This window comes from Silene latifolia, chromosome 7, assembly GCF_048544455.1.
Source record: "Silene latifolia isolate original U9 population chromosome 7, ASM4854445v1, whole genome shotgun sequence".
Lineage (NCBI taxonomy): Eukaryota > Viridiplantae > Streptophyta > Magnoliopsida > Caryophyllales > Caryophyllaceae > Silene > Silene latifolia.
In genome coordinates this window covers 13,623,450-13,695,538 of record NC_133532.1, presented here as the reverse complement: position 1 = coordinate 13,695,538, position 72,089 = coordinate 13,623,450, and the positions used below count along the sequence as shown (strand labels likewise).

General features: G+C 39.3%; 4 protein-coding genes and 1 non-coding gene across 5 annotated transcripts; 4 read left to right on the top strand and 1 right to left on the bottom strand.

Annotated features, from left to right (window-relative positions):
- The first annotated feature begins 19,573 nt into the window (after positions 1 to 19,573).
- LOC141591793 (protein LOW PSII ACCUMULATION 1, chloroplastic-like) lies at positions 19,574 to 26,995 on the top strand. Its single transcript, XM_074412257.1, has 9 exons — positions 19,574 to 19,928; positions 21,659 to 21,762; positions 22,237 to 22,372; positions 22,515 to 22,746; positions 22,948 to 23,105; positions 24,919 to 25,107; positions 25,554 to 25,654; positions 26,405 to 26,501; positions 26,726 to 26,995. Exons 1-9 carry the CDS (start codon positions 19,686 to 19,688, stop codon positions 26,798 to 26,800), a joined length of 1,335 nt encoding a protein of 444 aa, XP_074268358.1. The 5' UTR covers positions 19,574 to 19,685; the 3' UTR covers positions 26,801 to 26,995.
- Positions 26,996 to 27,252: 257 nt separating this feature from the next.
- On the bottom strand, positions 27,253 to 30,880 carry LOC141590904 (heat shock factor-binding protein-like). Its single transcript, XM_074411419.1, has 5 exons — positions 30,773 to 30,880; positions 28,687 to 28,737; positions 28,123 to 28,146; positions 27,991 to 28,033; positions 27,253 to 27,608 (listed from the first exon to the last, which is right to left on the bottom strand). Exons 1-5 carry the CDS (start codon positions 30,773 to 30,775, stop codon positions 27,457 to 27,459), a joined length of 273 nt encoding a protein of 90 aa, XP_074267520.1. The 5' UTR covers positions 30,776 to 30,880; the 3' UTR covers positions 27,253 to 27,456.
- Positions 30,881 to 32,224: 1,344 nt separating this feature from the next.
- LOC141589745 (uncharacterized) lies at positions 32,225 to 33,063 on the top strand. The gene is made up of 2 exons (XM_074410370.1): positions 32,225 to 32,998; positions 33,055 to 33,063. Exons 1-2 carry the CDS (start codon positions 32,312 to 32,314, stop codon positions 33,061 to 33,063), a joined length of 696 nt encoding a protein of 231 aa, XP_074266471.1. The 5' UTR covers positions 32,225 to 32,311.
- A 25-nt stretch (positions 33,064 to 33,088) lies between these two features.
- On the top strand, positions 33,089 to 36,705 carry LOC141591792 (translocase of chloroplast 159, chloroplastic-like). The gene is made up of 2 exons (XM_074412256.1): positions 33,089 to 33,613; positions 33,698 to 36,705. The coding sequence occupies exons 1-2, from the start codon at positions 33,104 to 33,106 to the stop codon at positions 36,614 to 36,616; spliced, it is 3,429 nt and encodes a 1,142-aa protein (XP_074268357.1). The 5' UTR covers positions 33,089 to 33,103; the 3' UTR covers positions 36,617 to 36,705.
- Positions 36,706 to 48,374: 11,669 nt separating this feature from the next.
- On the top strand, positions 48,375 to 48,482 carry LOC141593836 (small nucleolar RNA R71). Its single transcript, XR_012521896.1, has one exon. It is a non-coding gene; the product is annotated as a small nucleolar RNA R71 (small nucleolar RNA).
- The last annotated feature ends 23,607 nt before the right edge of the window (positions 48,483 to 72,089 follow it).

The window sequence follows — 72,089 nt, the reverse complement described above, 5'->3', positions numbered from 1 at the left end:
GAGGTAATCTGCTATGTACGGATATAGTGTTTCCCCGGCATCGGCACCGGACGGGGTTGGGAGAGTCGAAGATGAGCTTTCGATTGTTTGAAAGCCGCGCTCTGCTCCTCCCCAGCCAAGTCTTTATTTCCCTTCAACACCTTGAAGAATGGGATGCTCTTGTCGCTGACCGAGAGATGAAACGGGCTAGAGCTGCCATCCTCCCGGTCAGCATCATGACCTCCTTTCGATTCCTCGGCTCCGGCAGGTCTAGGATCGCCTGGACTTTGTCTGGATTGGCGTCAATTCCTGGCGCCGACAAGTACGCCGAGGAACTTACCTGCTCGGACACCGAAGTTGCATTTCATTGGGTTGAGCTTCATCTTGTACTTCCTTAGTGAACAAAATGTCTCGTGCAAATCGGCTAAGTGCTCATTTGTCGGACTTGCTTTTTACAATAGCATCGTCGACGTAAGCCTCAATGTTTCGCCCTTTTGATTTTGGAACACTTTGTCCACCAGTCTTGTGTAAGTTGCACCGGCGTTCTTTAAACCAAACGGCATCATTTTGTACATGTATGTGCCGTTAGCGATGATGAATGCGCATTTGGGCATGTCTTCCTCGCCATGAACACCGATGGTACCCGAGAAGGCGTCCGGCGGCTCAAGATAGTGTAGCCTGCCGTCGCGTCGATTAAACTATCTATTCGAGGCAAGGGATAGCAATCTTTGGGGCATGCTTTATTAAGATTGGTAAAATCTACGCACATCCTCCATGCCCCCGATGATTTCCTCACCATTACAACATTAGCTAACCACTCGGGATAGGTACAAGGCATGATGAAACCTGCGCGCCAAAGAATTTATCTACCTCGGCTTTGATGGCCTCATCCTTCTCGGCCGAGGAGTTCCTCATCCTTTGCTTGACGGGCGGCGGTGGGGAGTACGTTCAGCTTGTGAACAATTACCTCCCGGCTCACGCCTGGCATCTCGGCCGCCGAGTAGGCGAAGACGTCTTTGTTCTTTCTCGGCGGATCTAGGAGTGCGGCTCGAACTCGGCTCCCGAGGTTAACACCGATGGTCACGGTGCGGCACAGGGGTCAATCTCCACCTCTTCGGTCTCCGCTCCTTCTACCATGCCGACGGTGGTATTCCTGTGCTCGCCCTCCTGTTGCAAGGATGGGCTCTTCCCCTTCTCCGACTTCTTCGCCACTTTGAGGGATTGCATGTTGCACCCTCTGGCGGATACTTGGACATTGACCACTTCGTTCTTTTCGCTCTTTGAGACGAGCTTATGCGCTTCCCGGTCCGAGACGTACATCAATGTCGAGCCGGACGGACATTATCGCATCGGCCTCGCTCGGGGTGACTCGGCCTATGAGAACGTTGTAGGCGGACGAGCCGTCAATGACCACGAACTCAAACATAACGTTCTTGGCCGCACTTCCCTCGCCGAACCTCACCGGCTTTGATTGACCCTAGGGGTGCCGGGCCGGCCCCGAAAAAGGCGTCTGCGGGTTGGTGCGGGGCTCAAGTCTTCAACCTTCGACCGAGGTTGAGAAAGCATTCGCTTGTACATGATGTTTGTGTAGGCGCCCGTGTGTCGACCGGACACCTCTTCACCAGGTGGTGGGCTATGTCCAAGTGGACTACGAGTGGGTCGCTGTGAGGGGCGATGACTCCTTCGTAGTCCCTCTTCCTAATGGTTATATCGGGGATCTTTGGAAGCGGGAGTCGTTGTGTTGGGCACAAAGTTGATGGCACGATACGGCTCGTTCGTTGTGTCGTTTGTGCCCATGAGCGGACCCACCGTTCTCGTTGCCCCGATGACAACATGGATTACTCTATCCGTCCGAAGACGGACTTCTTATCTTAACCGCCGGCATCAATCTTTTGGCCTTTGGCGACATACTTGCCGAGGCTCCCCTTCCGATCGATTCTTCAATGGCATTTTTCGGATGCCGAGTTGTCCGTAAGGTGACCGGTGTGGCCGTGGTACTCACGATCTTGGCTCGTGTCACCGTCACTCCTCGGCTGGTGGCCTTTCCCATTTCCCGGCCTTCGCCCTTGCTCGGGCGAAGACCTCGGCCGGCGGGCCAAGGGGGTGTGATCATTGTACCGCCTCGGCGGTTCGTTCCGAACTCCCCGGCGTCCGCCGAGTTCTCGCTTCCTGGTGGACTGTCGACCGTGACCTATTATCGTCACGGCGTCTTTCATCCGGGTTGTCCTCCCGGCGGCTTTTCTTTACGAGTGCTCGGCCTCGGCGGGGCTGCCCGGTTTTGTGGTAGTCCTCCACCTTAATGGCTTGATCGGCCATTTTCTGGCGAGTCTAATCTTTGGCCGCCGCACTTGATGAGCTCATTCTTTAGGTCTCCTCTCGGGAGGCCTTTCATCAGCGCGAAGGCTGCCAGTTCGCTGTTCAGCTCACGAATCTGCTGAACCTTGGCGTCGAACCTCTTCACATAACTTCGGAAAGATTCGCCTCCTTCCTGTCTGATAGTCAGGAGGTCCGAGGTCTCCGCGGCCCTCCTCTTGTTGCAGAATACTTTGGGCTAGGAACGTGTCCTTCAGTCGGCGTAACAAAGATACCGACCCGTCGGGTAGCCCCTTGTACCAACTTTGTGCCATCCCATGCGTGTCGTTGGTAAGATTCAGACCAAACTTCATCGGGTTGCTCCCATACTGACATGTGAGACTCGTAAGCCTCGACGTGGTCAGTTGGGTCGCCTTCTCCTTTGTATGCTATAGGTGGCAACTTCAGCTTAGTCGGCACCGGGGTATCTAGGACGTAGGCGCTGAGGGGTTGTCTGATCACGTGTCGAATGCCACGCGGCGAACGGCTCCTCGCATCCCTAGTCCGGCTCCTCTCCCCGTGGCGGGAAGGGCTTCTTCTCCGACTCTGGTGAGTCGGGCCTCTCCTCCGACTCTGGTGAGTCGGACTTCTTTCACTCCTCTGGGGGGTGCCTCGTCGGCGCTGCGGCGACGCCATCCTCCCGTGAGTGCGGGAAGGACTAAGGTCTACCACTAGCGCTCTGGGCTCCCCCGGCGTCTTGACAGGGCCGACTTCTTCCAGTGCTCCATTCAAGTCTCTTGGAGTCACATTTTGGGCCCTGGTCTCCTGGACAGGTTCCGCCGCTCTTGTCGGTGTGACATTGTGAGCCGGCGTACTAGCAATTATGTCCAGGAGTAGCTTCAGCTTTGCTGCATCAACCACATGTCCCAGGACGGTGACTTGGTTGGCGGGCAGCGGCATATCTTGTTCCTTGGTCGTCCCATTCGTCGTATCAGTGATACGGCCGGTGGGGGACTACCCGATTTCTGAGTTGTGGAATGTGTCGTCTTGGTAGAATTTGTTTTCCACCAACACCTTCTCTGGTTGTTTCGACATCTTCTTAGCTTTTTGGGTGGGTTTTTGATTTGTTTTTTTTTTTTTTGTTTGGGAATGAATGTGACTAGCTTCTAGTATCTTCCCCACAGACGGCGCCAATTGTTCCGGGTGTAATTCCAGAGCAGGTATATGTTACCACCCGAGCTTGTAGAATGACGTCCTTAGTTGAATCCTCCTTGCGGTCTCCTGAAACGATGAACAAACTGAGGGCTCGGCTTTGGACCGAGCGAACTCACTCCGACGCTCAAGTCAGTAACTTAGAGAGGTAAGTGGTTGTTACTTGGCGAAGTATGTATTGTAGAGAGATAAGGAAGATATTACCAGATGAATAGTGATTCTTAGGTTAAAATGTGGATCCTTTCCTCAATGATAGTTGAGGAGTATTTATAGACTTTCACCTTTTGTCACGTAGTGGCCAAGTGGCTAGCAGGTGGAAAGACTGATCTACCCCTCGGCCGAGGGACCTATGGCAGGCCGGCGGGCCCTGTTGACCCACCGCCGAGGGGTCTTGGATATGAGTTCGCGGATGTGTGCCCCGGCTGGCTGGTTACCCCGGCCGGGACCCATCTGATAGGCCGACAGGCCTCGTCGGTTAGGCTGTCTAAGCCGTTGACTTGCTGTGGATATCTTTGACCTTGCTCAATGTGTTGACTTGGTCAGCGGGTGCAGAATATGCCCCATCAGTGCCAATGAAAGATACATGGACCAAGGCACAATTAGCTTTGGCTTATCGGAAGCATGTGGTGAGAATGCATGGAGTGCCTAAGGACATATTATCTGACAGAGATGCGAGATTTATCTCAAGGTTTTGGAAAGAGTTGCAGGAATCTTTGGGAACAACTTTGAAAATGAGTACAACATTTCATCCTGCGATAGACGGTCAGACTGAGAGAACAATCAAGACTCTTGAGGATATGTTACGAGCTTGTGTAATGGATTTTGGTGGTAGATGGGAGCAGAGATTAGATTTGATTGAGTTTTTTTACAACAACAGCTATCACACCAGTATTGACATGGCACCGTTTGAGGCTTTATAAGGGAGGAGATGTCGGAGTCCGATTTGTTGGGACGACAGTGCTGAGGCAGTGGTTCTAGGACCAGAGATGGTGCATGAGATGGTTGAGCAGATTAAGATGATCAGGGAGAGGATGAGAGCGGCTCAGGATAGGCAAAAGAGTTATGCAGATCTTCATCACCGGGATATAGAGTTCCAGGTTGGGTACAAGGTTCTTCTAAAAGTGTCTCCTATGCGTGAGGTTATGAGATTTGGGAAGAAAGGCAAGTTGAGTCAGAAGTTCATAAGGCCTTATGAGATCTTAGACCGGGTTGGAGAAGTTGTTTATCGTTTGGCTTTACCAGCTGCGTTGGAGAGAGTGCATAATGTGTTTCATGTATCTCAACTGCGGAAGTATGTGAGTGACCCGTCACATGTGTTAGAGGCAGAGAGTATAGAGCTAGATGAATCCTTATCTTACCTTGAGGTGCCTAAGCAGATTCTTGACCGGAAAGTTAGGAAGACTAGGAGTGGTGAGACAGTTTTGCTTAAAATCCTTTGGTCTAATAATGAGGTAGAGGAAGCTACATGGGAGGCAGAGGAGGCCATGAGAGAGCGTTACCCTTTCCTTTTTGATCAGGTATGTATGGTTACGGGGACGTAACCTTGTTTCTTTTAGGGGGGTAGGAGATGATCGCAAAGAGTTTTTACACCCTTTTTGTGTTGTGTCGGTATGTTCTGTAGTGGTTTGAGTCGGGTTGAGTTTGCTTGGTAGCATGTTTTTACGTTGAGTTTTATGTTGGTCGTTGTGTCGGGAGTGTGATGGTATGTTTTGTTTTGTTGTGGTTTGAACTTCGGGGACGAAGTTCTTTTTAAGGAGGGAAGACTGTAATACTACGGTTTTATGAGTCTCTGGGTACTCTATCGAGTGGGCCTTACTCTGTCGAGTAAGGGTGTTTTGGTTTTTATAAAAGTATTCTGCCTGTAGGATACTCGATCGAGCATCCTGGGTACTCGATCGAGTAAGTGGCACTCGATCGAGTACGTCAGCTACTCGTAATGTTTGTCGGGTTTTGTTAATAATGCGAATTAGTATATAACATTTCCGTCACTTTCATAATACACTTTTATCAAACCTAATTACTTCAAAAGAGATTTCAACCTACGTACTTCACATCTTTCGCATTATTGACAAATCCCGGAGCTTGAGAGGTCGGAATTCATCATCCTTTACATTCTTGTGATCCTTGCGTCGAGGGTAAGATCTACGTACCGATTTTATAGTATTTTATTAAGTTTGTTTAAACCCTAATTTGGGGGATTGGGGGTTTTGTTAGTTTTGTGATTGTTAGTAATTATGTGATCATATGTTAGGAGGAGGATTCGTAGAGGAGGCTTTTTGATAACAGCTGTTGAGATCTGTAGATACCCGTATCCGTCGATATTGGAATTTATAGAGAACCCGACAAACACCCGATGATGATAGGACACATGTATTCTTTAGTTGTCATTGTCATTATTTGAAGCTCGTTTTACGATGTAGAATGGGCGTCGTCGATGAAGTATTTTATTAATTTAAATGATATTTAAATTAATGTTCTTTTAAGTGAGTTCATTTTATTAATTTAAATGATATTTAAATTATGGCTTTTTTTAGGTGAATTCAATTTATTTTATTTTATTTTGAATTTATTTTCCCAAGTTTATTTTATTGAAAATAAAATAAATATTTGATTTGAAAAATCATTTTATGAGTATATTTGGTTTGAAAAATCATTTATTTTAATGTGTTAATTGATTTGAAAAATCGATTTGAAAATCGAAAAGAACTCGTTTTGAACATGTGTTTTTGAGCTCGATTTTAGCTCGGTTTTTGAGCCCGTTTTCTTTACGAATTGGCACGAATCTCGAGTACACTAACCAACCTAGACCACTACCCATCCAACCCCAGTTCGAACCCCATAACCACGGCCCAAATCCCATCCCAAATCACCCCCAACAGCCCGCGCAAAACACCAAGCCTACCCCCTGTTTTGCGTGATGAATCCCGAGCCCAAAATCCGCTCCAAATACCACCAAAACCCGTGCCCATTAACCCTAACCCATACCCTAATATCCTACCCATATTACCTTACCTTAATCACCAAGAAAAACCCCCCAAACGAACCCTAGAAAACCCCACAAAAGCTGTTGGACAGCAGCTATGTTCAGCCGAGCCCGTCTGCCTCTCCTCCCTTTTACCCTACTTTAACTCCTTATAAATACCCACCCTTCACCATACATTCAGGCCTCTAAGTTTTTCATACATCCTACCTTCACTCAAAAGCTTTAAACCTCAGAAACAAACCCTAATTGCCTCTCAAAAACCCTCCAAAAAACCGACATCCAAACTGAGACAGTTAATGTGTCCTCTTCGAAAAACAATTCGTTCCTCCTCCAAACCTCCATCAAAACTCGAGTTTCTTGTTCCTAATTAACCATATAACATCCATCTACACATTAGACAAAGATTTACGAGCCAAATTGCCCTTGAGAGTACACGAAATCCCTCGAAAAACAGAGTGTTATACACTCTGTTTTTTTGTTTGTTCTGTCTGTCGATTCTGTTTGTGCTCGTTTTTCGTGCCCAATAACTCAAAACGAGCAGGGGTTACTTTAAGATCTCTGTTTTCCTCTCTTTCTAGTTTTCAAAACATCTTTTAAATAGAATTTTTATCGTGAAACGAGGGAGAAATCGCTGTTTGAAAGTTGCTGTCCAGATTCGATAAAAACGCGTGTTTGCTTTGTTTCTTCGTCGACGACGGCCTCTCGAGATAAAATCTACCATCGATTACGACCCAAGACGGTGTCAACGATACATGTAGGTTGAGGGTGCATCAAATCCTCCTCTTTCTCCCTTTTATTTTGTTTTTTTATGTTTGTTTTTTATAGTTTGTTTTTATTCGTTTATCGTTTTTGTTTATCGATTGTTTAATTAACTATGAAACTAGTTTAGTCCGAGTATGAGTTAAAGTACCACCATGAACACCCGCGTTGACTTGAGATGGGAAAGAAACCGCTACATCAGTCGGTCGTACACCCCCGTCTCATTTACATATCCTCGTGTTCAAGGTAGGACATAAATAAAACGAACTTCTAACTTCGCTCCTCGTTTTTGACCCTTTGTTTGTTTCGGCCAATTCGACACACCCTAGGACCATTCACATGTTATTTTGACCTCTGATTGTTAACATATGACTTATTTAGGCGACATTCGATCATTTAAATAACCTAATTAGACATGTTAAGGTGCTTCGACATAGCTTTTAAAATCAATCGACGATTCTGTAACTTAAATTGAATGCATCTCGGTCTTTCACCTAATTTCTCGCTAGTATAAGAGTGCGTGATTAGCACCTTCTTATTAACACTCGATGAGTTAAATTAATTAGCGAATTTGACCTAATTTGACCCCTTTAGGCCGTGTAGAATGCGCGTTTGCAAGGTATCTTTTCAAATCGATCAACGTCGTTTCTAACTTGTTTTCTAATTTGTTTCGAGCTCGTTTCGCAATCAATTGATCTAACTAATGAACCTGACCTAGGACCTAGGGTAGCCGTGTTTGGTTTGGCCGTGATTTGGCCGTGTCCTTTGATCTTTCTTGTTTCGTTTGTTTTGCATCGTTTGTTCTTTATTTGTTTTGTCGCTTGTAATTTATCGTTTGTTCATCGAGTTGTAATTTTCAAGTTAGTTTCCCTTTATCGAGTCAAAACCTCTTTCAAAAACCTTAGTTTTGTTTGGTTAGATGGTTGTGTCCCAATGCATGTAAGAGCGTAGTAAATCGCATGTTGTTTAAAGCAACATGGCCCGGTTTATGCTAATGCATGCTTTGGTGCGTAGCCCTATGTCTAATTCGATGAGATTAAGTGAAAGCACACATCACGAGGAGTGACCCAAGGCCGTGAGTCATGTAAGCCGTGGGCCACCCCTCCTGTGCACGGTTTCCTAGGCCGAATGGCCGTGTAATGTATCGTGTACGGTTTTGTATGTAGCAATTGTATTTAGATCGAGTTGTATCTTTAATTTATTGTTGTGTCGGCATGAAATGCCTGGTTTGTAATAGGTAGATCCCAACGGCTTCCCCATTCCCCCTAAGCCTTGTTTGCTTTCGGTCATATGTTGCTTAGATCAATCAACCCACATGCTAAATTACAACTTTGACAAAGTTAGTTTAGTTGCATCTAAATCGACATAGAAACTTCACATGTTAGGGTTAAAACGATGTTTGCATTTCATATATCGTAGTAGCTATGACCTTGTTTGAAATCCATACTTGACTTAGTAGAGGCCGTTATTGACGGGCGGGGTTGGGTGTCCTTATGGGCTTCCCAACACGTGTACCCTCACCCCTTACTCAAGATCTATGGTTTGTGGATCCGTCTAAATACCATTGGATTACGAGAGTCATTCAAATCGAGTGATATAGGGTACAAGTCTTTATCTTTAATCACTCGTAGTCGATTGGCTTTATGCTTTTCGATGAAAGGTGTAAAGTTGACTTGAACGGTTCCAAGTTCCCAAAAAACTTGGTGGCGACTCTAATATGTCTTAATTCGATTCGAAAGAACCTCGAGTCGATTATGCCTAGTGTGGATCCCGCGGACGCGCCCGAGGGCCTTGTCCACGATTTGGCGACTCACATGGGAAAAGAGGACTAGTTACACTTTGTTTCTAGGGTCTTTTCCTCCAAGGTGAAACTTGAAAAGAAAGTGTTGGAAAGTAAAACATTACTCATAGTGCTACGATTCATGCATAAACCCTTAAGGACTTGCCCGGGCCGTCCCAGCGTTTCTTCGTGATGCGTGGGGGCGGCGTCCCACTATCTTTAGGAAGCTGCACATTGCTCGCTTCCACTTCACCTCGCGTGGTTCTTGATGGTGGGGACGATCTTCTAGGTACTCTACCTTAAGACACCTTGCTCTATAAGACCGCAAAAGGATGGAGGGCATAGACCTTCTTGTAGAAGACTTGCCGAGACTTAGAGATGTCTAGGAGCATACATCCTTGTAACATGAGAATGACAATGTGCAAATTGTTTTCCCGAGTCTTTTCGAAATTTCCCATGTCCTTTTCAAAACCGAACTTTTGAACAACTTACTTTCAAAGTAGCATGGTTTTAAAAACGCGGAATGCTGCCCAAATAGGACTAGAATTTTCGGCCCAAAATGAGCTTTTATAGCCGGCATGCTGCCCATTTCAAATCTCATCTTCGAATCAATCTTTCGTTTTTTTCAAAACCAATCCAAAATGCCTCTCGAACCTCAACCAAGCATGAAATGCGTCAGGTCGTGTCCAGGTCATGGCCGTGTTAGGCCGGGTGTGTTTCGTTCAAAGAGTCTAGAACACGACCTTGTTGGGTCACCCAAGCTCACCTCTTGGGCCTTGAGTCATGTTGGTCGACCTTTTGGTCTAGGATAGTCCACAAAAACGCCCAAGCTAGGCCATTTAGGGCGTTTCACCCGAACCTATGGGCTATGTTAGTCCAATCACGGGTTTGGCCACACCGAGTCCGGTTTATAACCAATTTATGACAGTTTGAGTCATGTCGTTTTGTCGAGTCTAAAATGAATCAAGGTCTAAATCCAACCGTGATCGAACCTTTTGGTTAGTCAGTCTCAAGTCGAGTCTTTGCTTGAGTCAAGTTGGTGTCGTGTCCTTAAGTGTGCAGGGGCTCTTACTTTAAATATTGACTCAGTACGGGGTTTTCTTGTAGAAAGGCCGCCAAAAACCCGACGTCAAGCAATGGAAGATGCTGTTAACAAGCTCACTGAGGCCGTGAACCTCATGATGACCCGGATGGATGCAATCGAATCTAAGCTGAGTGAAGATTCCCCTCCATCTAGCCCACCTCTGACTGATCTGGAGAAACGGTTCAAGTTCATCGAAGACCGTTTGAAACTCTCCCAGGGGAAGAACATCCACTATGAGAATGCTAGGGCCTATGCCCCGGTTCAGGATAAGTTGCCCACGAACATAGTACTCACGACATCCCAAAGTTCAAGGGCACCAAGATCCAGATCCACCATGTTAAGGCCTATAAAGGGTACTTAGCACTGAAGGGAGTACCTGCTGACATGCTCTCTGAAATTTTTGCCCAATCTCTGGATGAACACCCGAAGGCGTGGTTCTATAATCTTGACCTTAAGAACTTCCCCACTTTCGAAGATATTACGGTGGAGTTCTGTAAACACTATGCTGACAATGTTGAGATTCAAACCAACATAAGGACTTTGGAAGTAATGACACAAAAGGAAAAAGAGGGCTTTACTGAATTCCTCGCAAGATGGCGCGCTGAAAGCGTGAAATTAGCCAAGAAGCCTGACGAAGTTGAAATGGTAGATAAGTTCGTAAAGAATCTACGACCTATTTACCGCAATGCTCTGAAATACCAGAATTTTGGCTCTTTCAAAGAATTGATAAGAATCGGGATAAAGGTAGAAGATGATGTCATAAGGGCAGAGGCTGAAAAGCCGAAAGGGTACCAAGGGGCCTCATCGTCTAAGGCCAAGGCCCCAGCAACGACCCATATTGATGAAACTGTCAATCTCCTAGATGGACAGTCAAAAAGGCCTCCGCGCCAAGCTCCTAGGGCATTCACCGATATCGGATGCACTTATACATACGCTCTCCAAAGGCTCATAGCCCAAGGAAAGCTGAAGCCTATTGGTCCAACTCCGGACCCTCCCGCTGATCAACAAGGTAAATGGTACAAACCAAATGCCTACTGTGCTTTTCATCAAGGGAAAGGCCATGATACTGAAAGGTGCTATCGACTGAAGCACAAAATTCAAGATATGATCGAGAATGGAACACTCCCGATCCCAACTGTTAAACCCAATAACATCACCAATCCATTTGGCGATCACGCCAACTTTTTTTCTGTCGAAGACAATGTCGATTATTCCCATCTTATCCGCCCATGTCACTTGAAAGGGGTGTTTATCGGGAAAATATTTGTGGATTGCTTTGAATTCTTGCCAAACCCGAAGAATGAAATTCAAGTCGGGAGTCTTGCTCTAGAATGTACTCCTCTCGTTAACGAAGTTAATAAAAGACAATTCGGTTCACCAACCTTCATCACTGGCGTAGATCCTCATAGGACTACCTCAGGATGGAGGCAGACCATCAAAGGGATCAAGGACCAGAGCCGGGCATCTAAGCTGACAGCTGAACAAGAGAAAGCTCAAGACCAGATTTGAAAATTATGAGTCGGGATCTGTTTTCTTATCTTAGTCGAGTCGAGTCTAGAACTTTCTTTTTTTGAATTTGAGTCTTTTGTTCCGCGATGACCTAGGATGTGTTCTAGGAATCGTTTCTTCGAGTCTGTTAAGCATTTCTCATTCCAATAAAAAACGTTGCAGTTTCGTTTCCAAATATGTCTTGTTTCCAATCCTCAAATCATTCCGAAACATGATAAAATGCACAACATACTCAAAGGCATCCCTGGGGTAGAAATATGTCCTGTTTCAAAATGTAAGGTACACTAGGATCCCGTGTTTGATTCCTTTACCTATTCCATGTCTGGCGGTAGAAAACCTCCATCAAAACCAGGCTTACGACAGGCTTTTAGATGATTCTAGGACGAACCCGGACTAGCTCCTTGTTTCCCCTATCGATTACGGAAGGCAAGCCTTTTCCCCAACAAAATTATCCCATCTCGAAGAGAGAAGATATCAACCCGTTCTAACAAGGAATTGTTAGTTCTTACCCAAATTAGTTGGCGAAGCCCAGTTTTCAAGGTGTATCCATTTATGACTAAGAGAATGAATAGAAGATCTTTTTCAAAGAGAGAAAAAAAATGAAAAAAAATGAAAAATGAAAAATGAAAAAAAGATGAAAGAAAAAGAAAAAAGAAAAAAAGATGTTGAAGTTATAGCGGAATGCTTTTTGGTTGAATGTCGAAGTTACGGAAGCCAGAATTCAAGTCAAGTACCCATAGTTGAGGTTCAATGGGCGAAGCCCAAAAGCGTAAGTAGTAACCTCTTTACCCTCTAAGTCCTTCCTGAGACGGTTACAAGGGGATAGTCAGGAATTTTGAGAATCATTCCGCTTGTGCTGTTACACCCAGCCTTTAGGGTCCAGATATGGAAAGTTGATCCCACATCGATTTCCAACCCATTTGCACTCGTGGTTCATCAAACCCGAGACACCCATTCCAACCACATCAGCAGCCATAGCCCTTGGCCTTAGCACCACAAAACAAACCTTCAGAATGATGGTTAACCATTCCAACTTGCTATTACCAAGCTCCACATCCCAAAAGATCCAAGCCTTTTACACCTAACCCCAGACACGGGATTTAATGGTACCTTACAGGCTAGAATGGGATACGACATGATACCTTAGTTGAAACCTTCGAGTGTGTACACACAATCAATATGCCAAGTTTATGCACCTAGATCGAACTACGTCGGATTTGATTTCGCTCCACGCGAATACGTAGGCAGTCCTTTAGAATAAGGGATTCAATCCACTCATCAACCAAGTTGTCATCTTGTCGGTTTATTACGGGTCTTAACCAAGTCCAAATGAAGCCACCGTTGTTTGAATTGGTCTTAGTACTCGATGTAGGCTAGGATAAGGATATGGGTTCAGATAAGTAGTATCAAGTCTCAGAACGAGCTTTATCTAACGGTTTAGGCAAAGATGCTGAGTCATATAGATGTGAGTTTGTGTTGGGAACAGAAAATATGAATAACCCGCTGAAAAGAAAGAAGGCGTGGAAGAAAAATAGTAAAAGCCCGCTGAAAAGAAAGAAGGCGGTGGTAAGAAATGATGAAAACTCGCTGAAAAGAAAGGAGGCGAGGAGAAGAGTGACATGATGTTCCCAACAGGAGTGATGTGTGATGTCTAAGTATTCTAATAAAATCAACCTGTGTTTAGTGTCTGGGCGAAGCCAACGTTGTTGCTCCGTGAGTTTAATCCACCCTGTCAATGCCAAGTGATCTTGATTCCCATGTGCCCTCGGGAGCACGACCATGCCATACGATATCTCTATCCCAAGTTCGACGACCTTGTGATTCCCATTTGCCATCTTCTGGCGTCAGAACGGCAAATTCACATTTCTACCCCCAGCAAGTCAATAATTGAATTAAAACCCGTGCACACTTACGGTTTTATTTTCCTTTTTTGTTTTACGGTAGCGGGCTATGCCCATGTTGTTTGCAAGTCATACAGAGTGTCTGAGTCGTATTTCGTGTTCACCCGTCAAGGTCCGATTTCAAAAAATTTCAAAATTTCAAACACTTTTTGCGAATTATGGATAGATGATCCAAGTAGTGGTACATTTCAAGTCAAGGTTCAAATCTCAAAGTTCAAAATCAAATTTTGGGTCGACAACCCAACATCCAAATGATTCGTTTCAAATTCAAATTTCGGGTCGATGGCCCAACATCATAAGTGATGTCAAATTCAAAATTTGGGGCGATGGCCCAATTATTCAAAATCCTCAATAGGTTCAAATTTCGGGTCGATGACCCAGTCTTTCAAATTCAATTTCAGGTCGACGACCCAGCATTCCAACACTTCAAATTCAAACCTCGGGTCGATGGCCCAACATTTCTAAGTGATGACAAATTCAAAATTCGAGTCGATGACCCAATTATTCAAATTTTCAAATTCAATTTTCGGATCGATGACCCAGTATTTCAAATGATCCAATTTTAAGATCGATGATCCAAATGTGCTTATGTGATGATTATTGCTAGTACGTTTTTGTGTTTCACATATAGCAGGATATGCTTCAACTGGGGGCTCTAAAGTCTTCGACTTTAGAGCCATCGCAAACAGGTGGCTCTGAAGCCGTTGGCTTCAGAGACCATTATCAAGATGAAATGGATGACATCCACTCAGAATTCAATTCAATACAAGAGTATGAAAGGAAGAATTCCGTAGCTGAAAGCAAATGATGAAAGCGGCGGCAACCTCATTGGAAAGTCCCGTCCCATTTGGGGCACCTGCCAGCAGATGATAAGCTTTGGGCAAATGTCAACAGATGATGAATTTTGGACAAATGCCAGCAGATGATAAACTTTGGGCATGTGTCAGCAGTTGCCGAACTACGACGCGGGTTTGATTCCGTCAGAAACGGATACGTAGACGCCTAAGGATAAGGCTCAATCCACCATATATGCAATTTGTGAGTCGACGACCAATGACGATAATTTGACACAACAGAAGCAAGAGTCAATCCCCAACGAAGTTTCAGGTATGATCTCTTCTTATGGCTGGCGAGCTTATATACGCAAGTCTAATGGACTATAAACGACCCGAAGAATCCTCAGGTCGAGAGGGACCTGGGGTATACTTTGACTTTCGCCTTGTCCAAGCCTCAGTCAAAGTGGGGGCTCTGTAGATACCCGTATCCGTCGATATTGGAATTTATAGAGAACCCGACAAACACCCGATGATGATAGGACACATGTATTCTTTAGTTGTCATTGTCATTATTTGAAGCTCGTTTTACGATGTAGAATGGGCGTCGTCGATGAAGTATTTTATTAATTTAAATGATATTTAAATTAATGTTCTTTTAAGTGAGTTCATTTTATTAATTTAAATGATATTTAAATTATGGCTTTTTTTAGGTGAATTCAATTTATTTTATTTTATTTTGAATTTATTTTCCCAAGTTTATTTTATTGAAAATAAAATAAATATTTGATTTGAAAAATCATTTTATGAGTATATTTGGTTTGAAAAATCATTTATTTTAATGTGTTAATTGATTTGAAAAATCGATTTGAAAATCGAAAAGAACTCGTTTTGAACATGTGTTTTTGAGCTCGATTTTAGCTCGGTTTTTGAGCCCGTTTTCTTTACGAATTGGCACGAATCTCGAGTACACTAACCAACCTAGACCACTACCCATCCAACCCCAGTTCGAACCCCATAACCACGGCCCAAATCCCATCCCAAATCACCCCCAACAGCCCGCGCAAAACACCAAGCCTACCCCCTGTTTTGTGTGATGAATCCCGAGCCCAAAACCCGCTCCAAATACCACCAAAACCCATGCCCATTAACCCTAACCATACCCTAATATCCTACCCATATTACCTTACCTTAATCACCAAGAAAAACCCCCAAACGAACCCTAGAAAACCCCCAAAAAGCTGCTGGACAGCAGCTATGTTCAGCCGAGCCCGTCTGCCTCTCCTCCCTTTTACCCTACTTTAACTCCTTATAAATACCCACCCTTCACCATACATTCAGGCCTCTAAGTTCTCCATACATCCTACCTTCACTCACAAGCTTTAAACCTCAGAAACAAACCCTAATTGCCTCTCAAAAACCCTCTACAAAACCGACATCCAAACTGAGACAGTTTGTGTGTCCTCTTCGAAAAACAATTCGTTCCTCCTCCAAACCTCCATCAAAACTCGAGTTTCTTGTTCCTAATTAACCATATAACATCCATCTACACATTAGACAAAGATTTATGAACCAAATTGCCCTTGAGAGTACACGAAATCCCTCGAAAAACAGAGTGTTATACACTCTGTTTTCGCGGTTTGTTCTTGTCTGTCCAGTTCTGTTTGTGCTCGTTTTTCGTGCCCAATAACTCAAAACGAGCAGGGGTTGCTTTAAGATCTCTGTTCTCCTCTCTTTCTAGTTTTCAAAACATCTTTTAAATCGAATTTTCATCGTGAAACGAGGGAGAAATCGCTGTTTGAAAGTTGCTGTCCAGATTCGATAAAAACGCGTGTTTGCTTTGTTTCTTCGTCGACGACGGCCTCTCGAGATAAAATCTATCATCGATTACGACCCAAGACGGTGTCAACGATACATGTAGGTTGAGGGTGCATCAAATCTTCCTCTTTCTCCCTTTTATTTCGTTTTTTTATGTTTGTTTTTTATAGTTTGTTTTTATTCGTTTATCGTTTTTGTTTATCGATTGTTTAATTAACTATGAAACTAGTTTAGTCCGAGTATGAGTTAAAGTACCACCATGAACACCCGCGTTGACTTGAGATGGGAAAGAAACCGCTACATCAGTCGGTCGTACACCCCCGTCTCATTTACATATCCTCGTGTTCAAGGTAGGACATAAATAAAACGAACTTCTAACTTTGCTCCTCGTTTTTGACCCTTTGTTTGTTTCGGCCAATTCGACACATCCTAGGACCATTCACATGTTAGTTTGACCTGTGATTGTTAACATATGACTTATTTAGGCGACATTCGATCATTTAAATAACCTAATTAGACATGTTAAGGTGCTTCGACATAGCTTTTAAAATCAATCGACGATTCTGTAACTTAAATTGAATGCATCTCGCTCTTTCACCTAATTTCTCGCTAGTATAAGAGTGCGTGATTAGCACCTTCTTATTAACACTCGATGAGTTAAATTAATTAGCGAATTTGACCTAATTTGACCCCTTTAGGCCGTGTAGAATGCGCGTTTGCAAGGTATCTTTTCAAATCGATCAACGTCGTTTCTAACTTGTTTTCTAATTTGTTTCGAGCTCGTTTCGCAATCAATTGATCTAACTAATGAACCTGACCTAGGACCTAGGGTAGCCGTGTTTGGTTTGGCCGTGATTTGGCCGTGTCCTTTGATCTTTCTTGTTTCGTTTGTTTTGCATCGTTTGTTCTTTATTTGTTTTGTCGCTTGTAATTTATCGTTTGTTCATCGAGTTGTAATTTTCAAGTTAGTTTCCCTTTATCGAGTCAAAACCTCTTTCAAAAACCTTAGTTTTGTTTGGTTAGATGGTTGTGTCCCAATGCATGTAAGAGCGTAGTAAATCGCATGTTGTTTAAAGCAACATGGCCCGGTTTATGCTAATGCATGCTTTGGTGCGTAGCCCTATGTCTAATTCGATGAGATTAAGTGAAAGCACACATCACGAGGAGTGACCCAAGGCCGTGAGTCATGTAAGCCGTGGGCCACCCCTCTTGTGCACGGTTTCCTAGGCTGAATGGCCGTGTAATGTATCGTGTACGGTTTTGTATGTAGCAATTGTATTTAGATCGAGTTGTATCTTTAATTTATTGTTGTGTCGGCATGAAATGCCTGGTTTGTAATAGGTAGATCCCAACGGCTTCCCCATTCCCCTTAAGCCTTGTTTGCTTTCGTTCATATGTTGCTTAGATCAATCAACCCACATGCTAAATTACAACTTTGACAAAGTTAGTTTAGTTGCATCTAAATCGACATAGAAACTTCACATGTTAGGGTTAAAACGATGTTTGCATTTCATATATCGTAGTAGCTATGACCTTGTTTGAAATCCATACTTGACTTAGTAGAGGTCGTTATTGATGGGCGGGGTTGGGTGTCCTTATGGGCTTCCCAACACGTGTACCCTCACCCCTTACTCAAGATCTATGGTTTGTGGATCCGTCTAAATACCATTGGATTACGAGAGTCATTCAAATCGAGTGATATAGGGTACAAGTCTTTATCTTTAATCACTCGTAGTCGATTGGCTTTATGCTTTTCGATGAAAGGTGTAAAGTTGACTTGAACGGTTCCAAGTTCCCAAAAAACTTGGTGGCGACTCTAATATGTCTTAATTCGATTCGAAAGAACCTCGAGTCGATTATGCCTAGTGTGGATCCCGCGGACGCAGTTCCCGAGGGCCTTGTCCACAAGATCGTCTGATTGTATTGCATTCCAGGTAGGGTTTCCCTACTCAGTATTAGTCACATGATATGTTGGTTGTGATTTCTGATTGTTGAATATTATCATACTCGTATTGTGACGGTCGTTGGATTTGGTTGTTGATAGTAGTTGTGATTGATTGTATCTGTCTGTGTTCTTTGGGGTGCGTCCCTGGCTGAGTGGAGTCACTTGCGGGAGTGGCTTCACGCCCATGATTCGCCTTACAGGAACCCGCCACATAAGGGATGTGCACATTAATGGATTTGGGTTTATCGCTCGATGGAGATGAGCGGGGCTTAGGTGGGAACGGCTGCGGTCCCCCACTGGCGGCGAGGAGTAACCTGTTGCGATGGGTGCTCTGACAGGGCTACACACTTTAGTGTGTAGTCAGTATTGTGGAGTTGGTGATGAAGTTCAGAGTATATCTGTGACGATTGAGCTGTATTGTTTGTTGTATTGTTGAGTTATATAAATTGTGTGATTAGTACTGACCCCGTTTAAATGTTTTGAAAATCGTGGTGATCCATTCGGGAATGGTGAGCGGTTGTTGAGCGGTATAAGTTGAGATACAAGGGCTAGGCGGGATGTGTCGCCATCGATGATAGAGTCTTCCATTGTAGTTTTGATAGTTGTTAGACAGTTGTTTTGAGAACATGTAATCCGTATTTTGGCAGTTTGGTTTTTGGATTGTATTCACTCACTTAAACTTTATACTATTTAAATGTTGTTTCTTTATTATCTTTTGATTATCATTACCTCGGGAAACCGAGATGGTGACAGCTTTATACCTGAGTGGTCCTGGTAAGGCACTTGGAGTATGGGGGTGTCACAAACCAGGGGTGGGGGGAATGGGGGGGGGGGGGGGGGGGATCACCTGCGTTGAAAACAATATCAACGGTGACCGGACAAGGTATCGGAGGGATGGTAACGACAATGGACCCAAACCCGGACAAGTGATAGGCTTTAAAACCATTACCAAGAGCAAAAAACGACTCCACCCAAGTTGCATGCAATGAGACAGCCAAAGAAACAGACGGAGAAACAAGGGAGACCGAAAAGAGAAACCCGATCGCAAGAACCACGAAGAACCGAGTCAAAACGAAACGGTAGAGAAAAAGGTGAGAAAACTGTGGTGAAGATCTAGAAATTTAGAGCGATAAACACGGCACCAGAGACAAGCCAAGACGGTCCCATCTCCGGTAACAGATCGACGGGCAGAACAGAAACTCCGGCGAGAGGGAAAAGTGGTGGAGGGAACCAAAATAATTATTGGGGATATCAAGAGACGAGATGCGATGTATCGCCGGAGATGGGTTCTTAGGCTTAGGAAGAACCCATCTCCGGCGATAGGGTAGGGAAAGAAGAAGGGAGGCAATGTATGGAGGGTGGAGGCGGTGGAACAAGAGAAGCTAGGTTAGGGTTTTTTTTAGAGAGGGGGGAGAGGAAAGTTAGAGAGAGAAGCGGGCTGGTTATTGGTCAATTTAATTCGTAACATTTAACGAACGCATAAAATGATAAAAACAACCCGAACCACACCCGATCCGACCAGGTCGCATTTTCAGGAGTACCATCCACAAGACTGACAAACTGACAATGACTTGCAATTGTTGATAGAGTGATCTCAAACTCCCAACCATAAACCCTTAAAAAATCACTCAAACTTGCTCAAATCTTGCAATGGCACTCACTTCATTTGCATATCCACATCAAATTGTCTTCTCCTTATCAAAATTACCCCAAGATTCAACCTTTACACCTGCAACAAAATCATGGATTCAACTTTCTTCAGCTGCACAAAAAAGGCTTCAACTTTCTTACATTACTTGTTCTTCTTCTTCACCATCATCATCACAAGAAACTACCTCTGAGACTGCTGAATCATGTGTTAATTTGGGTCTTTCTCTTTTTTCCAAAGGAAGGGTTTGTTTCTCTTCTTTCTTTCCTTTTGTATTTTCAAATTTATGAGGTTTTGTGATCTGGGTTACTTGATTTTTGATGATTCTTTGCTGTATTGATGATAATTTTGAAATGGGTAGGTTGAGTTTATGAATTTTGTGCTGAAAATTTGATGAAAGTTGTGTGTAATTGATGAAATTAGATACCCTTTGCCTCCTTCAACACGTCTCCCTTAAGACAAGGCTTTTCCATCTGAAGTTAAGACGGAGAAAATGTGAACTTTTTTGATAAAAAGTTCAGAGAACAATTTTCTAACAAAATGTGAACAAATTTAGCTGTAAAACGGTAATAAAATCGTCACTTTTCATAAAATGACAACATTTTCTCCGTCTTAATTTCAGCGGGAAAAGGCGGTCTGATATGAGAATTTGCCTTGTTGGAAACCTTAGATACTGCTAAAATATGTCAGACAGATGTGTTTTTTATTTTTAGCAATTGTAGATTGATAGAGATAAGTGCTCTACAAATTATTATGGTGAAGTTTTCGAAACATGGAAAGGTAATCAGTGAATTAGTAGTGCTGATATTGAATTGAGTGAGTGTGGAGACGAGAGCTGATCCTCTATCGCACTCTATGTTCCATCTTGTGTCCCACTGTCCAATTATTATGATATAGGCAATCTTTTTATAAGATTTATGGATGATTCGACGAAAGGAGAGGTATTGGGACACAATATGGGACATGAATGTGGGACAAGTGATTCGTACGCTGTCGGGATTTTGGATGTGGTTTTGATAGGCGACGAAGGGTATGTGTTATTTTCTACAACAGATATATTTAGTCTGCGACTGTCTTAGGCATATGTTCATCATTCTTTTTTTACACTAAGACAATGAGTAAGGAGGAGACTAGTTATGGCTATTGTTATTGGACGAGAAGTCATTCAAATTGTAAAGTGGACGGATCAATTTACAGACTAACAGTATTGTCAAAATAGATAGAGATATAATGAAATCGTTAATAAATGGCCGAGGCAGAGGGAGAACTGTGTTGTTAGATCAGGCATCTTGAACAATCTATAAATTTGCAGCCATTTTTCAAATTTCTTTGTATTTGCATCTATTCTTTGTTATCTTCCCCAAGGCCTTATCTGGATAGCAAAAGAGGAGAAAAAGGGACGGGAGGGGGAAGGAGGAACAGAAAAAGGAGGGTAGGGGAAAAGTTCTCCCTCCAAATCTCTCCTTTGTCGGAGAGATTGTAATTTTTGAGAAATAGCGGGATCCAATTTTCTTCCCCTCTAATCTCTCCACCTTCATCTTGCTAACCAAACAAAAGAAATCACCTCCCTCCATTTCCCTCCCTTTCCCTTTCCCTCCATATCCCCCTATCCAAGCACACCCTAATACCTTTTCCTTTGTTTTTTTATCACACATCTTGTTGTCGTTTGCATCTCCTCTAAGCTTTCCCGGACATTATTGTTTAAGTATTCACACTTTTGTTCTCACTTTTTTCTCTCCCACTTCCATCTCTTTCGCTTTTCTTTAGATTTTTCGTGTAGGTGATTTCCACTTTGCATTGACTTTTCCGTATGACGGTTCATTGACTGTTCCGTATGACGGTTCATTTGGGACCAAGGCCTATTGCTGTTAGTGTATTTGGTTTTAGAAAGGTTTTGTATCTTGTTGATCACGTTGATCTTGAACTGAATTTTCTAGGATTCTGTTTCTGACCTATTTGTTACTACTATTTGCAGGTTAGAGAAGCACTAGAACAGTTCGATGTGGCCCTTACATTGAATCCTAATGTTATGGAATCTCAAGCAGCACTTTACAATAAAGCATGTTGTCATGCTTACAGGTAGATATCTATGTTGCTTCTGGACTATATCCGCAATCTACTCGAAGGTTGTCATTGACTTGATCAATGATCAGGCACTATCCGATAAGTGTAGTGTACATTTGTTAAAAAATAGTTAGAAGGGGCTTGGCTATCAATTATGTTTTGGGACTTATATTGATAATTTACTGAGTGATATTGATAATTTACAATGTACTTCGAAATTCCAAGATAAACCTCATATAATTGGTTTTTTACTGGAGGTGTCCATTTTGTAGTGTATGAAATAGGAAACAATGATCAAAACTTGAATTTTAATATTTTTAGCAACGTTTATGTGTGTTGTATCCACATCTTTCTGAAACAATGGGTTCAATATACCCAGTCTCTTGCTTCCTACACCAATTAACCTTCAGTAGTCAACTCTCTTATTTTCTGTTTTCATCCGATGCATCAGCTAGCTGACATTTTTAGTATCCTCTCTCCTTGAGGTAGGGGTGAAGGAAAGCAAGCTGCTGAGTGTTTGCGCACTGCTCTTAAAGAATATGATCTCAAATTTGGTACCATCCTCAATGATCCAGACTTGGCTTCATTCAGAGCAACACCAGAATTCAAGGAGTTGCAAGAAGAGGTCAATGGCAAGCTTTTGTGATTCTTTTTGAATTTTTATTGTTTGTATGGACAATGGACCTCACATATACTCGCACCATTCACTTTTCGTTTTCATACAGTCCATGAACTTGACACATTTACTCCTGCTATCCAAAATGCAGGCAAGACTTGGTGGTGAGGATATAGGCTATAGTTTTAGGAGAGACCTCAAGCTCATTAGTGAAGTCCAAGCTCCATTCCGTGGAGTTAGAAGATTCTTTTATGTGGCTTTTGCCGCAGCTGCAGGAATTTCAACTTTTTTCACAATACCGCGGTTAATCCTTGCAATTCAAGGAGGAGATAATGCTCCTGATCTTGTAAACACAGCTACAAATGCAGGCATTAATATTGGAGGTTAGACATCTTTTTTTCTCTAATATACACTGTTTTTTTTTTGGCACTTGGTAACTTGAGAGAAATTATATGCTGTCTGGTAGTGCTTTTGGTTTACCACTAAAGCAAATCTCTGTGAATGATTTCCGTAAATCTGTTTTGTATGTGAAGTATCAACATGTTTCTTGAGTATGATGTAGCTGTGAAATCAGCGATGTGCAGGTTTTGTAGTTCTGGTGGCACTATTTTTGTGGGAGAATAAGAAAGAGGAGGAGCAGCTAGCGCAAATTTCTCGAAATGAAACTCTGTCAAGGTTACCATTACGGCTTTCTACAAACCGCGTGGTGGAACTTGTGCAGCTGCGAGATACTGCAAGACCGGTTAGTGCTGAATGTATTATCATACATTCTGACTCACATTCAATAATTTCTTGAACAAAACTGTTTTTGCAAAGTAAACTAAGTGCATGAGAATGATAAATGTGACCCATTATTCATTTTAAGATATTTCAGCCATGAGCTTAAAAAGGGATTGTTTTTAAGAACAATATCAGATAATTTCTTCTGGATGTTTTTAAGAATTTCCTATTACCATCGGGGTGCATCAAGGTTCCGCACTTAGTCCTTTTCTCTTTGCTATAGTTATGGATGAGTTGACAAGGGATATTCAGGACGACATCCCTTGGTGTATGATGTTTGCTGACGATATTGTGTTGATTGATGAGACAAAAGAGGGGGTGGAGAGAAAGTTGGAATTGTGGAGGCAGACTTTAGAGACTCGTGGGTTCAGGCTGAGCAAGAGTAAGACTGAGTATTTGAGGTGTCAGTTCACTAAGGTGGCGGGGTTGAGATCGACAGAGGCGGGGAGTATTATTTTTGATGGGAATGTTGTTGAGGGTTCGGATTTCTTCAGATATCTAGGATCTATTATTCAAAAAGATGGGGAGTTAGACGGAGATGTGGCTCACAGAATTAAAGCGGGATGGTTGAAATGGAAGAGTGCTTCAGGGTTTCTATGCGATAAAGATATGCCCCAAAGATTAAAGGGAAAATTTTATCGCACGGCAATTAGGCCTGCCCTACTTTACGGCTCCGAGTGTTGGGCCGTGAAACATTGTCACATTCAAAAGATGAGTGTGGCGGAGATGCGCATGTTGAGGTGGATGTGCGGACATACAAGGAAAGATCGGTTAAGGAATGAGGTGATTAGGGAAAAGGTTAAAGTGGCGCCAATAGAGGACAAGATGGAAAACCGACTAAGATGGTTTGGCCATGTGAGAAGGAGACCTATGGACGCACTTTTGATTAGGAGGCCGGAGACTTGGAGAACCGAAAAGGTCCCTAGAGGCAGAGGAAGACCGAGACAGACATGGTTGAGAGTGATAGAGCACGATATGAGAGTTCCGGGGCTTGAGGAGAGTATGGTGACGGAGAGGGCACAATGGAGGGAAAGGATACATGTGGATTTTTAGTATTTGATGTTTTTTTGATGATTTAGTGCTTTTATTTATTTATTTAATTTAAAGAAATTAATTTATTTATTTTTCTCCCCTTTATTACACACTTTTTCAACAACCACTTTCTTATAGATTTTACCTGGTTCATTCCGGATCCTTAACTCTATTTCGGTTTTTAAAAATCGTTTTAATCTTTTCTCTCGATTTAAATTTTAAGTTTTTATAAAAGAAAGACGGAATTCGATTTTAAAACCCCTAAGTTCACCTTGACTTTCCATTACATTTTCGTTCTCCCTTTTGTTTTTTATCTTCCCTTTTTTATTCGCATTTTGAGGCGTGCGTGCACCCATGGACGGTTCGAAAGGATGATTCATGTCAGCCGACCCCAAATCATTTTGGGATTAAGGCTCTGATGTTGTTGTTGTTGTTGTTGTTGTTTTTTTTTTTTTTTTTTTTTAAATGGATGCACATGCATATGAAGTAGGAACTCAATAGTACAGCACTCACTTTCCACCACACAAGTCACAACACATGGCTAAAACGAAATGTAAACTATATGAAACATAAACTATCCTCTGAGACAGAGAGCATCTGATAACAAGCTTCAAAACTGGTAAATTTTCTTCTAATATGATTTTTTTTCGTAAAGGGCTTTGTCTTCATTTCGAGCTAATCATTTTTCTTCTTATATATCCTTACGTGTGTTCTAATATTCCTTTTATTAGCGGAACATTTAGGTAATTCTGGCTGGGAGAAAGGAGAGTGTTTCATTGGCAATGCGGAAAGCCGAAAAGTTTAGGAGTGAACTCCTTAGAAGAGGTGTTCTTTTAGTTCCTGTCATTTGGGGTGAAGGCAAGGCAGCTCCAGTAGTGAAGAAAGGCTTTGGGAGTTCTGAGAAGACTGCTACTGCTCTTCCTTCTATAGGGGTGAGGTTTCTTCCAAATCTTACTTTGAACTACTAATCCCTTCAATTATACTTGATCTCTTACCACTTCCCTTTCAGTCGCTTCTTTGGATTTTGCAATATCCATTTTGGGAAATTTTGAAACAATGAGTCTATGAGAGTACCCTTAAAAACAACAATGATTACGTGAGGAAAAGGAGATGTGTCAGATTTAGGAAATTTAACTTAAAAAGCAAGAAGACTACTTCGGTTTATTTCGCAAGAGCAAATGATTTGAATTCAGAAATGGAATTAAGTAGCTTTTAATCAAAAAATAGTAACTTGATCCTGCCTTTGTAACGATATTGTAAACGTTAAGTTGTTAGCTATGTTCTGATCACGACATCCAGTAATTACGAAAATGTGTTCCCACCCTGTTCTTGACAATCCGAAACACCAGTATATTTTATGTTCTTATATTCATGGCAGGATGAATTTGAGAAACGAGCTCAGTCTGTAACTGCAAAATCAAAGCTGCAAGCTGAGGTGCGGTTCAAGGCCGAGGCGGTGTCTCCAGGAGAATGGGAAAGGTGACTTAACTACCTGTTTTCTGGTTTTCTAAATTGATGATCAATAGGGAACATGACAGTTGCGTCACACTCTCACATGCCCGTCAAGCTTAGTTAGGCGATATAATTCCAATTATCCACACGCTGCTTTCGCTTTGTATCTTAAGAATCCTATCTCTGATAATTACATGAACCTTGACTTAAACGATGGTGATAGAAGATGTGTCTTTGTGAGATCATCTGGTTATAGTAGACCGACATAGTCAACGTCAGCAGGGCCCTTCCATGGAAATTGAATCGAAGAATAAGAAAATTGATCGTAAAAAATGATGAAATTATAATTTAATGCATTTTTTGTAGGCTTTTGTGTTATTGAATCCTGCCATCACTTTAGTATTGTAAGAATATGTCACCTTCGTCCACTTGAAGGCTTGAAGCTAACGTTTCATCTCCGTATTCCAAGTTTCTATTATTGTTCTGGATTTGATATTTGGGAGTAAAGCTAGTGATCATTGATTTGTCGAAAATTTGCAAAATTCTTATTCTTCCGTGACTGTCAAATTCTTTTGGAGTGTAATCAAATGATTAGTTTCCATAAGAATTAAATTACTTTGGATGGCTTTCATCATGATTTAGGAGACTAGCATTTGCTTAGACGGAGATTTTCTTTCATACAAGCTTAACCAAAATAGTTTCTCAAATACACGATAGTTAACATGTTTGCATTGAGATGCATGTGCATGTTTGTTCATCGGTATATCTTTATTTCAGGTGGATAAAGGACCAACAAAAATCTGAAGGAGTTACACCTGGTGAGGACGTGTACATATTACTACGCCTAGATGGTCGTATCCGCAGATCTGGCAGGGTGAGTTTGTGATCGACTTGTACATGATTCTGTTTTTGACAACTCTAGTTATGAAGAAGTCACTTGGACTATAATGCCCTTTGCTCTGGAATTTGTCAATTCTATTCTGCATAGACCGAATTTAAATTATGCTGTACACAAAATGGATTTGAGGCATGTTTTCAGCTTTATTTGTTACATCGCAGACTACTAAAAGTCGTTACCTCGTCTGTGTTCATTTTCAGGGAATGCCCGACTGGGAACAAATTTTATCAGAGCTTCCTGCGATGGACGACTTGCTGAGCCAACTTGAAAAATGAGGCTGTTACTCTTTATCTTACCGCATTCTTTTGGGTTAACCTTTTGGCATTTGGATAGTTTGTTAAATTATACGGAGTATTAACTGTGTATGACTGATGCTAGCCTTTGTGCCAGCTTGTAAAGCAAAATCTCTAGGATACTGGATGCTATGAACATTGATTCTTTTTAACAGTTTTTTATCTATTGAAGGCTCATGTTGCGTTTCAAAATAAACGCTGAGGTGCCTTCCCTTGTCCTCTCTTCCTCGTATCATGTTTTCATTCAATGTTAGTATTGCGCTATCACATTCAAACTGTTTGGTGTTCGGGAAATCAATGGCTAAATTCAATACTCGTGCAAAAGTTTATGCCGAGCTTCTGAAGTTTCCAAGTTAAAAATTCGCGTCAAAACATTGGACATATCTTTTACCCATGAGAATTGTGAAACTGTTTCCTAGGGCACACCGATAATATACTTAAAACTCCATTCACTAATAAACTTGTGATTAATAATGTAAGGCCGCAGAAACACAGCTGACAGCACCCAAACCGTGCATTGTCTAAATACAACTATCCCTAGTGATCAGAATTCGGAAAGCATATTTTCAGTTTGAATTTCCCAAGTTAAGTACGGGGTAGAAAAACAGGTACACGTATGGAACTTGACCGAACTTCACTTAGATTTCTTCAGAAGCTTCCTGTGATTTGCTTTCGGCTGGTTTAGATTTCGATGGTGTCATTGGTGATGGAGATCCTTCAGCTCCCATCTCAGCCTTCAGTTCATTAATGCTCTGCTCAAGCTCATTGATACGATTACCCATCTCATCAAGTGCAAAGGAAGTTAAGGATTAACACATAAATATATGATCGTCTAGGAAGGTTTACTACACTATCCCAGCAATTCAGAAGCAAATGGCAGTGTTAAGGGGTCAGATGTGCGGAAGCATAACCCTACCTATGTTTAGCTCGGAGACTGTTATCAATTGACCCATGATGAAAGTTGAAATGAGAAGTGCAGAAGTCACTGTTACTCCACAGTAAAAAAAATTGCGGCTAATTTAGGAAATCAATAGCTGAAAGTTTTAGACACACGTTAACTGCCCATATTAAGGGACTTTGTGTGATATAGCGACAAAAATCAAAAGTATTTGTCATGCTAAGGTTCATGAATTGATAATCAAGTACTTCGTAAAAATAAACTGAAAGGATATTCTTAGTAACAATAGTGTCAGACATAGCTTGAAATCTGGTTTGCTGCAAGAGAAAAATCAAGTCAATAAGCTCTACCTATCGGACTATCGTCTATCAGAATTCGAAAATAATGGGGTATAAGCAGGACTCACCATCTGCGCAAGAAGGTTTTGCACCTGAATAGCAGATTAAACAAATTAGTAAATAAAGGGGGTAAAGCTCTATAGGTCTCAAAATCACACGGACTGAAGCATTATAGATGACGGATGAATAATTATCTAAAAGTACCTTAAAACAAAAAAATGCACTCATTGATTCAATATTTATTTTTTTGATAGTAAGAAATAGGGTGATTATAGTACACCCCAAAAGTTACAGAACAAGCTAGTCGACTAATTTTGTGATGGTTATATGCTTAAAGTGTCTTTATGAGATAGAACAAAGTGTCCTCTGTCAGAAGAGTGTAGTAAACATGTTTAGTTCAAAACTGACGTCATGGCGTCATGCACAGCAATTTGAATATATGAAGAGTCAGTATTTGAAAATTTTCAGAAAAATAAATCATAGGCCCAGCCAGTTATAAAATAACACTATGGAGAAAAGAGAGGACAAGTGTATTGCCAAAACTTGATGCATAGTATGAGCTAAGACAAAGCCGACTATAAAATTGGTGATGTTCAAAAATAAAAATAAAATTGAAGTTGTACGAAACTTACAAAAGTTGTCATGTCTGCAGAATTTTGCTTACCATCTGAATCATGTCCATCCTACAAGCAAAAAATGCAAAGATTACACAAAGTCCAACTTAGAATGATTAAAAGGGAAATATCTTACTAATAGAGCATCAACATGCCATAAACTCTCCCTACAATGTAGCCTAAGAGGACTTCAAGCTGTCAACACATTTACTCCGTTTACTCCTCATTGAAGTAAAAAAAAAAATTACAATACCTAACTAAAGCATAATTCAGGCATAACAAAGTTTTCATGTAACGATTTACTCCGTATTACTCATTTTCTTTTTTTGGTAGCAAGGATGCCCATATCTAGCCATCTCGTAGTGTGAGATACAAGATCTGCAAGCAAGGTTTATGCCTTTCTTCAAAGGTGGAAGCCAACCACAATATGTTGTGTGATGCGATATTTCTTACCATATACTCCCTCCCATTCACTGGAATCATACCATGAATTGAATATATGTAAGGAGTATTTTATTCAAATGGAAGAGAGTAATGTTTATATAAAGTTCTAAAACAACCAGTGATTAAGCTCAGCCAGTATGAATTAACAAAAGGTTGAACCCTTCATCATATTCAAAGCACATTGAGAAAGGTCAGAAGTCTGAATATTCCATGCTAGAAAGTACATGTCTTGACTAAACTAAGCCGTGCCTAGGCCAATCGTGCTTGAAAAGTATTAATATACATATCCTTGAACACATTAGCAGAAATCAAAGGTAATCTTTTGTAACTTTCCCTAATTACAAAAGATACACAACAAGCAGAATGACTATATATGTAGCGTTATTTTAAAGAAAACACTTGGAAGGAATATAACAACTTAACAAGCATTCAACAAGTATAACCTCGACAAAGCAGAGCACTATCTCTCTCCCAACATAAAAGCGTTAAAACAGGTATACAGAAGACAGTATAGCACTATAAGCAACTAAAACAACTGTCTTGGCCATTAAAAAAAAGGAATGTCATTGGGAAGCAATGAGCAGAAATTGGTATATTAGTAACAGGCAATTTTCCCCAACTGCTAAAGATACCAACTGAAGTTGTTTATCATGGGGCAGTGCATACATACAAACATAACTGCCCTTATATTATTTTTCTTAAACCTCACCCCCATTGGCTCACCTCAACGTTACATACAAGATTTATCGGATGAATAACTCATTTTTTAAAAATCACTTTTGCAGATCAATTAGATCTAAAAAAAACTAAATCGAAATCCAAATAAGAACTGAGAGAGATATGCTCATACAAAGCAATGCTGCACACGTTTTAACACTTGTCAACGGATAATCTAGGCACATCGGCGTACATTAAAGAGCCACAATACACACACAAGGTACTATGATCCCATAACAAATTAATAGAGGGCCGGAGGATGCCGGAGAACATTTTAACACAAAAAAACACTCCTACATTGTGTAACTAATCGACTACTTTGATAAAAAAATTCTCATACCGACACAAAACACCATATGCACCACAACTGAGAAACAACTTTAGACCTCAAGGTAATTACCTAGACGATGTCCTCAAAAACAAGCAAATTGTGACTCGTTTACAATTAAATCATCAATTCTCATGTAACTCTTTAATACATACTACACAGCGATACGAATACACAATACACATACGCGATACACATTACTACGCATTTTATACACTGTAACACAGATACTTAGTCAACAGAGATCACAATAGTCAGAATACGAGTACGAAATACGTGGGAAACAGGGAATCCGGTGGCATTTGCTACAACTAGAAATCAACGAAAACCTATATCACATTTGCTACAACTACGCAAATCTTCAATAGATCACTGCAAATTCTTAGACATTCATCATAATCATCAAACAACAAGATCACATACAATTACAATTAAATGCACTTATTTGATTATAATGTCTAATGCAGGGAATGAGACGATGATATTAATTAAAATTTGAAATCTGGAAACGATAAATCAAATTGTTTGAATCGAAATGCGCGAGATCGTAGCAAGGAATCAACTGAAAAAATTAAATACAAATGAAAATGAATTTGAAAGGGAAATCGTGCTTACCATAGCTGGGGAACGGAGAAATTAGGGTTTAAAATTTGAATCGATGATGAAAAAGTTTGAAATTGGGGAAGAATGCAAGACAGTATGGAAATTGGAAGTGGGCCGTTTTATTGGGAAGTGGGAGAGGCGTTTTTGAGTTTTGAATATTTTGTGTACCCCACCTTATTTACATTTTTTTATATTTTAAATTAAAACGATTTTAACAAATCGGTTTATTTCCGATTAATATTATGTTGTTTATTTTAGATATAAGGCGATAAAGTAACAAAAAGCATAAATACTATATACCTCCTGTTTATAATTATACAATTAATATACATTTATCCAAGCTTATGTTTAATTTTTCTGAGTTTTTTTAAAGTTTATTTTTTTATATTTAAGTAGTTGAGTTCAGATACTTTATAATATATAACTCGGATTTTTTAAAATAAAACTCGAAAACTTTAAAATAGAGCTTGAATTTTACACCATACAAATGGTTATATAGTCTATTACTTACATAAAAAGGGTGAGGTGACTAGGTAAGTATACTCCAAGGACCCAAATTATACATTTCTATCTAGTTATAAGGACCTAAAATTTCAAAGACTAGCTAAAACCTTTGATTGTTTCCGTTTATTTCACATCCACTATTCCGTTATATACCCAAATTATACATCTCTATCTAGTTATAAGGACCTGAAGTATTTTATTTGCATGCTACAATATTTTACTACTTTAATTGCTCATAGAAAATCAAAGCGTCTTACTTGTGACGGATAATTTTCCTCTCACAATAAAGCAAGTGAGAGGGCAAGTAAGAAGAAATGAAGCACCCCATGGATATTTGTCACTTGCATATTATGAAAGAGACACTATCCATTTTCAGCTTATGACGGATAGTGCATGTCTTCAATGAGAATTTGTGATAGAAAATAGAGAGTAGTTTGTGTTTTAAGCATTTCTTTGTGTTAAGCGGAGGATGTTTGAATTATTTAGTTAATATATTCGATTTGTTTAAAGAGAATATATACACAAATAGTTATGTACTTAATTCGTTTTAAGCTTATAATAAATATTTCTTTGAAGTCGCGCATTTCTTCCCTCTCTATTTTGTACAAAGAAATAAGGAAATAATTTTGGACCACATAAAATACCCTACCCAACATAGAAACCTTTCCAAAAAAAAGAAAGAGGAAAGAAAATCTGATTCATTGGGGAAAAAAAAAAAAAAAAAAAAAAAAGAAAGAAATGAGTTACTATAGTACTACTCGAAGACTGGCTCATCTCGGAATTGCGAAAGCGATGATGTTGGAGGTTGTGTCACGGACATAAATTGTGAGAAATGAGTAGTTCCAAAACTTACAACCAATTTGAGTTCCAACGAAAGGCCAAAAGTATACGCTGATTAATCTCTTACCTTATCCCTTTTCCTTTTTATTTTCACACTTCTCTATTTATTGGAGTATACTTTTTCCGCCATAACTTAAAACTCTCCGCATACCTTAAACCCCCCGCCATTAAAATCCTTAAACCCTAATTTTACCCAGAAATTAAGCTATGGACCCAGAAACGACGTCGCTTCTTTCCCGCCAACCTTCAGGTATCCGTGCTTTACCTTCTAATGATGACGATGACGACGATGATGAAACTGATGATGATTACGAAACCAATTATGATTACAGTTATTATAGGAATAATTCGTTTAATAAATCTAATAAGTTTAATGAAAACAACACAAATTTAATTGATAATGATAGTAATATTAGCAGTAATACTAGTTTAAGTAGTGGAAATAATGTTGGGTTAGTGGAACTTGAGGAATCTGATGCTTTTGTTGATGACCCAGTTGAGGAAATGGTAGGGGAAATGGTGGGTAATCCTCAAAATGATGTTTTTGAAACCGGGTCGGGTTTGGGTTCGGGTTCGGGTAGTAAAGTTGGTGTACCGGTGGCGAAGGTGTCGGGTGAGGGGGATACTGATGTTGGTAGTGGAGAGGATGATGAGGGTAGTGAGATTGAGGAGTTGTATGGTGTTCAAAGGGTTGTTCCGAGGGTTAGGGTTTTAGATGACGAGGACGACGAGGAGGAAGAGGAAGAGGAAGGGGAAGAGTGGGGTGAGTCTTTGGAGGGGCCGGAGTTGGAGAGACCTATTGAAAATGAGGTTGTTGATGAGGGGGATGGTGACGCGGTTGTGGATAACATAAATGTGGATGTGGTTGAAGCTGTGAGGTCAGGGGTTGCTGATGTTGGAGTTGACGATAGCAAGGGGAGTGAAGCTGAATCTGTTGAGGTGGATTCTAGGACGGTTGATGATATTATGGTCCCATCGGCTAATGAGGATGATTCGGTTATGGACTCTAGTAGTGTTGGTGCTTTAGAGGAAAGGAAAGATTTGGATGTTGTAGCGAGGGAAGGCGCTGTTGCAGTAGAATCTGCTCCAGTGGATTCTGTACTTCCTGAAGCTGTTGGTGTTGTGGACTCCATTACTGTTGATGCTGCTGAAGCTGCTAGGTCAAGTGTTGCTGTCGTTGGGGAAGTGAAAGGATCAGGTGCAGTAGTCGGAAACTCAGTGGTTGAAGATGTCGCCCCTGAGGTCGAGGATTCTGTTGCTGAAAAATATGCTTCAGAGGATCCGGCGGCCATTAGAACTGATGAAGCAAAATTTGTGGGTGAAGGTGACTCCGTTGTTGATGCAATAGAAGTCAACGTTGTTGAGGGAATTAGATCAGGGGTAGCTGTCGTTGGGGAATCTGAGTCTGAGGGCACGGAACTTGAAACAAAGGATGTAGTAGCCCCTGCTGTTGAAAATGCGTCATTGGCTAACGAGTTCTCACCGATGCCAGACCCAATTTCATCTGAGGTTAGGCTTCCTGACTATTATAATTTTGCTAAATTTCTTGTCACTGACTATGTTGAACTTTCTGACCTTTTTTTGTCTGTGCAGGTTGTTGAGAGGCCAGATGATGAGCTGGAAGAGGCTCAAACCAATGTTGCTGAAGCGCCCCGGTCTATAGAGATCCCCGAGTTACTTAACCCGGAAAAAAGTAAGTCGGAGACTGATTTCGTTTCCAAAGAACGTGAGCCTTCAGATGAATTACAGTATTCTGGTGGAGAGAATGAGAAGGTTGAGCTAGATAATAGTATGAATGATGAGCCTGCTATTGGTCCTGTTTCAGTAGGTGGGGAGAAAGCAACTCCCCGTTCATATGCCAGTGTCTTGGTTGACGGGCTTGATTCGACCACCTCTGATAAGAGCCAGCTTGAGCAATCAAGTGCGGATTCTGAGGATGGAATTTATGTGGCGCAAGAGAAAGGCGATGATCTAGGCTCGGGTACAGATGGGGAGGATGATCTCATGTACTATGGAAGTGGAAGTTCTTCTAAAATGGTTGCAGAAGAGTTGAAAACTCATGATAATTCCGGAATGATAGATGGTCAGGTAGTCACAGATTCTGAGGATGCTGATTCTGATGACGGAAATGAGCTTTTTGATTCAGCTGCGTTAACTGCTTTGTTGAAAGCTGCAACTAGAGGAGGAACGGATACCGGCTCCATCACTGTAAGATCGCAAGATGGATCTCGCCTTTTTTCTTTGGAGCGGCCTGCTGGCTTGGAACCATCACTTCGGTCTGCCAGGCCTACCACTGGTCCCACCAATTCAGGTTTCTTTAATCCCACAAATTTTGCTCCTCCATCAGAAGAGAACCTTAGTGAAGAAGACAAAAAGAAGCTGCAGAATTTACAGCATCTAAAGGTGAAATTCTTAAGGCTGGCTCAAAAACTCGGTGTTACCGCCGAACATTCCTTGGCGGCACAAGTTCTATATAAACTAACAGTTTTTGCTGGGAGAACGGTTAGTCCAGCCTTTAGTCTTGATAATGCGAAGCACACAGCTATGCAGCTTGAAGCTGAGGGAAAAGATTTAGACTTCTCCTTGAACATCTTGGTTCTTGGAAAATCAGGTGTTGGTAAAAGCGCCATTATCAACTCTATATTTGGTGAAGAGAAGGTCAAAATTAATGCATTTGATTCTGAAACTACTTCTGTAAACAAGGTCTGCGGAAATGTGGACGGAGTCAAGATCAGGTTCATTGATGCACCTGGTCTCAGATCAGCGGCAATGGAGCAGGGTTACAATCGTAAAGTGCTGGCATCTGTCAAGAAACTGACAAACAAGTATCCTCCAGATGTGATGTTTTACGTGGATCGCCTGGACTCACAGACAAGAGATCTTAATGATCTACCCTTGTTAAAAACGATCTCTAATTCTCTTGGTACTTCAATCTGGCGGAATGCAATTGTCACTCTTACTCATGCGTCCTCTGCACCTCCGGATGGGCCATCTGGCACCCCATTAAGTTATGAGGTGTTTGTGGCACAACGTAGCCATATTGTTCAGCAGTCAATAGGTCAAGCTGTTGGTGAAATGCGTTTGATGAATCTAAATATGATGAACCCTGTTTCTCTTGTTGAGAATCACTCTGCCTGTCGAAAGAACCGGGAAGGCCAGAAGATACTTCCCAATGGCCAAGCATGGAGGCCACAATTACTGTTGTTGTGCTACTCGGTCAAAATCTTGTCAGAAGCTAATGCTAGCTCAAAAATTCAAGATGCTTTTGACCCTAGAAAGCTCTTTGGTTACCGTTCCCGGTCTCCGCCACTCCCTTATTTGCTGTCTTCATTGTTGCAACCTCGGGCCCACCCAAAACTTTCAGCTGATCAAGGGGGTGACAATGTCGACTCGGATATTGACTTGGACGATGTGTCAGATTCTGATCAAGAAGAAGAGGAGGAGTATGATCAGCTTCCACCATTTAAGCCTCTGAAGAAATCTCAGATGGCAAAACTTAGCAGTGATCAGAAGAAGGCGTACTTTGAAGAGTATGATTACCGAGTAAAACTTCTACAAAGGAAGCAATGGAGAGAGGAGCTTAAAAGAATGAGGGATGCGAAGAAAAGCGGAAATAATGGTATAGGTGAGAATCCAGAAGATTTTGATGGTGAAAATGGAGCACCTGCAGCTGTTCCAGTTCCATTGCCTGACATGACTTTACCTCCATCTTTCGATAGTGACAATCCTGCTTATCGTTACCGATTCTTGGAGCCAACTTCACAATTCTTGGCTAGGCCAGTTTTGGACCCGCATGGGTGGGACCATGACTGTGGCTATGAAGGTGTCAACGTAGAGCACACAATGGGTATAGCAGAACGTTACCCGGCATCGTTGACAGTACAGGTGAATAAAGACAAAAAGGACTTCAACATCCATCTGGATTCTGCAGTTTCAGCTAAGCATGGTGAAAATGGTTCTAGTTTATTGGGTTTTGATGTTCAAACTATCGGCAAGCAATATGCATACATTGTGAGAGGGGAAAGCAAGTTTAAAAACTTGAAGAAGAACAAGACAGCTGCTGGAGTTACAGTCACATTTTTAGGTGAAAATGTAGCAACAGGGATAAAAGTTGAAGATCAAATAATGGTGGGCAAGAGGTTGGTTTTGGTGGGCAGCACAGGAACTGTCCGATCTCAGAAAGACGCTGCATATGGTGCTAATCTTGAAGTACGTCTCAGAGAAGCAGATTATCCAATAGGGCAGGAACAATCATCATTTACGCTTTCTTTAATGAAATGGAGAGGTGACCTAGCAGTGGGGGGCAATCTTCAGTCTCAGATTTCAGTTGGGCGGAATTCAAAAATGGTTGTTCGAGCTGCTTTGAATAACAAAATGAGTGGACAGGTTACAGTGCGGACTAGCAGCTCCGATCATCTCTCGATTGCCCTTGCTGGTCTCATACCAATTGTTGTTGCCATCTATCAGAAGCTGAGATCTGGGGATGATAGTGAGAACTACTCTATCTATTAGATTTGTTATTTACATCTGTATTGCATTTGTTGTTTTCTCATCCTTGTATCATTAATCAATCATAATAGACTATTTTCTTCTGTGAGCCAGTTTTGTTGTATTTTCCAGTAAGGCTCAATGTATTTCTTCTTAGCACCTATTTTTTCCTTTGGGAGTACTTGTCTTGCGGGTTTTCATTATATTCTAAATGTGCATGCTCCGTGGAAATTCCTTGAAGATCAATGTCAATGTTTTTTCAAAAAAATAATTCCATGCTCGATAATGTTTATCTATATACACAGGGCAAGATTCTTGTTGAGTTGCTCACTGAAGTGGCATGGACGAATGTCACAAATCTGCTTACTGGAGAATCTGTTCTTGTTTTCAAGAAGGAAGGGCATTTAGTGTCGGCTGGAACAATGAATTGGGTAAAGATTATTTGTTGTTATCAAATTTGTCATTTTTGATACTTATTTCTAGTGCTTTGTTTTGATAACGATGACTGTGACACTGACATCAAAATCTCAACACCCCTGAGCTGTGTATATATGCTTCAGCCTGTTATTTCACTCTGAGATTTTAATGAGATTTACTGTATAAAGGTATAACTACTCTTGATAGAGTTCATTCTGAAATATTGCTGCAAGTTCCTACCGAATGCCAATTCTCTTGTATCAGTGAGTCACTGACTAGTCCATTTTATGTATGATTAATATCAGGTGGTCTGTTGGCTTTGCGATTGATACTTGTTGCCACCAACTCTCGTATACTACAGCGCTATGATTCCAAGAAACAGGGAACACATGAGGTACGAGTTTAAAATTATAGCTTTGCCTGTTTCTCTGCAGAAGTTTTCTCTCTTCTAGACCTGCCAATTGCATTTTAAGGCCTCAAATGACTATTGTAGAATTCTAGATTATTGTTTAGGAAAAACTGAAAATTATTTTCTTTTAACATACTACTACATTTGAGATCTGTTTTTCAGCTTTACTGCCTTTTACTGTGCAACGTCTAATTGAACATTGCTACCTTAATTAATGTCTGGCCAAACAAAAACGAATGTACCTGCAATTTTGAATTTTCCATCAGAATTTGTGCTTTTTATTCCAAAACTCATCTTAATTCTTCTTATTTGCTACTCTGTGTTTTCGTTTTCTATGTTCCTCCATGTATTTTTTATAGCTGCATACAAGAAATGTCCCTTGATTTTTCTGTAGCACCACCTCAACTTCTCGTCATGTTACATTGTAGAGCAAGTTTTAGGTCGTCATAATTTTATCTGTTACCCTCAAATCTGTATGATACAGCTGCATCTCTTGCGGTAAAGAAAAGGGCAGTCGATTAATTAGTCACTGGATTTATATTTGCTGCATTTTTACACATTCACGGCTCCTATTCTGATTTGCCGGTGTTTTATCAAAGGGAAAGTCAGAATATGAGAAAGAAAGATAATACATTGGTTAACTGAGATTTTCTTTTGCCGGATTTCAGACAAAAGAAAATTGTAGAAGATAATAAGTTTAATAAGTGAAACAGGAAAATAATTTTCAATTTATCTAATCATGAATACATCTGAAATTATACTCCTTGGGGCTGAAGTCTTTACCTATAAGACCTTACATACAACTCTTGCCAGAATTACATCTAAAACAAAAGCAACCCAAGACATATACATCCACAAAATATGATACCGATAAATGGGTCAGATAGCTAGGTTCAAAAATCGAGTCGTGATGAGAAAACAATTATATCCAACAACAAAATGATTGGGCGCTCGTGCCGTAGAAATCATCCATTGGATCTTCTTTTCCCAAAGTGTGATATTTGCCTGTATCAAGTGAATAGTAGACAATTCCATTACCCCTACGTCGTGGTAGATAGATTCTGTTCTTCACAGTGCGATCTTTAGCCAATGCTGAAATTGATGATGCCGAACCAAGGAATAACAAATGATCCCCTAAATCATCCAACTGAACCCAAACACTCTTCAAATTTATGCACTCCAATTATTAAAAAAAAAAAAACGGTTTCTCCTGAATAGGTCTCACTTGACGGTCCCTGAACTTGTTTGGAATGCATCTTTTTGGTGAGCTGGTGAGGTATTACTTTCAAAACAATTGTTGGTTTTTTTTAACTGCCTTTCTTTTTTGTGCGAACCAGATTTTTAAGCCTTACATGATTTCTTTTCATTCAATTAGAACTTTGTTATTATTGAACTATAAAAAATATGGCTATACATGGTTATTGTCTTCAATCAATCATTCTAATCCCTAATTTGTCTAAAATCTTATTGCATCTGTCACTGATATATTGTCTGTTGATGGCATACTGTGAGTCCCTGTATCTGTGACATAATTACTTGATACTTCATTTTGCATGCGTTCACTAATGGAAACCATTGAAATAGCTCTACCGTATTTCTATCTGTTAAAAATCACACATTTGTTGGAAATGTTGATTGGTGCTCTCAGTTTATTTTTGTCCCTCATTGTCTATGCACGCAACGACCTGCATATTTGTGAATTTGATGATCATTTGATTGCTTCTGAATGCATTTCCCTCGTTCGAAGCTGTAGTCTTAAGGTGCCTGTTACAGTGTCTTCTTTTGGGAGATAGTGTAACTTTTAAGGATGAATGAGAGGTCAGTATGGGTCGGATAAGTTCAGTCGTAAGGGGAGTGGTCGAGGTGGGTCCGGCGATGAGCTTCAAGTGGCCATAGTGGATCCAGAAACATCCATCTGAAGACAAGGCGAGTCGGTTGGTTATGGTAGGAGATGAAGCGGTTAGGCTAAGGGTCGGTGGTGGCTTGTGGTTGTAATCTCTTTTTAACCGAAATGGATTAAAAAAATGATGAACTTCAATTGATGACATTTTCTGTAGTTTGATGAATGACCTTAGGACTATTTGGGAATTAAAGTTGCTAGAATCGGAATGGCAAATTGGTACTTACTTGGATCATGACACTTTCCCTGAATTGGGCTATAGCATATTATATTTGCTTTTTTTTGAAATATATGTACAATCTTAGTTCTTATACATATTTAGTGTTTTTATTTAATTTTTAAAAAAAATTATTTGTTCTTCTCTCCTTTATTACACCTTTTTTACCAACCACTTTCTTATATATTTTACTTGGTTTACTTTTAAGGCATTCCGGATCTTTAATTCTATTTCGGTTTTCAAAATCGTTTTAATCTTTTCTCTCGATTTAAATTTTAAGTTTTTATAAAAGAAATCCGGAATTCGATTTTAAAACCTGTAAGTTTACCTTGACTTTGTATACATTTTCGCTCTCCCTTTCATTTTTCATTTTTCCCTTTTCTATTCGCATTTTGAGGTGTGCGTTCACCCAGGGACGGTTCTAAAGGATGATTCATGTCAGCCGATCCCAAATCATTTTGGGATTAAGGCTATGGTGGTGTTGTTGTTGTTGTACAATCTTAGTTTTGAAACTAGAAATGAAACGACCAGAAGTGCAGACCACATAGATTTTTCCCTACAACGCGTCGACTTCTACTTTCTTTATGAAAGATGGGGGAGTACCCACAAGCCATATCAGTTTTATCAGTGCGGCTTCTTAGATGCTTGTTATCGTCTCTCTCTTTACCTGCTCTGCGTAGTGTTGAGTAAATCGTTATCTTGTGGTAATTCTTCTCTTGCACCAACTGGTCATAAAATTATTGATCTTTCCATGATTTAAGACCATCTTGAGCTCAATTTCACCGGGAAGTTTTTATAATTTGATTGAGTCGAGATTTGATTGGTTGCAAACTCCAGATCTTCTGCCTCAAGTTATGTGATTTTTCAGATACTTGTATGATTTCAAGCATGGGTTGTGATTACGTCATCAGAAACTCACTCTTCTGCAAAGGCAGTACACTGTTATGACGCCATTTCCGTAGAAGTACCTACTGGTGACATTTGATTTGGTGAAAATGTGCTGGTTTTAGCTGGAGAAGCAATACCTGAGATGTAAGCCTATTCTCTGTTATTGTTGCTGTATGTTCAGTTTTAAAATGCATAGGGTCGGAATCCTAGAGGTGTTTCTATGCTGCAATTAGTGTATAATGATTTGCATGTGAAAAGCAGAAAACTAATTGCACGCTTGATAATTTTATGTAGTTACTCATGGTAAGATTCTTGCTGAGTTGCAGACAGAAATGTAATGGCCGAATCTATGCTTTCTGGAGGATCTCAATGAACTAGGTATATATTCTTTGATGATGACGTCAAATTTGTCATTTTGGAATTTAATTTTCAGTACATTTTTTAGAAATTTACTGTTGATACACTGACATAAAATATCGAGACCCCTTGGCACTTCAGAAACTGTAAGTATATACCATGCCATGTTGCCATTTAAATCTATACTCGTTTTCTTTTTTTCTGATATGGAAAAGTTGAGCTACAAACTCTTGCACCTTAAAGTGGGCGGTAGTCAGGATTTAAGCAAGTAAGGGGCGTTTGGTATGGGTTGAGCTACAAACCCTTCCTTTCCCTTTGTTGGTATTTGTTTGACATTTTTTGGTTTCCCTTTACCCCAAATCAACAATGGGTTTACCCCTAACTCCTCTGAGTTGATCCCCCCTCGGGGTGGGCGGTTCCGATGGGATGTCGAACGAGTCGCCTGCCACGTGAGGGGTGTGACCGGCGATGGTGGTGTCCTGTGTGGGGAGTGGTGACCGGAGGTGGTAGTGGGTGATGATGATGCTGGATGTTGGTGATGGTTGTAGTTTAAGATGGTGAATGACAATGATTCCCTTTCCTTTGTGATTTCAAACTCACAAACACACAATTTAAATTTTTAAGAACCCACCCTACGCACAAATTGATTTGGTTTCGTGATTAGGCGCCCGCTGCATATATCATAACGACACGATATCAGAGTCTCCTAAAACTGCAATAAAAAGTTCAAGATGCGCTTTACAGATCTAAAAAAAACAAAGCAATGTCAACGTCTCAATATCATAATACTACTAGTGTAAAAAGTCCTGATGTAAAACCACCCTCAACAGAACACCTCCAGCAACCAGCAAACGAACTCCTTCAGTGAGGAAAGAGATCCCTAGCGAGGAAAGAGAGCCCTGCATGTCCAAAGAAAAGCTATTAGGGAAATATTAATATATGGGAAATAGTCACAACAATAATGGAGAATTTTGAAGATAATTAGAGAACTTCAAATAGGGAAACAATCACAGCCCTGGTATAGGTGTCAAAAGTTGGTTGAAGGGATTTCATTTTCTAAAAAAATTCACTGTAAAATATGGGTCAAAGTTGGAGTCCCAATCAGGGAGGAGTTGTAAATTGCTGTCAGCAGCAAGGTTCAGATCGTTTGCACATGTTCGGTGATTGAAGTTCAGGTGAGGGAGGTTTGAGGTGAGCACTTGGTTTGAGAAGAGTGTGGATTTCACAATTGGTTTGGTTGATTATTATTGATTTACTGCATTTGATTTTGAGATATATAACAGGTTATGTTTTGGCAGACACCTTCACATCACCCCTCTCTCATTGTCACATTTTTTTTTACAAATGTTGCCTGTGTTTAGGAAGGTTACTCACCCACATCTTCACTTCTAGCCACCATACCAGCTTTACTGTGCATTCATTTCATTTGTAAACCAGACTTATTGTCACGATTATTTACAAACGTTGTCAATGTTTACTACCTTAAAGTGTTGTTTGGGCAAGGCACTACGCTATCTCATCTTATAATCAATGTTCAATGTGTCATTCATTTAACACCTGCTAATCCTAATCCTTGGTTTGCAGGTTAAAATGAGTGAAATAAGGACCCAGCTACCCGAGAATTTCGATGCGTCCTCTTCTTCGCATAAGCAAGTATGCTGGCCTATATGGCCTCGTTTGCTTGCCGCGTGTTCAATACTCGCTCTTATCTCAATAGTTTTGTATTTACCATTTATATTTTTTGTGAGTAGTATTTTAATGAAGGTAAGTAATGATCAGTACACAGGAAGCGTTTTTTTAATAATTGTTTGTCACATTTATTTGGAAACAAACAGTAGACAATAGTGAGGGAGAAGCGACTTTTATCATTCGAAATTATAAACCATATATACTCCATAATGCAGGCAGATCTACAGCATAAATTCATACAGTGAGAATACCAATCCATTAATAAACAACATTTTTATTAATAAAAAAATCGAACAACATTAGTGATAAACCGACTCTAAATTTGATAATAATACCAAAAACAAAATCAATTCTTCAGTTACTGTTCCATATAATGTAGATTTACAACATAAATTTATAAAGTGAATACAAATCCAACAATAAATTGCATTTTGATCAAAAAAATTGAACCGTACGTCAGTACCTGATGCGAGCAGCAACATGAGCTGGTTGTACAACAGAACTCTCAAATTCATCCGATCCGTAACTGCATTTGTGCAGTTTGATTTTGTCATTTCCTGCAATCATACCCTTACCATTATTTGCTGCAACCTTCCTGACCTTTTTGGATTTATTCCTCCCAGATTGTTTTCCCGCCATTTATTTTGGGGATGATTTTGGGGAAAGATAGTAGTATAGGGAGAGGTGACAATTTGGTCACTCGGATTTGTTAAGAGTCGAGTCAAAACGGGTTCGGGTTGTGTCGGGTCAATGACAGTTTGGATCGGTTATGGGTCATGTCGGGTCATGTTCGGGTCGAGCCATCAACAGGTGGCAAGTCGGGTCGGGTCAATATCGGGTCAGGATATCAACTTATATTTTATCTTATATATTTAGTTTTTGACGAATAACTAGTTCTATTACCCGTGAAATTCAAGGTATTAACTATGTTATCACGTTCGTGGTGTTATGCAAGCCCAAATTTGCGGTTGTACTGAGCCTGATGACAAAAGGGACTCGTAAGAAAAACGTTTTTATTAATGAATACCTATATTGGCATAATATTTCGTCAAAATATATTTCCAGGATTAATAGTACTTTGCCACGAATATTGTTATGTTTATTAGTGTTTTGTCACGATTATTTTTATTATTGTCTTCATTTTTTTTAGCTACGTAATTAATTCAACCTAAAAGAACTTTTTAAAATAGAAATTTCTATATATTTATTTTTAAACTATAATTCAAATTAGATTGAATGGTTAGTATTGTTTTGAAAGATTATATGGAGAATTATAAACGCCGAAGAAATAAATGATGATAAAATATATTATCTTATATATAATTAGATATATTGATTATTTTAACTTATATGTTACAAAATATATAAGGACACTTTTGTAAGGAATTTTAGTAAATTTAATACTTATGTGAAAGAGTTAGTTTAATAATTTTACATAATTGTGAGGTGGTGTCATAACAAGCTAAAAAAAATGTAAAATTTGGTCAATTAAACACACAACATGCCTTGTAATATTATCGTATAGATAATTAGATATATTGATTTTACTTTTTAGTTTAATTTTTATTTTAATTTTCTTAACATATAAAAAGCAAATTTTAATATTTATTGTGCTTTAGTTTGTATTTAATGCTATAACTTTTCAATTTTTTTTAAATAATAATGATGAGGTAGCATGCTCTAATGATTTTGATTCAGTGACTTGATTATTAGGTCGAGCATGGTGGGATTTATTTTGGATTTCTAGCGGGATCGAATGTAGTGACGAAATTGCGATGTTTGAAGTTTTTGTAGGTTTTGGTAGATTCGTGATATCTTGGAGAGTAGATGAAGGAAGGTTGGGTGGGAGTATATTATCAGTTGGGATATTTTTATGCTGAATATTTTTGAAATTAGCTTGGGAGAGGAGTTTATTGGTATGCTTATTTAAGAGGGAAATCTTTTGCTTTATTCTAGGAATATGGATATTATTTTTTGGAGCTGAATTAACGATATTATTTTTTGGAGCCGAATTAGCGATATTATTAGAAGGTTTAGGTATATTACCCGTGAATATCGCACCCTCGGATTCTGCTTGATTAATACAATATGCAGATTTAATTAATACCTTCAACTAGGAAACAAAATCACTAGTGTAGAATGCAGATCTAATGAATATAGATCTACTTGAAAAAAAAAACAGAATAATCTGAAATTAATACAATATTCAGATTTAATGAATACCTTCAACTAAGAAACAAAATCACTAGTGTAGAATGCAGATCTAATGAATATATCTAATTGAAAGGAAAAAAAACAGAATAATCTAAAATTAATACAATATTCAGATTTAGTGAATACCTTGTATGGACCATCAAGTGTTTTGCGACTTCAAGCAGTCTTTGAGACTTGTGTGGACAATACTTGCAACATACTGTGTTATTGCCCTCTGAATTCGTCGTCTTTCCTTTTCCTCCTTTCTTTGCGCCATTGTTGTTCTTCTTCCTAGATTTGTTGCCCGCCATTTCTTGTAATTTGTTGATTTCTAGAAGAGTTGCAGTCTGATAATTTACTCTCTTAATTCCACATTTATTGTCCTAATTTTCAATGATTTAACAAATAAAATAAAATCACTATTCTACCCTTAATTAAGAACAGAAGCGATATTACAATTAGGGGTGAGCAAAACTATACGATACGGTTTTATAATACGGATACGATACGGTATACGGTTTGAGTTATACGGATTTTCGTATACGAAAATCCGTATATACGATACGGTTTTATAAAAACCGTACCGTATCCGGGTCGGGCAAAAAACGAAACCGTGTATACGGTTTCTGACACGGTTTGAATTTTTTGTATAAAAAAATTTAAAAAAATGCAAAGTTCCTCTTTCAACTCCACTCTTTTAATGTTTTTTACGGCTTTTTTTTACTAACTTATCTCAATAAACAAAAATTAGTCTTTTATAAGAGGTGGTCATATTAGAGGTAATTACTAGCTCTTGAATAATTACAATGTTTAATTGGGCATTTGTCACCAAACCGTATCCGTATATACGGATTCCGTATACACGGTTTTTCCGAGTACCCGAAAAACGTATATACGGTTAAACCGAATCGGATCCGTATAGTGATTTTTGCACTTTTTAAAACCGTATACCCGATACGGTTTTCAAAACCGTATCGGGTACACGGTTTTGCTCACCCCTAATTACAATTTTAATAGGGTGAATGGTAGTTAAAAACTTAGGGGTATTAGTGGAAGTTTATTAATTTATCATACCAAATTAAGTAAGGGGATAATAAAAGTGAGATAAATTTTGGAGAAAAGGGGACAATAAAAATGGGATGGAGCCGTAGACCTGTCGAATGGGCGGGTTACGGGTTCGGGTAAAATACGAGTCGAGTCTTTTTTCCGTTTGTAAATTAAGGGTTTGGGTCGGGTTTATACGGGTTCGGTCAGGTTAGGGTCGTAAACAGGTCTGATACTATGATTAACACAATTTTACAAATGTTTATTTTCTTTAATTTTAATTACAAGCTCGTAGTTATGCTTAATTTTTGTATGTATTTTGTTTAATACTATATGATATTAGTAAGAGTAAGCCATTTTTTTCTTAATATATTCAATATCTTAACACTATACAAAATATTGGATCGATCAATTGTTACACGTACATGACCAGTATCGACTATATTTATATTGTAATCATTTGAGTGATTAGCCATCTATGCTTTAAAATAAATATAAACATATTTTATTCCAAAATTTATAAAATTCAAATTATATTTGATCATTTTATATTATTTTTATATGATTTAATACAAAATTTCACTCTCTTTATCCCACTATTATTGTCCTACTTTTCTTTTAGGAAGGATTTAACAAATAGGATAAAATTACTATTTTACCCCATTAGTTAAGAACAAAAGGGACAATCTAATTTTGATAAGGTGAATGACAGTTAAAAACTTAGGGGTATTAGTGGTAGTTTACTAATTTTATCATACTACATTAAGAAAGGAGACATTAAAAATGAGATAAATTTTGGAGAAAAGAGGACAATACAAATAGGACGGAAGGAGTAATAAATTTACCTATTTCGAGTCGGGTCACGGATTTGGTGGGTTTTGCCTCTAAATGTGCAGGTTATTATCAGGTCGGGTAGTCTTCGGGTTCGGATTGAAAAAAGCGGGTTATTTTCGGGCGAGTTTCGATTGGTTTTCGGGTTGGATCATCTTTTGACAGCTCTAGATGGAGGGAGTACTAGATTGAACTAAGATCTAAGACAAGAGTCTAATTTTTTTTTTTCGGTTACGGATCTGAACGGTCAGCCATTTGCAATGTAATACTTGTGCATTTTAAAGCACCCATGTTAAGTTTTTCATAAAGAGAATAGGGCATGACACTTACACTAGCACCTAGGTCGCAAAGGGTCTTATCAATGGTATATGTGCCTATTGTGCAAGGAATAGAATAGCTACCGGGGTCCTTAAGTTTCGGGGGAGACTTATTTTGTAAGAGTGCACTACACTCTTCGGTGAGAGCAATGGTCTCTACCTCATTGAAGGATCGCTTCTTTGAGAGGATTTCCTTCATAAACTTTGCATAGAAGGGGACTTGGGTAAGCAATTCTAAAAATGGGACGGTGACTTGTAAATTCTTACACATTTCCATGAACTTACCGAACTTACCTTCTTCCTTTTGCTTTGCTAGACGATGGGGAAATGGTATTTGAACAATTTCCTTGGGAGGAGCATCCTCCACATCTTTCACTTTCTCATCCTCATTGGGAACACTCACCTTTGTTGGAACGGCATCACTCTCCTTAGCATTAGGAGAGACTTCTTCAACAACCACCTCATCACTTTCTTTGGGCATAGGAGACCCAACATCTTTGGCATCAAGTTTGCTCCTCCTTTTTAGCATCAACAACCGGTGAGGAAATGGCACACGATCCTTAACAAGAGGCTCATCACTAGCCTTCTTTTCATCATTTCCCCCAAGCTTGGCCTTTTTAACAACCACCTCTTCATCCAAAGTCATGGATGGCCCATCATAGCTAGTACCACTTCTCAAGGAGATAGAATTAACGGTTTCATGTGGTTGCTCACCTTGGGGAGGTAGTTGACCGTTCTTTCTTTGAGAGCTAGAAGCGGCTAGTTGAGCCACTTGTTGTTCCAACATCTTGACCGCGGCACTATGAGCTTGATCATTCTTTTGAATTTGAGCCAATAGTTCCCTTTGCATTTGGACTATCATGCCCTCGAGTTTACCACCTCCTTGGTTGTTTTATTGGCCATTTTGTGGTGGATTTTGTTGGTAATTGTTTTGTGGGGGCCTTTGTTGATTTTGATAACCCGGTGGAGGGATATACTTTTGTTGTTGAGGAACATAGGCATTTTGTTGTGGTGGGGGTTGAGGGTTAAGCACATTATTGCTAGTGTAAGACAAGTTCGGATGAAATTTTGAATTCGGGTTATAAGTGTTGGAAAATGTACCCGGTGGATATGAACTTTGTCTTAGAGCTTGAAAAGCATTTAACTCTTCAATGGGGGCTCGGCAATGAGAGGCATAATGACCCGCTTCTCCACAACCGTCACACACAATGATTTGGCTTGTTGTAGACACGACATTGAGTTGTTGAAGGGAATCTTTAGCATCCCTTTCCGCCAATTGTTGTTGAAGCAAGGCAATTTGAGCTAGCAAAACGGAGTTGTTAGAGGATTATTCTTTACCTTTGGATGTCACAACTCGGGAATTGACATATTGTGCATCATGGACCGCCATATATTCGATCGTGGCATGAGCAAGGTCGGTGTCAATTTGATCAAACCGCCCATTGTTGGCGGAATCAAGAATCCTTCGGGACTCGGCACAACATCCATTATAGAATGTTATTGCTAGAAACCATTCATCTAGCCCATGATGTGGGCGTTGTCTTTGGAGCTCCTTGTACCTCTCCCAAGCTTCATATAAGCTCTCAAGAGCTTGTTGACGGAATCCGCTGATTTGGCTCCTTAAAGTTTGGGTTTTCTCCGGTGGAAAAAACTTTTGATAAAAAGCAAGAGCCAATGTCTCTCAATTGGTGATTCCCAAGGTGGTGCGGTCAAGGCTATTGATCCAAAGTTTGGCCTTGTCTTTCAAAGAGAAAGGGAAAAGTATCTCCCTTATTTGGGCTTGAGTGACGCCCGTTTGACGGATCATGGAGCAATAGTCACAAAAGTTTTGCACATGCAAATTGGGATCCTCCAAAGGACTTCCCCCAAATTGCTTCCTCTCCACAAGGCTAATGAAAGCCGGTTTGATCTCGAAATCCGGCGCAGTGATTTGAGTGGTTGTGATTCCGGCCGGAAGCATGGCCGCGGTGGGCTTTGAATGATCGGAAAGTTTCACCATCTTTTTGGTAGTAGATGGTGAATGTGGTGGAGTTGATGAACAAGAAACCTCCTCCTCTTCAAGAACCTCTAGATCATCTAAGTAAGACTTTCTAGCACTTTCAACTTGTATGGGAGAAGTGGCTTCTTTCACTTCCTTCCAAAAACGTCGTCTTCTCCTAAAGGTTTTCTCGGGATCGGAATCCGGTGAAAGCAATTCTCCACTACGAGAGGACCTGGGCATAAGACAACAATTTCTAGGAAAATGATAAGTAACGGTCTCAAGGAACAAGTGTTCCTCAAGACAAAGAAAAACAAGATAAAAATTGACAATTCAAAATGCAATAAAACCGTTTCCCCGGCAACGGCGCCAAAATTTGATAGGCTTATCGCGTACCTATGCAAAGATAAAATTCCCTAAACACAAATTAATGTAGTAATAGGGGTCGAACCACAAGGAAACGGGAATTACGTCGTGAATTGCTATGGGTAGATTCTTATCAAGGTCGAAATCGTTTTTAGTTTGGTTTGGTTGTTTAATGATAACAAAAGTTGTAATGTAAATTATATAATAAAAGGGAGTCTAAGGGGTTCGGGTCACACATGCAAGGGTAAATATACGATCATGATAAATTTGGTACTAATAACATTATCAATTGCTTAGGCTTAGAGACACCCACCTTACGATATTAGTGTCAACCATAGACCGGGTCCTAGAGAAACTCTCGTCCATGACTAGGTCGTCCTACTATACATGCTTAGTCTAATTCAATTCCGTGCCTCTCGACTTATAGAACGAATAAACAAACTTAATCAATTGAATAGGGCCCTAAACAACGATTAAACATTGTGGCACAAGCATGTGATAGAAGCAATATGAACAATATTATTATTAATCTATTTTATCATGTTATATACTTGATTTATGCATGGTTCCCCTAGCCCTTAGACTAGGAAATTTAGCTACTCATACTAAAATGTAAATTGCAAACTAAATTATAAGAAATGCTAAACATGGTTGTATGATTTATATGGATTTGATAATATAACATGTAAAAGGAATAATGCTAATGTAAAATGAAGTACTTAATTGTAAACTATGTGGTAACTAAATTAGTAATGTAAATTGCAAACTAGAAATAAGAATACCTTAATAGAGAATAACTTGTATAGAAGAACAAATTGTAACCAAATGCTTGAATGTATAAAATAACCAAATGTTTAAGAACCAAATGCTTAACAATATTGAAAACAAAATATGAAAACTAATGAGAGAATTATAATGCTTGAGGCTATTCTAAGGTGGAAATGGGACGTAAAATTGGATGCCCAAAACCTAGGAATACCTCTCCTATTTATAGGAGAGGAGGATGCAACGTAAATCACCAAGGGGTATGTAACCCCGATCGGGGCCACCCACCCCGATCGGGGTCGTGTGTTTCCGGGTAATTTCTCTTAATTCCTCTCTTAATTGCGTGAGGAATCCAAAATTTATACTTTAATGCTCCTTAATCACCCGGGTAAATGCCTCATCTATGATCTTTAGAGCTCCCAAAAAGCATCCTAAGCATGTTGGAATCTTATGCTTTCCACCTTGACTTGGATTTGATCATTGGGCCTTGACTTTGGTTGTTGTCAACATTTGCATTATACATAATAATCCATCAATTTCTCCATGCAAAACCCAATCCAATGCTCCATGTTTAGTCCAACACTTGGTCTTGTTTAGCTTAGTGAACTTAGTGTATAAAATGATAGGAAAAAGCCTCTAAATGCTTAGATTCCTACAAAAACATGTTAAGACAAACAAATACACTAGAACAACAAATATTAGCTTATGACACTATGATAAGTGCTAAATAACAAATAAAATGGAGCTAATATGGGGGATGAAAATATATAAAATATGCACTTATCAGGTATGCTCGTGTAGGGCCATTTATACTCTGGATAATAGACAAACAAATTTGGAGGGCAGACAAATTTCCATGATTTATTGTATTGAGCCATTCCTCGAACCTGTCTATATATGCACAAAAGACTCATTCTCATCCTGCGGGAACCTGATGGTAAGTAGCATGAGAACGGTCTCAAGGAACTGAAGTTCCCTGAGACAAATCAATTGGAAATGAAAGTTCACGATTTGATATAGAATTAAAGGGCACGATCTAGATAGACGAATCGTGATCATAAAATATGCAGCGGAATTGACGTTTTGTGTTTATATTTTGTATGAAAATAACTGAATTAAAAGGATATGGAGTGAATTGCTGGTGGTTCCTCGCAAGAAACTCGAAACAACACACAACTAGGTTATAGATCTCGCTCTAATCCTCTCAAGGTTATAGCTCAATCTACTATAACTTCAGCCTCGCAAGGGTGAACTGCAAACTAATCTCACGAGATTAATTAGGGTTGTTCGCAAACAGAAAAGTAATTTTATTACTCTCAAACTCAAAGTTCAACGTGTGTGTTTAGGGTTTACAATAGATCCTTATTTAAACTAATACAACATCCCTAAACTGGCTTGCGTAATAAGAAACTTCCTAATTTCCTAAATTAACTAGGAAATTTATTTTATTAAAAATACAACCAGAAATTAATCTAATCTTTCCTAATCTGATTCGAGATAAAATAAGCTAAACTAATTCCACACGGTTTAGGAAACCGTGTCTCCACAGCTCGGATTAGGATTTCGTGTTACTTGTACGCCAATTAATCCAGCTCCCTTGCTTGCTCACCAAGTAACCCGTGCTTCTTGTTTGTCCGAGTATGCGAATTACATCTCGATTTGCCACCTATATTTGATGAATATGACAATGAGAAGGTGTGGTACTCTATGGAGATTAAAGACTTGCTGAATTTTTATATGGTTGATTTTCACATAGAGAAGCGTGATACAATTGTTGAAGAGTCGTCTTTTCAAGTTGAATCTGCCATCAAAACGATTCATAACAATCAGAATTCTCATATGTCATTCTTATTTGAGGATTACCATAAATTACGAATCGAGTCATATATTGATGCATTCTTATACAGCGATATGGATGTTAGTGCTAAATTATCTACATGGCTGTTCATAGGAAGGTTTAAAGACTATATTGAAAATGACGAGTTAAAGGAATACTCTAATGTCAACTCTAATTTAACAATGTTTTTTTATTGCTACATCATTTGTATTTGATCCGGGAGGTCGTTGGTCCAAGAATCGAGTTGATTCTTTTTTAAGAAAGGAAGTATGATGCAAGAAAAACGTGGATATGCAATAAACAAGAATGCTTAAGAAATTTCTGAACAACTAGATTCGTCAAGCTATTTTCAAGGACGAATATCTCAAAAATTGTGACTCGTTTTGTGCTGAAATCAATTGGAAATGTAAGTTCATGATGTTAGCTTTCCAACAAGTGGTCTTATGTGTATCAGAGTTTCGGCTATTGATTTCCCTAAATCTAGATGATCCAGTATGGGCAACAAGGTGGAGTATTTAAAAATTGTCAAAGAGGTTTCGTACTTTACTAATGAGAATTCGGTGGAGGATGCTTCTGCCCTAAATCTTGATTTACCTCCTATATTTGATGAATATAGTAGTAATGAGGAGTTACGGAGCAGCTACATTGAATCGTCAATTGATTTCAATCGTCCGCCTTTGTTTGACGATTATGGCGATGGGGAAGCTGTAGTTTCTGGTTTTGAAGCACCGTGTTACTCAGTTGATGACGGTTGTGAGTTCAATCTAATTTTTGAGCCAGACAAGTGCGTAGTTGATCTTGTTAAGTTGCAAGATCAAGCTGTTTGTTATGAGGCTGATTTTCAGATGCAAAAGGATGCTGCAACTATAAAGAAATCATCTTATCTAATTTGTTTGTTCGGTATCATGGTTTGTGGTAAACGATCGAGACTTGTGCACGAAGGAAGGAGGGGTGGAAAGCACAAGCACCCATGGCACAAGGGATTCTCGAAGTTCAGAAGCACAACGGTGTTGCAGCTCGACATTCGAGGTGGTTCGTTGCTAAGTTCAAGTTTGTTTTTTGCTTGCATCATTCGTTTTGCTTCTATGCTCGTGGTATTGGTGTTTGATCCTGGTGGGTTGAAGTTACAAGAATTGAGTTCAATTCTCTTCTAAGAGGGAGGGGATGATCCAAAAATGATGAGCCTAAGTGATCAATGTCGAAGTAATGTCGAGGTTACTAATGGACAACGTGAATGTCGAAGTAAACGATGCAGGGAGTGGTCCAAAGAAACAATGTCCACGACTGTTACAGAGAAAGCTCCAGGAAACAGTCTCAGCAACTGTTGCACTCGGTTACTTGGGGTTTATTTCAGCTATGACACGAGATCTTGCTACAACTCGGAATGGAAGAAAATATCGTCTCGTTTATTATTAGGCTTATGATTATTTCAGAATAAGTAATTAGTTTATTTCCTTGTTAGTTGTTTCCTTATTTCAGTTTTAGGAAATCTATTTATCTTTAGCTTATTTAGCAAGAATAATATCATATAAGATCATTTTTATTTAACCTAGTAGCAGCTCATTTCGGGTGCTATATAAACCGAATGGCTTTATTGTATTTGGCAGACTTTGATTAATAAAAACTGAGAAAACCCCGATCAAGTTTGATCACCAATTCCTTTGTTTTGAGAGCGTATTTCAAAACGATCTTTGATTTGAGACCGTACTTCAGATCAACCTGCGATTGTAACTTGGGCTCCGAGTTCCATGTTATTAGCTTAGATTTCAGGTCGAATTTCGAAGCTAAATATCCCTTTTATTTTTGTTGTTCATAAAAATCAGAAAACACCCAAAAAATTACTCTCGTGTTTGTTACTGTTCATCCGTGTTACTGTTCATCGTGTTATTGCATCGTTTATGTTCGTTTGGTATTGTTTCTGGTTCGTGTTATTTCGTTCTGTTGCAGCTGCTATTTTCTCATAATTCTTAGAATATAAATCGATTAATCGTTCGTACTAAAATTCGTTTATTTATTCGCTGGTTATTGTTGTTGTTTCGCGTTAAACCCTACGAAGTCAGGTCTTTAATAGACAATGTGAAATCCGTAGGCTTCTTCAGGCTTCTTCCGAGATCTATTGCTTTCGTTAGACTGGTTGTTAACGTGTTGCTGCTAAAAAGATTTCACATCGTTATTTACTTCTCGATAATTGCTTAGATTTATTCCCCCCAGATTGTTTTCCCGCCATTTATTTTGGGGATGATTTTGGGGAAAGATAGTAGTATAGGTAGAGGTGGCAATTTGGTCACTCGGATCTGTTAAGAGTCGAGTCAAAACGGGTTCGGGTTGTGTCGGGTCAATGACAGTTTGGATCGGTTATGGGTCATGTCGGGTCATGTTCGGGTCGAGCCATCAACAGGTGGCAAGTCGGGTCGGGTCAATATCGGGTCAGGATATCAACTTATATTTTATCTTATATTAGAGCTGATCAAGTGCGGCCCGGCCCGTTCGGCCCGCTAAAATAGCGGGCCTGGACAAGGAAAATGAAAAAATAAACGGGTAACGGACAAAAAAACTAGGTCCGCTAGAATAAATGGACGGACATGGACTAGACAAAACGGTCCATGGGCAGCCCGCTTGGCCCGCTATTAAAAAAAATTTGTTTAAAAACTCAGCCCAACAAAATGATGGCCCATAAGGCCATAATCACATAAATATAACAATTAAAAAAGCGTCCAAATCCTCAAACCCTACATATCGTCCGCCGTTCAGTAATTCATTTAATTACCATTGTTTACCCTCTAAATTCTACTGTAAAACCTAATTGCCAAAATCCTTTTTCAATTGTCGTTCTGTAATTCAGTCTCAGAAATCTGATTTCTCAAGCTCCCTTTCAACAAGGTAATGTTTTCATTTTGCATTCAATCTCATTTCTCAAGTCCCCTAATTTTTTTTTCTGCTCACGATTGATTGTCGATTGATTGTACTAGTGGACTAGAAATAATTCTTAAGTTTTGAATTTTCAATTAGTTGCTCACGATTGATAGTATTAATGGTTGTGTAATGTTTGTTCACCTATTAAAGATTGTTTTTAGCAACACATAATGTAATGTTTACGACTTTATGTGCCTCCCTATTTCCTTGCATTATTTGAAGTTTAAACACAAATTCTCATTTGTGACGGAGGTACCCGTCGCAAGTTTGAACACAAATTCGACTTTAGGCAGGCCCGCTGGCGACCCGCTAGCTTGAAGTGGGCGGGTACGGGCAGAGGAAACTGGCCCGCTTAACGGGCACGGGCTGTAAATTATAGCCCGCTGGACACTTTTTTAGCGGATTGGTTTGGCCCATGTTTTGCCCAAGCCCGCGTTTGATCAGCTCTATCTTATATATTTAGTTTTTGACGAATAACTAGTTTTATTACCCGTGAAATTCAAGGTATTAACTATGTTATCACGTTCGTACTGAGCAAATTTGGCCCATGTTTTGCCCAAATTTGCGGTTGTACTGAGCCTTGATGACAAAAGAGACTCGTAAGAAAAACGTTTTTATTAATGAATACCTATATTGGCATAATATTTCGTCAAAATATATTTCCAGGATTAATAGTACTTTGCCACGAATATTGTTATGTTTATTAGTATTTTGTCACGATTATTTTTATTATTGTCTTCATTTTTTTTTTTAGCTACGTAATTAATTCAACCTAAAAGAACTTTTTAAAATAAAAATTTCTATATATTTATTTTTAAACTATAATTCAAATTAGATTGAATGGTTAGTATTGTTTTGAAAGATTATATGGAGAATTATAAACGCCGAAGAAATAAATGATGATAAAATATATTATCTTATATATAATTAGATATATTGATTATTTTAACTTATATGTTACAAAATATATAAGGACACTTTTGTAAGGAATTTTAGTAAATTTAATACTTATGTGAAAGAGTTAGTTTAATAATTTTACATAATTGTGAGGTGGTGTCATAGTAAGCTAAAAAAATGTAAAATTTGGTCAATTAAACACACAACATGCCTTGTAATATTATCGTATAGATAATTAGATATATTGATTTTACTTTTTAGTTTAATTTTTATTTTAATTTTCTTAACATATAAAAAGCAAATTTTAATATTTATTGTGCTTTAGTTTGTATTTAATGCTATAACTTTTCAATTTTTTTTTAAATAATAATGATGAGGTAACATGCTCTAATGATTTTGATTCAGTGACTTGATTATTAGGTCGAGCATGGTGGGATTTATTTTGGATTTCTAGCGGGATTGAATGTAGTGACGAAATTGAGATGTTTGAAATTTTTGTAGGTTTTGATAGATTCGTGATATCTTGGAGAGTAGATGAAGGAAGGTTGGGTGGGAGTATATTATCAGTTGGGATATTTTTAGGCTGAATATTTTTGGAATTAGCTTGGGAGAGGAGTTTATTGGTATGCTTATTCAAGAGGGAAATCTTTTGCTTTATTCTAGAAATATGGATATTATATTTTGGAGCTGAATTAGCGATATTATTTTTTGGAGCCGAATTAGCGATATTATTATAAGGTTTAGGTATATTACCCGTGAATATCGCACCTTCGGATTCTGCTTGATTAATACAATATGCAGATTCAATGAATACCTTCAACTAGGAAACAAAATCAATAGTGTAGAATGCAGATCTAATGAATATTGATCTACTTGAAAAAAAAAACAGAATAATCTGAAATTAATACAATATTCAGATTTAATGAATACCTTCAACTAAGAAACAAAATCACTAGTGTAGAATGCAGATCTAATGAATAGATCTAATTGAAAGAAAAAAAAAACAGAATAATCTAAAATTAATACAATATTCAGATTTAGTGAATACCTTGTATGGACCATCAAGTGTTTTGCGACTTCAACAGTCCTTGAGACTTGTGTGGACAATACTTGTAACATACTGTGTTATTGCCCTCTGAATTCGTCGTCTTTCCTTTTCCTCCTTTCTTTGCGCCATTGTTGTTCTTCTTCCTAGATTTGTTGCCCGCCATTTCCTGTAATTTGTTGATTTCTAGAAGAGTTGCAGTCTGATAATTTACTCTCTTAATTCCACATTTATTGTCCTAATTTTCAATGATTTAACAAATAAAATAAAATTACTATTCTACCCTTAATTAAGAACAGAAGCGATATTACAATTTTAATAGGGTGAATGGTAATTAAAAACTTAGGGGTATTAGTGGAAGTTTATTAATTTATCATATCAAATTAAGTAAGGGGATAATAAAAGTGAGATAAATTTTGGAGAAAAGGGGACAATAAAAATGGGATGGAGCCGTAGACCTGTCGAATGGGCGGGTTACGGGTTCGGGTAAAATACGAGTCGAGTCTTTTTTCCGTTTGTAAATTATGGGTTTGGGTCGGGTTTATACGGGTTCGGTCAGGTTAGGGTCGTAAACGGGTCTGATACTATGATTAACACAATTTTACAAATGTTTATTTTCTTTAATTTTAATTACAAGCTCGTAGTTATGCTTAATTTTTGTATGTATTTTGTTTAATACTATATGATATTAGTAAGAGTAAGCCATTTTTTTCTTAATATATTTAATATCTTAACACTATACAAAATATTGGATCGATCAATTGTTACACGTACATGACCAGTATCGACTATATTTATATTGTAATCATTTGAGTGATTAACCATCTATGCTTTAAAATAAATATAAACATATTTTATTCCAAAATTTATAAAATTCAAATTATATTTGATCATTTTATATTATTTTTATATGATTTAATACAAAATTTCACTCTCTTTATCCCACTATTATTGTCCTACTTTTCTTTTAGGAAGGATTTAACAAATATGATAAAATTACTATTTTACCCCATTAGTTAAGAACAAAAGGGACAATCTAATTTTGATAAGGTGAATGACAGTTAAAAACTTAGGGGTATTAGTGGTAGTTTACTAATTTTATCATACTACATTAAGAAAGGAGACAATAAAAATGAGATAAATTTTGGAGAAAAGAGGACAATACAATAGGACGGAAGGAGTAATAAATTTACCTATTTCGAGTCGGGTCACGGATTTGGTGGGTTTTGCCTCTAAATGTGCAGGTTATTATCGGGTCGGGTAGTCTTCGGTTTCGGATTGAAAAAAGCGGGTTATTTTCGGGCGAGTTTCGATTGGTTTTCGGGTTGGGTCATCTTTTGACAGCTCTAGATGGAGGGAGTACTAGATTGAACTAAGATCTAAGACAAGAGTCTAATTTTTTTTTTCGGTTACGGATCTGAACTTCTCAAACTTCTAGTTAAGGGTCTCCATCTATAATTTCATTCAAACACGTGACATGAGTAACCTAAATAATACCCAAAATCCGAGTGCTCAATCCGAATTGAAGTGAAACTGCACCAAGTTTAATAATATTCGAACTTGGATAGTATCCAAACAACTAAGAACTAAACTGATTGACTTTTACGTAACTCATTTATTTTGATTTGCCATGAGAGTTTTCTAATGGTTTTTTTTTGTATAAAGTTCACCTTATATGTACATTTGTATTTTAGTAAATAATTTGTTCCAAAAATTCAATAAAATAAGAGAAAATTGTTGATTACAGCCTTATAAAACCACTTTTTGAAAATTACAGCCTTATATAATTTTTTTTGAAAATTACAGCCATAATATCACTCTTCTTTGAAAATTGCACCACGATGACGTTTCCGGTGAATTTTGTCAAAAAGTGACCGATATACCCTTGCATATTTATTTGCCTACTTACCCAAGTCTTTTCACTTTATCTCTCATTTAACCTCAAACCCTCTCATCTTCCTCACCATTATTACCAAACATGAAGAACTCTAATTATTTTTTTGGGGAAAATTGATGATGAAGAACACCCATTAATCTATGGTATGTTTGGGAATAGACGTTTCATTTGCAAATACATATTTGGGTCAAATCTAGTGTTTGGGAGATGAGAGGATTTGAATTTGGATTTGATTTAAATCTAAGCAAATTCTGAAATTCTTCATCAAGGACAACTTCATCATCTCCTTGTTAGGATTCACTTATTCCATTACTTAACATATTCATATATGTGACATTTAATTTAGTCATAAAATTAAATCTAGATCTTATGCATGCAAACTTGAACAAGAGTAGAGAAGAAATCATCATACAAGCTTATGGATTTCGGTTTTGGGCATCAACAAATTCTCCTATTTGTTAGTTCTTGAGCTTCCTTAAAATGGATGAACAAAGGATCCAAATTAGAATCCCTCCCAAAAGTGAATACCCAAGGTGTAACTCTTAATAATTAATAATACTATGAACTAGTAATATTATTAATCTTGCTTAAAAAAAAAAAAATTGACCCAAAATATTATTTTGCTCTCTTGTTTATTCGGCCAAGAGAAGGGAAGAAGTGGAGTATTTTCTATCTCTAAGTTCTAGTAATGTTAGAGAGTAGAATGAATATATTACACTAGAAATTATGTAGTGTAAAAATAGAATAATTATAGAAGAAAAAACTCTTGCTTCTTCTAGGTGGAAACCGAATGGGGGGAAGAAAAGGAGCCAATGCATGGCCAAGATGCTCTTTACAAAAGCAATTAGGCATGCATGGCTAGAAGTAGTGTAATCATATGTGCTTTTCTTATTTAAATTTAAAACACAACAAAACCCTAAACACTCCTATAATTTCGGTACAATGTAAGATAAAATGGGTTATCTTTGTCAATTTGTCAATTTTGTCACAATGTCACATGTAACATGTTACATGTTTATGTCTCACATTTGTGTATTTTTAACACATTAAAATCAACATACTAATAAAAATATGTCATATACAAAATCGACTAGTAATTCGTAATTACTTGTACCAAAACGGTTTATTGAATTATAAATCACAACGTCTTGTATTTATAATAAATTATTCATTCAATTTCAATTGTTTCGTAAACAATAATTTAATCTCAGTAATAAAACAATTTGATTACTTAGACCGTATCTTATTTAATCGAATTACAATAAGACACGTCAATTATACTCACAAAATCGTCCGTCAATTTTAAGCAATTTAATTAACCCGTATCGACATACGATCAATTAAATAATCAATTAAGAGTGTCACCCTTTAGGTATGACCTAAGGGGATCAACTGATCACCACCGTCGCACGACAGTAATGTCAAACTCTAGTCAGTCAATCATTACCGATATGTGTGGACCAGTTGACAGTAAAATATTACTTCCCACGTGTATTCTTAAATATGAGATTTAAACATGTGATCATCATGATCGACAGTTGTGATCGCATTATTGTCGGAGGACACTTATTCCAACACTCCTATCTTTAATAACTTTTTCTAATCTCTCTCCTCGATTACTTGTTTTGGGTATTTTTAGCAAATTGTTGCAAAAATCATTTTTTTTTCCAGAAATTATTAGATTATTGTTGTTTTCAAACTTACAATAGTAAATGAGAATCGATAGTCTAATTAAGAGTTGAGGATTTGAAAGTTTTGGTCGTTCCAAACAGAAGATTTGGATTTTGAACTCCTCATTTCGGATTTTACATTTAAAATTATGTTTATCAAATAAAATTGAAGTGTCCAAACACTACCCAGAAAATGAAAATAATAGAATTAGAATTCAATTAAATTGATTAGGGTAGAATTTAAATAAAATGGGTGAATTAGATTAGGTGGTATTGTTGAAGAAATGGGTGAAGTTGTGAAATCTCATGAAGGGGATGAACATAGGGGATTATAAAGGTTGAAGATAAGGGTATTTTGGTCTTTAAAAATGAACTTAAGTCACAAAAATTCAAATTTGCGTCAATTTTCCGTCGGAGTTAATGTTTTGGATGTAATTTCTGATCAGAAGTGATATTATGGCTGTAATTTTCAAAAAAAATTATGTAAGGCTGTAATTTTCAAAAAGTGGTCTTTAAGAGGCTGTAATTAACAATTTTCTCATAAAATAAGACTTTTTTTTTGGTACAAATGAGGGGCACAACCCCGAAAATTAATTACTAACTATTACGCGAGGAAAAGCGACACCAAAAACATCCTCCCGAAGGATCGGACATAACTCAGTAAAGGGAGCATCTAAATGCGTAGGGAAGGAGCTCGAGGTGACCCCATAATTTGCTAAGAAATCAGCGGCTCTATTAGCCTCTCGATAAGTATATTCCAGCTTGACTGTCCACCTCGTTTCTTATATCAAATCTTTGCAGCGTTTGACGATGAACTTGCGGCTATTGCTAACTAGTTGCTCTTCCAAGATAAGCTTAACACAAGGATTGTTATCCATATTAACAAGGAGCCTTGTTAACCCGATAGCTTTACCTCGTTCTAAGCCGGTTAGAAGAGCTAATAATTCCACTTTCATTGAAGTACAAATACCACACGAAAAGTAATAGGCTGTGATAAAATTACCTGTTTCATCCCTGAAGATTCCACCACCACCGGCCAACCCGGGATTTCCTTTAGAAGCCCCGTCCGTGTTGAGTAAGGTCCACCCACGGGGTGGGGGATTCCATCGAACAAAAACTTCCACGTGAGTGGTTCTAGATTGCGGAGTGAGTATATTAAACCTATCGAAAGCTTTCTTTGTCGTCTCAAATTGTTGATAAAGGAATAATCGTGGATTAGTCGGATTTTCGTTGTCTCTTCCGAACACGACATTATTTCTCCACTTCCAAATCCACCAACAGGTACTAGCAAAGTATATCGGCCAATCTTGCTCGGAAGTAATGACGACCTCGTTACTTGCATTCATGGATAACCAATTCGAAAAGGGCGGATTATAAAACGAGGAACAAGTAGAATCGATACCTATAGCATCCCAAATTTGCCTCGAAATAGGGTAAGAGCGAAGCAAATGCTCTGTTGTTTCCTCCGCTTCATTACACCTTGGACACAGAGGGTCATCACCCATATTCCTTATAACCCTATTAACATTAACCATGAGACGATCATGACCGGCGAGCCAAAGAAACATACGTACTCTCTGCTGGACGGGTAGGCGCCAGATAATTCGCCAGTTTATGGACTCTGTGTCAGTAGCGGGAACCGGGTTTCGAAGGAGCCCTAAAACAGATTTAAGGGTGAATTTGCGGGATGACGTACCTTTCCAATATAGAGTGTCGTATGAATCCGGGTCGTTAAATAAAGAGATGGACGCGATTTTTTGAAGTATTTGCTGGGGCAAAAAGTTCGAGAACAAGTCCCATTTTCAACCCGAGACCTCGCTCCACATGTCGCTAACTGTTGCCCCAAGAATGTCCGTCGGAATAGGAGCTATAGCATGGTCACTTAGGCAATCTCCATCCACCCAAGCATCGTCCCAAAACAGTGTTCTCCGATCATTCCCTACGGCAGTGGCTGCCCCTCTGACGATCGTTTTTGACTACGAAGTTATACCGACCCATACATTAGACATATTATTTTTTGGTTGAAAAATATCTATATCACATCGATTGCTACAGTACTTAGCCCGGATGACACGAGACCAAAGACTCCCGGGTTCTGTTAATATATGCCATCCAAGTTTTGTAAGGAAAGCTGCGTTAGCTTGTATAGCGGACAAAAGCCCCAGACCACCAATGGACTTCTGTTTTTGCACATTTTCCCACGAGATAATATGTATAGACTTTTTAATCTCGTCTCCTCCCCACAAAAAAGGACGGGATTTTCTATCTATAGAGTCGCATATTGATCTCGGAATTTTAGCCGATTGCATACTATAATTTGCAATAGTACTCCGCCGGACACTTCACAACCTCAAGAAGACTCTTCATCTCTCGGTGCCAGTTATCAAGCAGCTTAGGTTCTCCGGTGCCCTCATAAGTCGATGGGTTAAAGCGGGCAATGATAGTGCTCAGGTGGGTTGCGTCCACCGGTTTCTCAGCCCCCTTACCCACATTCTTAAGAGCCTCAAGGAGTACATCATGCTGCTCAATCATACGGGCTACCTCATCTGTGGTCATCTCAGATGCTTGGATATACGCTGCTGACCTCTTTGGCGGCATTTTGAGCTGATAGAAGCAAGGAAACGTAAGCACATAGTCTACGGCTCAAAATAAACATGACCCTCCGCCAAAGAAGTAATCGGCCGAGTATGGTGAGATACTCGGTCGAGTATGGACTACTCGGTCGAGTTCTACTATTACTCGGTCGAATGTTCCACTCCAGTAGCCATAGTCAAAAACACAGAAAACATACTCGGTCGAGTATGCCTCACTCGGTCGAGTATGCCATACTACTCGGTCGAGTGATCACAACCAGTAGCTACTGCTACTTATATCCCAAACAACACTCGGTCGAGTGCCTGGTTACTCGGCTGAGTACCTCCTACTTGATCGGTCGAATACCTGCCCTGCTCGGCCGAGTCATGCCAAAAACGAGCTATAAACTATCGTAAACATACGTAAACATCCTTTTCTATAAGAATATACACATATACACCACTACCCTTTTAAAAGCCATGTATTAAACATATAACATGCTCAACATACTTCATGCTCAAGATCTATCATATACAAATTCGTAATTCACTTTTCATATACCACCTTATTCAAGTTCTTCCATCATTTCATCCAACAACTTCACAAGATTCAAGTTACAAGTGCTACACATACATGACTCGAACATACAATAGTTCCCAAGACTTCCCCATGTGACCGGCTCGAGATAGAAAGGGCCTTAATGCGACTTTGGGACGTCTCCCAAGTCTTTGCGGTAGCTCCAAATAACTCTTCCCGGGTTCATTTTATTTAGACTCCTTATGTTCATTGGGTTCATTAGTTTTAGGTTTCAGAATTGTCGCTCTGATACCACTTTGTGACACCCCCACATACCAAGGTGCCTTACCAGGACCACCCTAGCATGAGATACCGTCACCATCTCGGTTGCCCGAGGTTAGTATATCAAAGTTACCAATCCAAAAAAACATTTATTAAAGTATAATTAGTTAATGATTACATGATCCAATACCAAAACCAAAGTAAAAGTACCTAATGTTCAACAACTACAACTGAAAGGTAAATCTCATAACATCGGAAGCTAAACTCGAGTGGTGACTCCCCATATCGTCCCAAAGCTAATGACCATCATCACCCGTCACAATCTACTCACCATCCCCGAATGGATCACCACAGATTTAAAAAACAATAACGGGGTCAATTTACTGCATAATTAACATAAGACAAGTACGATAAGATAAACAACTGATCATCATCCGCCTCCACTCTCAATCACAACATGTAACTGACTACACACTAAAGTGTGTAGCCCTGCCAGTGGGGGACCGTAGCCGTACCCACCTAAGTCCCGCTCATCAACGAGCTATAACCCTGTCCATTAATGTGCACATCCCCTCATGTGGCGGGTTCCACAGAGGGCGAAACTAGGGCGTAAAGCCACTCCCGCAAGTGACTCCACTCAGCCAAGGACGCACCTCGTGAACATCACCATCAACCATCACAACTCCAACACCCAACTCCAATCCAACAACAGCAGATAATCACAATATCAATCGTACAACAATCACAATATAATCTTAAATCAATTAACAGTAAACCGAGTAGGGGAAACCCTACCTTAGCACAAACTGCAATGAGATACACAAGCAAGCTAGAATGGCTCCTCTACGAAGTCTTCAGCTAATAACAACCACATAATACCAATTACAACATGCCAAAAACCCCCTTTTCCCCAAATCATAACTAGGGCAAAAACCCTGAAAGACAAATCAATAGAACATATAAAATCAAAGGCTTACCGACACAATCGATGCAACGAAAGATGAACTAGACTCACGAATGATCCGCGCACTTAAGAGAGAGAGAGATTTGGAGAGGATTAGAGTTACGTTGTTTGCTTAGGTTTTGTTAAAATGATTAGAACCTGTAAATCGTGTCTTAAATAACTCTAATTCTTTCTAAATCAAACCGCGAAATTAATACCCATCAGACCGGATACTCGGTCGAGTATCTCGGCCGAGTATTCCTGGGCAGTAAACTGTCCAGAAACACACGACACACTTACTCGGCCGAGTAAACCATATTCGGTCGAGTAACAGACTTAGAAAACCGTGGTATTACACATTCAGATATAGAGAAGGTGTGGAATTATCAGATTTATGGATGTGTCGTAGTCTGTTAACACATTTAATGAAACAAATCAAACCGAGAAAGGCCACATTTCACCCGGTTTTGGACCTTGCACTAGATTGAGGTCTAACATGAATTCCGTCTAAGAAGTCGTGTCTTTTTCCAGCATGGGATTAATCTTTGGTGAGTTTGGGACGTTTTTGTGTAGGAACTTGTATCCCAAAACCGTTCCTATCATAGAGTTTGCCAAGCTTTAAAAACCGTGCGCAATCAGGACCATGGCTGGAGCATGCTTAGTTTTTTGTGCATTATGTCGCTATCAACCTTCCTCTTTTGTTCCAACAAAGCTCAAGGGACTTTTTGGCTGCAGCAAGGACTCTTACACGGTTTCCTCAAGCCCCATTTCAGTCCATATAATCATAAATAAGAAGTTGAGCTACAAACAAGGAAGATTGGACTATTAGTTTACTTTCTTTGCTTTATGTCCTTTTCATTTCAGCTTTGTCATAGCCTTGGCTGCCGTTTTTCTTGGTTGTTAGCTGATATTTTTGTGACCTTTAGATGTACTTAGTAATCAAGGGTCAAGATTGTAAGCCTTGGTCTATATAAACCAAGCTAAGCACTTGAGAACTTCAGATTTGAATGAACATTAATACAAGTGAAAACCTAGTTTTTCCTCTTAAATTCTTTGCTTTGTGCTAGAAGACCCTCCTATGCTTAGTGCTAGGGGTTGAGTGAGTTCTTTGCTAGGTGCTTGAACAAGCTCTTAGTCTTAAACCTTGGCTTTGTGCTTGGTTTATTTCATATCCAATTCACTCGATCTTTAGCATTTGAGTCACGGTTTTAAGCTTTGTTTTCTGTCCATTTTCGAGTCCTTAGAGTTTTATTCCAAATTGGTTATCAGAGCTTTGGTTAACAACAAAAATCCTTTCTTTGTGAGTTCATTATACCCTAACCACATTAAAAACACAAAAAACAACCATGAGTGAAGAAAGGATTGCTGGAATTGAAACACAAGTTACTCAACTTTCTGAAAAATGTGATTTGTTGCTAGAATCTCTCAATGTTATCATGGCTAATATTCCAACACCACCACCAAGAGGAGGACGACCACCTAGAGGCAGGGGTAGAGGCCGTGGCTACATGGGGAGAGGACGAGCTCATGGTGGCCATGAGGAAGAGGAGTTTTCTGATTCGGAGGAGTCCATGGCCGAGGCCTTTCATGGAGAGCCCAACAAAGACTTAAAGGTAGAAATTCCTGATTTTCATGGTAGTTTAAACCCCGAGGATTTGTTAGATTGGTTTAGGATCATTGAAAGAGTCTTTGAGTTTAAAGGTTATTCTGATGGTAAAGCTTTTAAAGTTGCAATCTTGAAACTCAAAGGCTATGCCTCCCTTTGGTATGAGAACTTAAAAAATCAGAGAAGAAGGGATGGTAAGGAACCTATTAAGTCTTGGTTAAAACTGAAAAAGAAGCTTAATGAGAAGTTTATACCTAAAGAGTACACTCAAGACATTTTCATTAAGCTCACACAACTTAAACAAGACCAACAACCACTTGAGTCATATCTTAGAGACTTTGAACAACTTACTTTGCAATGTGAACTCAATGAGAAGCCCGAATGTAAAAATTGCTAGATTTGTGGAAGGGTTAGATACTAAGATTGCTCATAGGGTTAGAATGCAACAAGTATGGTCCTTTGATGAAGCCGTTAATTTGGCTTTAAGGGTTGAGAAAATGGGTAAAGGGAAGGCTACAACCACCAAACCAACCACCAAAACAGCCACCTTTAGACCCCCAACCAGTTTCAAAATTAATGAACCACCCTCTCAAAACAAAACCACCATACTTGACAAGGAAAAAGCAGCCGAAACCTCACAAAAAAAGACCATGCCTCTCAAAAAATGTTACCAATGCCAAGGTTAGGGTCACTTTGCCAAAGAATGCCCAACCAAGAGAGCCCTTAGTAGCTTTGAAGTGGTTCATTGGGGAGATGATGAGATTCTTGTGTGTGATGAGAAAATGGAGGGAACGGACCATGAAGAGGATGATGTGGTTATGCCGGATGCGGGTCTTAGCTTGGTTACTTGGGGAGTGATGCATACCCAACCCCAACCCTTGGAAATGGACCAAAGACAACAAATCTTTAGGTCTAGGTGCACCATTAAGGGAAGAGTTTGCAATCTTATCATTGATGGAGGGAGTTGTACCAATGTAGCCTCTAGTACTCTCATTGAAAAGCTATCTTTACCCACACAAGACCATCCTAGTCCTTATAAATTAAGGTGGCTTAACAAGGGGGCAGAAGTTAGAGTGGATAAGCAATGCCTTGTAACCTTCTCCATTGGCAAGAACTATTCGGATGAGGCCCTTTGTGATGTTCTACCTATGGATGCTTGTCATCTTCTTCTTGGGAGACCTTGGGAGTTTGATAGGGATTCGGTACACCATGGGAGAGACAACACTTACACCTTCAAGTTTGGCTCAAGAAAGGTCATTCTAACACCACTTCCACCCGTCCTTAAGCATACTACACCACCATCCATGCTTGAGCCTTCAAAAGAGGTATTATTGATCAATGAGGCCGAGATGCTCCAAGAGTTAAAGGGTGATGAAGATGTCTATGCTCTTATTGCAAAAGATGTGGTTTTTGGGCAGAATGTTTCACTTCCTAAGGAGGTCCAAGAACTCCTCCAATCCTATGAAGATGTGTTCCCAAATGAGCTCCCAAGTGGCTTGCCTCCTCTTAGGGGCATTGAGCATCAAATTGATTTCATTCCGGGAGCTACATTACCAAACAAGGCTGCCTATAGAAGTGATCCTAAAGCTACTCAAGAATTACAACAACAAATTGGAGAACTTGTGAGCAAAGGCTTTGTGAGAGAGTCCCTTAGTCCGTGTCTTTGTCCCGGCCCTCTTAGTGCCAAAGAAAGATGGGTCTTGGAGGATGTGTACGGATAGTAGAGTTATCAACAACATTACCATCAAGTATAGGTTTCCCATACCTAGGTTTGATGACATCTTGGATGAGCTTAGTGGAGCTCAATTGTTTTCGAAGATTGATTTAAGGCAAGGCTATCACCAAGTAAGAATCAAAGAAGGAGATGAGTGGAAAACCGCATTCAAAACAAAGCATGGGTTGTATGAATGGCTTGTCATGCCATTTGGTCTTTCTAATGCACCAAGTACCTTCATGAGGCTCATGACCGAGGTACTTAGACCTTATTTGGGCAGATTTGTGGTTGTTTACTTTGATGATATCTTGGTTTATAGTCCTTCCAAGGAAGAGCACCTCAAGCATTTGCAAGTGTTGTTTGAAACTCTTAGGGAACACAAGTTGTATGGCAAGCTAGAGAAGTGTTCTTTTATGCAAAATAAAGTCCAATTCTTGGGCTTTATCATTTCTGACCGTGGCATATTGGTTGATCAAGAGAAGGTTAAGGCAATCAAATCATGGCCTATACCTAAGAATATCACGGATGTAAGGAGTTTCCATGGGTTGGCATCATTCTATAGGAGGTTCATCAAAGATTTTAGCACACTTATGGCTCCTATAACCGAATGTATGAAAAAGGGGAGTTCAAATGGGGAGACAAGGTCAATCATCCTTCAATATCATCAAAGAGAAGCTTTGTGAGTCTCCTATTCTTACTTTGCCAAATTTCAATAAGTTGTTTGAAGTTGAGTGTGATGCTAGTGGCATTGGCATTGGGGCTGTCCTTGTTCAAGAGCACAAGCCAATTGCTTACTTTAGTGAGAAATTGAGTGGTGCCAAACTCAATTACTCAACTTATGATAAGGAGTTCTATGCTATTGTTCGAGCCTTAACCCATTGGAGTCACTACTTGAAACCATGACCATTCGTCCTACATTCTGATCATGAGGCTCTCAAATACATTAATGGTCAACACAAGCTCAATCATAGGCATGCTAAATGGGTGGAGTTCTTACAATCCTTCAACTTCTCAAGCAAGTACATAGAGGGGAAAGATAACATAGTGGCTGATGCATTGTCAAGGAGGTTCATTATGTTGAGTTTCATGGAGCAAAGGGTCCTTGGGTTTGAGTACATGAAAGAATTATATGTGGAAGATCCGGATTTTAAAGGAGAATGGGAGCTCCTTCAATCTGGCCAAATCAAGCTCAAGAGCAAATACTTGGTTCAAAATGGGTTCTTATTCTTTGGGAACAAGTTGTGTGTGCCTAGGGGACCTTATAGAAACTTGTTGATAAGGGAAGTTCACTCCAATGGTCTTGCCGGGCACTTTGGCATTCAAAAGACCTATGACATACTCCAAGAGCAATTCTATTGGCCTAAGATGCTTGGGGATGTCCAAGATGTGATCAAGAGGTGTGCTCCTTGTCAACAATCAAAATCCTATTTCCAAACAGGCCCCTACACTCCTTTGCCGGTTCCAAATCAGCCATGGGAAGACATAAGCATGGATTTCATTGTTGCTTTACCAAGAACTCAAAGAGGGAAGGATTCAATCATGGTGGTTGTGGATAGATTTAGCAAAATGGCTCATTTCATTGCTTGCAAGAAAACCGAAGATGCAACTAGTGTGGCCGAGCTCTATTTCAAAGAAGTGGTCAAGCTACATGGTATTCCTAAGTCCATTGTCTCGGATAGGGATTCCAAGTTCATGAGTCATTTTTGGAGAACCTTATGGAAGCTACTCAAAACAAGGCTCTTGTTTAGCACCTCCCATCACCCCCAAACTGATGGGCAAACGGAAGTTACCAACAAGACCTTGGGGAGGATCCTTAGGTGCACGGTTGCAAGATCATTGAAAGATTGGGACCTCAAACTAGCTCAAGCCGAGTTTGCCTTCAACCGAGCCCCTTCCACAACCACGGGCAAGTCTCCATTTGAGGTGGTATATGGCGTGAATCCTATGATGCCTCTGCGATTTGGCACCCATCAAAAGAAATACCATTGATTATGATGCTAAGAAAAGGGTTGAACAAATGCTCCATGTCCATGAACAAGTCAAGAAGCAAATTGAGAAGGCTAATGAGGCTCACAAGGCCAAATCCAAGGGTGTTAAGGGAACCAAAAGCTTTGAACCCGGAGATCTTGTTTGGATACACTTGAGGAAAGAAAGATTTCCAGAAAAAAGGAAGAATAAGCTCATGCCTAGAGCTGATGGTCCATTCGAAGTACTTGAGAAGTTCGGGTCCAATGCATACAAGATAAACCTTCCCGGAGAATATGGAGTCCATGGAACTTTCAATGTTGGGGATTTAAGTCCTTATTATGAAGAGATTGAGGAGGATAAGCTCGAGGATTTGAGGGCAAATCCTTTTCAAGAAGGGGAGATTGAAACAAATCAAACCGAGAAAGGCCACATTTCACCCGGTTTTGGACCTTGCACTAGATTGAGGTCTAACATGAATTCCGTCTAAGAAGTCGTGCCTTTTTCCAGCATGGGATTAATCTTTGGTGAGTTTGGGACGTTTTTGTGTAGGAACTTGTATCCCAAAACCGTTCCTATCATAGAGTTTGCCAAGCTTTAAAAACCGTGCGCAATCAGGACCATGGCTGGAGCATGCTTAGTTTTTTGTGCTTTATGTCGCTATCAACCTTCCTCTTTTGTTCCAACAAAGCTCAAGGGACTTTTTGGCTGCAACAAGGACTCTTACACGGTTTCCTCAAGCCCCATTTCAGTCCATATAATCATAAATAAGAAGTTGAGCTACAAACAAGGAAGATTGGACTATTAGTTTACTTTCTTTGCTTTATGTCCTTTTCATTTCAGCTTTGTCATAGCCTTGGCTGCTTTTCTTGGTTGTTAGTCGCTATTTTTGTGACCTTTAGATGTACTTAGTAATCAAGGGTCAAGATTGTAAGCCTTGGTCTATATAAACCAAGCTAAGCACTTGAGAACTTCAGATTTGAATGAACATTAATACAAGTGAAAACCTAGTTTTTCCTCTTAAATTCTTTGCTTTGTGCTAGAAGACCCTCCTATGCTTAGTGCTAGGGGTTGAGTGAGTTCTTTGCTAGGTGCTTGAACAAGCTCTTAGTCTTAAACCTTGGCTTTGTGCTTGGTTTATTTCATATCCAATTCACTCGATCTTTAGCATTTGAGTCACGGTTTTAAGCTTTGTTTTCTGTCCATTTTCGAGTCCTTAGAGTTTTATTCCATTTAATTTTCTTTATTGCAGTTTATTCTTATATTTTCTTATTTATTGTAATTTATTTTTATTTTCTTATCTATTAAGATTTAAGAGTGATGTAATTTTGGATGGGTTTTTTAATTAGTATATGCAGTTTGATTTGAAAAAAGGCTCAAGACTTGAAGACTTACGTCTATTAGTTTTGGAGTAGGAGTAGGAGATTTATTTTAAGAATCTTACAGCTGATATATTTATAGATGAAGTTCCGCCAACTCTACACTGGTGATACTTAACCTGTCGTTCCTGAGATTATTAGCCAAATATGCTGGAGCTGAGTCGAAAAATGAGGCCTTTGGAATTCGATAGTTTAATTGAAGCGCTTTGTGGTTTCTTGAAAAGGCATGCTGATAAGACTAATGTTATGGAGCTAGTTCTTGTTTTCATCACAGAAATATCTTGATAATTTTGACAGAAAAACCTATTATTCTCGTTAGTTATTGAGAGTATTTTTTTTTTCTGTATCCCTAAGTATGGTATTTGTAATGCTCTTATTGTTCCTTTGCCAGGAAATCAGGGTCTGTAGTGCTTTTTCGTTTCATTTTCTTAGTGCATCCAAATTCAAAGCTCTTAAATTGGTTAATGCTAAATTGGTAATCGGAGTTTTTTGGTTTTCTATGTTGTACCTCTTCTTTTTTATATTTTATATTGTACCCATAAACTTCTTACTTATTCTCTATCATGACCTCGTTTAATTCTTCATGCAGGTATTGTAATTTCCTATAATATTGTATCCCCGTCCTATATGAGAAACATCACAAATCACTTTTAATAAGCACAAACTAATATTAGAAACATCTGTTATGATTCATGACATGACAATGGAGATTTGATGACATTTTAGTTAGATTCGTATACTATTTGGTGGGTTAATGGGCAATTCGGCAAACTAATAAGTAAATGAGTAAGTTATCAAGTAGTTGGAATGATAAATAGACGATTTAATAGATCAATTAAGAAACAGACTAGTGTGTAAAGTTTACAACATAGAAAGGGTCATGGTATA

Excerpts from the sequence above, each read along its gene's own strand:
- LOC141591793 (XM_074412257.1), top strand. The coding sequence starts at position 19,686 with ATGGCACTCACTTCATTTGCATATCCACATCAAATTGTCTTCTCCTTA. Across the intron at positions 19,929-21,658 it reads CTCTTTTTTCCAAAGGAAGG|GTTAGAGAAGCACTAGAACA; the intron begins GTTTGTTTCTCT and ends TACTATTTGCAG. Across the intron at positions 21,763-22,236 it reads GCATGTTGTCATGCTTACAG|GGGTGAAGGAAAGCAAGCTG; the intron begins GTAGATATCTAT and ends TCCTTGAGGTAG.
- LOC141590904 (XM_074411419.1), bottom strand. Across the intron at positions 28,147-28,686 it reads CTGCAGACATGACAACTTTT|GTGCAAAACCTTCTTGCGCA; the intron begins GTAAGTTTCGTA and ends TCTGCTATTCAG. Across the intron at positions 27,609-27,990 it reads TGACACTATTGTTACTAAGA|TTGATGAGATGGGTAATCGT; the intron begins ATATCCTTTCAG and ends CTTCCTTTGCAC.
- LOC141589745 (XM_074410370.1), top strand. The coding sequence starts at position 32,312 with ATGGACCCAGAAACGACGTCGCTTCTTTCCCGCCAACCTTCAGGTATC.
- LOC141591792 (XM_074412256.1), top strand. The coding sequence starts at position 33,104 with ATGGACTCTAGTAGTGTTGGTGCTTTAGAGGAAAGGAAAGATTTGGAT. Across the intron at positions 33,614-33,697 it reads CAGACCCAATTTCATCTGAG|GTTGTTGAGAGGCCAGATGA; the intron begins GTTAGGCTTCCT and ends TTGTCTGTGCAG.